Below are 71702 nucleotides of genomic sequence, written 5' to 3' on the forward strand. Positions count from 1 at the left end.
GAAGCTGAACGGCCGATTAGCCACCTTGAGTCACTTTTTGTCCAAGTCAGCAGATCGTTGCCTGCCTTTCTTTAAGGCCATAAAAGGAAAAGGCTTTGAATGGACCAAAGAGTGCTAGCTCGCGTTCGACGAGCTCAAAAGACACCTCGCCAGCATTCCGATCTTAACCCGACCCAAAGTGGGTGATGTTTTAGAGCTATACCTCTCGGCAAGTGATGAGGTGGTCAGCTCGGCACTAATAAGAGAAGTAGACCGGGTCCAACGACCCATCTATTATGTTAATAAAGTGTTGCAGGGAGCAGAGACAAGGTACCCAGAGATAGAAAAGTTAGCCTATGCACTGGTGATAGCAGCCCGAAAGCTTCGCCCATACTTCCAAGCTCACACCATCATTGTCCTTACCAACAAACCTCTGAGGCAAGTTTTGCTCAAGCCCGAGGTCTCGGGAAGGTTGACAAAGTGGGCCGTCGAGCTCAGCGAGTACGAACTCCAGTATAAACCGTGAACTGCTATCAAGGCCCAAGCCTTGGTAGATTTTGTCGCAGAATGCACCTTTAGCTCCAAAGTCCCCAGGCCAGTGGAACACGAGGCCCCCAGTATGGGAGAGCTCGGAGTTCCCAGGCTGGTTGAACTCAAGCGTCATGAAGTAGCAACCAGTGCGGCATCTCTCCTAGTTAGGCCAAGCCCGAACTGGGATGAAGAACCCTGGATCCTTCATGTAGATGGCTCATCAAATCGGCAAGGCAACAAAGCTGAGATCGTTCTGTACAGGCCAAGTGGTGTGAAACTGGAGTACGCACTATGCTTTGAGTTCACGGCATCCAACAATGAAGAAGATTACGAAGTGCTGCTAGCCGGGCTGGATCTAGAAAAGGAAGTGGAAGCCAAGCACATCACCGTCTGCAGTGACTCCCAGCTTGTGGTTAATCAGGTTATGGGTGAGTACAAAGCTTGCAAGCCAACCATGGTAGCATACTTAACCAAAGTAAGAGGGGCTCTGCTCAACTTCTGGTCACCCTTCATCCAGCAAATTCCGCAATCTGAGAATGATGAGGCCAATGCCCTATCACGATTAGTCAGCATGGGAGATAACACCATGAGGACTGTGTATATAGAAAACTTGTCTCGGCCTAGCATTCTCAGGGGGGGGCAGAGGAGGTCGCACCCGTCGTTCAAGCAGAGCCGAGATGGATTGATCCGCTCATGTGCTTTCTACTACACAGAGCCCTCTCTACAGATCGTAATGCTGCCAGGAGGGTAGAGCGCTAGGCAGCCAGATACGTCATGATAGACGAATGGATGTACCGAAGATCCTACACTCTCCCCTGCTTGCGACCTTCTGAAGCCGAGCTCGTCCTTCGCGATACTCATGAGGGCCTGTGCGGTGGACACCTGGGTGTAGAGCCCTCGCTCAGAAGGCACTACAACAAGGGTATTACTGGCCAATGATGAAAGCAGATGCAACCAAACTTGTTAAAAAATGCGACAAGTGTCAGAAGCATGCCAACATCCACCACCGACTTGCCACCGACCTAAAGTACATCACTAGCCCGTGGACATTTGCACAATGGGGGATTGACTTACTCGGACCATTCCCACTGGCTATAGAACAATGGAGGTTCCTAGTGGTAGCGGTTGACTACTTCACAAAGTGGGTCGAAGCTTAACCTCTTGCAACAATCACAGCTTGGAATGTGCAGAACTTCTTTTGGAAGAACATAGTGTGTCATTTTGGATTACCTCGAGTACTGATCTCAGAAAATGGTAAGCAGTTCGAAGACAAAAAATTCCAAAACTGGTGCCGAGACATGGGAATTCAGCAGAATTTCACCTCAATGGTGCACCCTCAGGAAAATGGTCAGACAAGAGTCATGAACAGAGCTATTCTCCATAGACTAAAAGCGCGACTAGACCAAGCTAAGGGGCTATGGGCAGACGAGCTACCCAGTGTATTATGGGCCTATCGTACGACAGAAAAAACCGCCACAGGAAAAAACCCCTTCAACCTCACCTATGGCACCAAAGTAGTCATTCCAGCTAAGATCAAAGTTCCCTCACTAAGAGTAGAAGCACATGATGATAGGGCGAATGAAGACGAGCTACGCACCAACCTCGACTTGCTTGAAGAAGTACGGGACCTTGCATACATCTGGACCGCGGCCTACCAGCAAATGGTAGCTCGGTACTATAACGTCAGGGTCAAAAAGCGGACTCTCCGCGTGGGTGACCTGGTTCTCCATAAGGTTATGGTGCCTGAGCCTGGTGTTGGCAAGCTTGGCCCGAACTAGGAAGGACCCTAACGAGTAAAGCGAGTACTCAGGGAAGGAACGTACGAGCTCGAAACCCTGGAAGGGGAACAAGTACCTCGGGCATGGAATATTGTTAACCTAAGGCAGTATTACCTATAAATAACTGAGTAGACCACGAGCCACTCTCAGGGCTTCAAGCTAACAAAGACCTTGGTGCAATAAAACTTTGAGAGCAAACCACAAGTCTCTCAGGACTCTAGGGTCAAAATTCTGAACTAACAGACTTTGGCATAACAACCTAGCCACCTATATTACCCATAAATCACCAAAATGAGTAGACCACGAGTCGCTCCTAGAGCCTAAGGGCCAATGTGTTGAGCTAACTAAAGACCTCGGTGCTATGCATGACTTAACCATCTCACCGGCATAGGCTTAGTATGCCAAGGACAAAAGGTGCCTCGAGTACGAGCTCTCTGACGTTTAGTCTACCTCGGTATACGTTGCTAAGGGTAAACACCATCCCAAGTAGCCAAGTAGGCAGGTCAGGCACGCGCCCTACTATGTCCATCTCGGTGTACATTGTAAAATCCTATTGTTACCACTACTAAGTACAGGGAAACAGTTCGGGGTGACAACGGTAATGGGACGCCCACCTCAAGAAGTAAAGTCGTTAGCTCGATAGCTCGGGATAAGACAAACACTTCGGCAAAAGAGAATTACACAAACACTTAACAAAATATGTACTTTCATTACATAATATACGCTTTCATTACACCTAACAAACACTTCGCAAGCCCAAAATACAAGGAGCACATAACTACTTTGGAGGCTTGTCAACTTCACCCAGAGCCTCTTTGAGGGTGTCAGCTAGGTCGGTAGCACCTGTCTCCTCGTCCCCACCCTCCTCTTCGGAGTCTGGGTAATCCATGGCCTAGCGGGCCATGTCTTCTATGATCCTCCAGGTGGTGATGGCACTTGTGTCAAGGTCGGGATATGCATGCCTTATCGATCACCTGCTGAGCTTAAAGCCCCTACGATAGGCCTGCGACATCACATCGTCAAACCTAGATGATTTGACATAGTCAATGACAGCCTGGACCTTTGTCTCCTCGAGAGCTTGATCGAAGATCTCGGTCTTCTCCTTAATATCAGCTTTGAGGTACTCCACCTCGTGCTCCAGGGCCCCCTTGGCTTCTTTAAGTTCCCGCACCTCGAGCTGCGAAGCCTCCTGTCCCACCTTGAGTCTCTCCACCTTGAGCTTTAAGGCCTCCTGGCCTACTCTGAGCCTGTTCACCTCAGCCTTCAGCCTGTCCCTCTCATGGGCTAGCTCCTCCTTCTCTGACAGCAGGACTTCAATAAAGCTCTTCTAAGTTGTAGCATCACCTTTCAACTGGTGGATCCTACACTGAGCTGCCCTCAAATCAGTATGATCTGCGCGAGATGACTCCTCGGTAGCCAAAGCCCACTTTAGATGTCTATTAGCAAGTGCAAGGTGGTGTTCACCTGGCAAAAAGAGGTTGGTTAGTACCAAAGGGAAGAACGAAAGAATGGGAAAATAATGATTTTTGGAGTGTGAACTCACCACACATAGCGGGGGTTGCAGCACGGGCCCTGAGCTGACCGGGGGTGAGGTTGGCCCAGTCTGAAACCTCTATGGGGTAAACAACCCCTTTACTTTTTCTGAGGCTACACTAGGGGATCAGGATGCTCTCCTCCTCCTCCTAGCTCCCCGAGCTAGACACCGTCGTCTCTGCAGCATGATGAGCCGATTCTTCGGAAGCCCCGACAGTAGCCTCGGTGAGGTTAGGCATTTCGGTAGCAGCCCCAACTGGCTCAGCGGCTAGCTCTGCGACCGCCTTAGGCTCCTGAGAAGGTATGTCCCCCTCCAAATCTATCATTGGAGGGGCATTAGGGAGCTCAGGCTCCAAGATGGGAGCCTGTGGGAGCACGGGCCCCGAAGAAGGAACCTATGGGAGGTTGGGCTCAGGGGTGAGGGTACTTGGGGGCTCTACACACGCCTTCTTGGCAGCTCGCTTCTTCCTCTTCTTCATTTGGTGAAGGAGCCTCTAACCGGTAATCCTCTCTTCCTCCATGGGACCTGCGATGGAGCTCGGCGTCAGTAAGCTTGAAAACACAACTGATGAAGCGAGACGCTAAGGTAAAAATAGACCTACCTGGGCTCAAACCGGCCTGAACGAGCTTCTCTTCGGCAATATAATCTTTGTCATCGAGCCCGACATGAGCCCATGAGTGGAATCTTTCCCTCGTCTTTTGGTCAAGAATGATGTCGGGGTCTTGAGTAGCCACCCTCCAACTAGTAAGAAAGGGCCACCCCATGCTACTCCAGACTACAAAGTAGTCCCGCTTCTAGGTCGGGACCTTGCTAGGGAATTTGTGCAACAATTTGAAGCACGGACGAGGGGACAGATAGTAGGTCAGCCTGTGCTTGGGGAGAACGCACGAGGCGCTCTTCTTTTTTGACAAGAGAGAACAAAGGACGTCTATATCCAAGGGAAAGTTGTATTCGAAACAGAGGGAGATAGTCCCGACTAAGTTTCGAATAAAGTTTAAGTGGAGCTAGTGCAGCGTGACGTTAAAGCGTCTCAACACCTCTGGGATAAGGGGGTGGAGAGGGAGACGAAGCCCGCCGATGAGTTGCTCCCTAAAGATCACAATTTCATCCAGATCGTGCTCCCAAGGGAAGTTGCCAGTAGGGAGACTGTATGTGTATTCCTGAGGTAGGTTGAATTGTTGGAAAAGGTGCTGAAGTCTCTCTAGCATCATAGTGGATGGACCAAACTGATCTGGCACCCGACCTCGGCGGGAGATGGACGCCAGTCTGCCCGAGGTCACCCATGCCTCGTGGGAAGCCTGGGAAACAGTAGGATCACCCTAACCTGAGGTACCCACCTCGGGCTCGTCTAAGAGACTACCCCCGCTAGACATTGAATAAAACGAGCTGAAAAAAAAAAAAAAAGAAAGGGAGGCTCGGGGACTCACCAAGGAAAAATGCAACCGAGCAAGAACTGGATGAGTTAGAAGACCCGAGCTGAAGACCCCAAACGCGAGCTCAAGCTAGATGAAGGATACACAGTGACGGAAGAAAATAACCAGGGTCCTCCACTATTTATAGCCACTAGGCCCGGGCACCAACGGTCAAGATCGAAGCAATCTAACGGTTCTCAAGAAAACTAGCTGCGAGGCTTTCGAGGTGAAATCAATTTAGCGCATTTTTTGGCATCTGCAAAGTCCAGATCCCATGACGTCCGCACGTGAGTTGTTCATGGCCCGGGTTTTTCCTTTCGAGTGAACCGAGCACCAAACCGGTCTGGCCAATGGGTTGCCCGACAGGGTGGCATAAATGTCGAGCCAAATACACCCAGCACACTATGAACTCCCCGCGCTGGGTTAGCACCCCCAGCATGGGGAGTCGAGGCAATTGATCGAGGGTGATTTGGCCTGACCTCATAGCATAGGGACACGTGTGCGTGACCTGGCTCGACGAACAACTCAACCGTAACTCGGTGGGAAGGACCCGCCGAGTCCAATGTTGGCCACTCGACGAGTTAAGCGACTCGTCGGGGACTAGCGCCTGGCCAACCTTGACTCTCGCCAAGTATGGGAAATCCCAAACTCCTCTCAGGGTCCAAGCTCCTCTTGAGACCCAAGCTCCTCTTAAGAAGGGAGCACCCCGGTTTTTGGCTAAGTGTCCCGAGGAAGAAACACCCCGGGGCAGAACCGTCGAGACTCCTATTCGAACTTGCTTAAGACCCGCCTCCAGTGCGGGCACCTCAGTGTACCTCGACACCTCGGTGCAAGTTAAACATGCCCTCAGTGGTTCGGCATACAATAGCTCGGCAAGCTACAGGGAGATCTACTTGACATCCGTGCCTGCCTGACCTCCGTACCTACCGGATCCGATGGTAGGGCTCGGATCCCTTGCCAGGCAGCATTCTATTTGCTGCCTCTGAAAAGTATGGTGCACATGTCAGGTCCGTACCTTGCAATAGCAGTCTGTGGCAGCAACCTGCACCTACCACACCTGCCCTGGCAATAACGGCTAGGGCAGTGGCGGTTATGCCAGATATGGCTGAGCTTCGATATAAAAGAATCACAACCCTCACGAAGCAAAGGTATCGAAGCTAGCATTTTCAGCACTCTTAACTCTCTGTATCTTCTTTGAGTTTTTCTCAAATTTCTAACTTAGCCATCGGAGTGTTCCCTCCAGGAGAGCTTCCTGGGAACCCTTCACCTTCTCCTTCCTCTCAGGTGCTGTCCATCATAAGTAGGAGCCAACTCTTAGCCAATTAGGAGTGCCAAAATTGTACAGCATCAGGTGGGTTAAATGGGTTGGGGTCAAAATTTCCAACCATAAAGATAACAATATATCAATACCATATCTCATCAAATTCATATTGAGTTTTTGATTGATGTATTTAAATTAAAAAAACATCTAGGTCAACTCATAACTCGATCAATGAATTTGTTGTTGCTCATATTACAAACTCGTAATATGCTATGACAAGTTATGTAATTGAAAAATAGGTATATATAATGGAGAACCAGCAATTTCATGGGTTTGACCCTACACCTCCTATTTGGAGGTAGGGAAGGAAATTTATAATCTACTTAGCAGGTACCCACCCCTACGTGCATTAATGGGGTGGTTTCTTTTCATTTTCTTCTTAAGAAATAGATTTTGGGGCAGGGATGTGCTTTGGGATTTTATAACCCATACAAGTATGAATAGGGTGCAGTATTAGGCTAAATCCAACCTTCCTTGACCCACACATTGTTTGAAATTGATGGAGGGCCAGCTCACCCACCAAACGACAGCTCACGATCAGAGAGGATCATGCATCAGATGGTACCCTCAAAAAAATCATGCAAGGGATAATAGTGACAACCCATGCGTTGGATAAGCATTGGAGGGCAGTGGCTATCGGACAGTGAATATCAAGGAGGGCAATGGCTAGGTGGCTATGGGACGGAGGATATCAAGGCAGACTGAGGAAGACTACGAAGATGTCTAGAAGTCCAGATGTTTTAGTTGTTTTAGCCTTTTACAACTTCTCTTTCCTATTTACTCTATGAGTTCCAAGATGTATTATAAATATCAGTAATTCCAAACGAATAGGCACACAAGAATTCACCAACTTCTCTCTCTCTTCCAAAGGCCTGCGCCTAGTTACAATCGGCTTCACGACGAAGCCTTGTGTTCGCCCGGTGCTTGCATAACCAGCCCGATTTATTGCTTTCACGCTGCGTCAGAAATCATATGAGCTTATGCATTGGCTATTGAATTTAATAATATTTGGAATTTTATGTGAAAGATATTTTATGTCGAGTTTTTGGACCCAACCCGACATGTCCCACCCTCAAATGCAAAGAGCATAGAATTAGGACTCTTTTTTCTTTTTTGCATTTTCATGTATAGGGAGGATTTGGATTCTAAAAAGACCAACCTATTACGGATTGGGGGTAAAGTCACAAGCATCCACAAACTTATTTAAAATGCTAATTATTTGCTAACTTCTAAGAAGACAAAACAAGATGTATAACCATAAAAGTTTGGCAAAAATTTTAGAATTTCATGCAAATAAAATCATTAAATTCTATTTAATGTTATAACTTGACAATCAATATAGACTGAACAAACATAAAAGTGAAAAAGGATTCACGTTTAGTGGGACAAGGTTTAAATGATAACTAGTGGGGAGTGGGGACTCATGCATGTTTTTATTTAATGTTGATTCGTAGAAAATAATTATTATTAATTTAATATGAATAATTTTTTTAATAATTTGTCATAATTTTAATAATTGCTATTATTTTTATTATTTCTAAATGAATTTTTAATTGATTTTAAATAAATAAAAATAATTACAAAGATAATTTTTTCATTAATTTCACTAACAATTAACAATTATATAGAAATGACAATGGCGCGGGTTTGGGGAAGGGCACACCCTCCATGTCCCCCCACCCTGTAGTCAAGATATACTCAACCCCATCCCCACTATGTCCCTAGTGTCAGGCGGGCTTAGGCCAAGGCACCCACTCTCCATCAAGGATGGGGGAATCCTTTAATTTTTCCACACCTCGTCCCCAATGTCAAGCAGGTTCAGGGCAAGGAACCCACTCATCGTCAAAGACTGGGAACCCTTGATTTTCCCTGCCCTATCCCCGATGTTGGGAGGGGTTCAGAGCAAGGCATCCACTCCACATTAGGTACGGAAAATCCTTGAATTTTCTTTGTCCTAGGATAACCACCAAAAAATAATCTAATTTGTGGTTATTTTACAAATAGGATTATGAGAATTTGGGGTATTTCAGGAATTGAATTATAACAATTTAGGGTATTTAATAAGTGAAATTATAGGATCCTAAGATTATAAGAATTTGAGAAAAATTTTAGAGATATATTAAAAGTTGATATTAAATTTAGGGATATTTTATTAATATATCAGCAAGATTGAGGAATTACATGCAAACCATGTCCCCGCCCCATCCTAGGTTTAGGGCAAAAATGTTTTCCCCATCCCTACCTCCTCCTTGCCCCATCCCCGTTTAAGATTAGGGAAAAATTGCCCTATTCAGGGCGGAGTGGGGTAGGGGCCCTATTTTACAGGAAAAATTGCCATCCCTACAATTATAATTAACGAAAAATATAAAGCTAATAGATCAATGGCTAATATACTTGATCACTTAATAACTGGTTAGAGATTACTATATTATCTAAATTAACATAACCAATTAATTTTAAGGTAATTAAATTATTAAATATTATAAGCTAAATTGATATAGGAATTTAATTAACAGGGTCTAAGTACATTTAATCTAACTATAATTTGGTAATAATAAATAAAGTTAAATTAACATATTATTTGTAGTACTAGCGGGGACTCGTGCAATGCAAGGGTTTATTAAGCGAAAGGTAAATAATAGAAAGGGGCATTTACTAAAATGCCCCTTATAGTTTCATGGATTTACTAAAATCTACCCTATAGTTAAAATTTTACTAAAGCACCACTTATAATTTGCAATGTACTTAATCAATCTTCCATTAGATGACTGTAGAAAATGACAATGTTAACCCTAATGTTCATTTAAATAAATTTAATCAAAAGAAAATGAAAATAAAAATACCATTTTTGCCCTTTATAAGACACAAGCAACCACTCTATTGGCTATATTTAGTTTTTTTTTTTTTGTACAAAAAATTGGTAAGGGTATTTTTGGAATAAAAAATCATAGACCTAATGGCAAAACAATCACTCCTTAATAAAAAGTTGGTTAAATAAATAAGTTGTAAAATATATGAGATGTTTTAATAAAATGAAAACTATAAGGTAGATTTAAGTAAATATGCAAAACTATAAGATGTGATATACTAAATGACCCTAATAGAACCACATGAGAGTATACAATTGTTTTATATTTTCAACATTTTAAATAATTAATAAGTATTCATATTTTATATACTACTTTTATTTTTATAATACAAAAATAACAATAATTAATTTTAGTTAGGTTTATTCATCAAATTGATGAAACCGACCAACCCAATCAACTCAACCTGAGTTGGTTAGTTTTCTAGTAGTTTAGGTCGATTTTGATTAAAAAATATCCCAATTCGACCAAGTTGGATCAATTTCACTTTGGCCATATATAAACCAACCAAAATCGAATGACCTAACCATGGATATATATTAATGTTTTATATTTTAAATATAATTTTTAATATAAAAGTGAGAATTTTCCCATATTTCTTAGTCTAAAATGTTTTATATCATAAATCTAATTTTTAAATATATTTTTTAATAATTTCACTATAATTTTTAAAATTAAATTAAATTTTTAAGTTTAAATCTTTTGAATGGACTGACCAAACCAAAAAATCTACCCAAACCGATACAACTTGAGTGGGTCAGTTTTCACAAAAGTTAGCTGGTTTTAGCTAACCAACTCATGTACACGCATAATTTCAACTAAATTAATAGTCTCATCTCTGATAAATAACAATAGTTTAATCTCCAATAATTATTGAAATTTTATAGCAAAAATACATAATTGTTGAAAATATATTGATAATGAAAAAAATATAATAATTACAAAAATACAATAAGTACTAAAAATATATTAACTTAGTCATTAAATAATATAATCTCAAATAATAGTTTAATCTCTAATAAATATTAATCAATAAGTTATAACAAAAATACAATAAGTACAATAAATTAAATTTAAAAATTTCACTAATAGTAGTTTAATCTCCAATAATTATTGAAAGTTTTCTATTAAATAACAAAACAAAATAAATTTATACATAACCATTGAAAATAAATTTATCACAAAAACAATAAATAATTACTAAAATAAAATAAATATTAATTTTAGTATATATAATTATATAATAAATATAGATTAAGAGTTTAAAATTATTATTAATAAATATTCATTTTTTTTTAAAGTTATTTTCTCAAATTATTACTTGATATAAGTGAACTAAGTTATTTACAATATTATGTAGAAATATTAAATTATTATTAATTTCAATATTATGTTATAAATATTTTTCTACTTTTTAGAAATTCTTTAAATTTATTACATAATTTATTTATTTTAACTATTTAAAGTCTAGTTATGTTAAATATTTAGTTATTTATGGAATTTAATTATCCATAATATCATAATTTATACTATTATAACATAATTTCATGATTAATTTTGTAATACATTAAATTATTATTAATTTCAATATTATGTTATAATTATTTTTCTGCTTTAATGATTTTTTTTAATTTATTACATAATTTCGTTAATTTATCTATTTAAAATCTAGTTATGATAAATATCTATTTATTTAAATATTTAAATAATCTATAAAATATTTAAAATTTGTTGTTATTTGAATTTTATTTATTTAAATCTATTACATATTATTAAATGTTTGAAAAACATTTAAATTGATGATTCAGAAAAACTTAACTTAAATTGCTAGTACATAATTTCTTGATATATTTTGTAAAAGTATAAAATTATTTATTAGATAACTTTTGTTATTTTAACTATTTAAAATATAGTTATGATAAATATTTAGTTATTTAAATATTTAAATAATCTATAAAATATTTAAATTTTTTATTTAAAGCTATTATATATTATTAAATATTTGAAAAACATTTAAATTGATAATCCGAAAAAAAAACATAATTTGAATTGTTATCACATGATTTTGTGATATATTTTTGTAAAAAATGTAAAATTAATTTTATGTTTTTAATAAATAATTTAAATTTATTATATAATATAAAAAGTAGGGGAAAGGATAAATTGGAATTAGAAATAATTTAGGAGAGAAGTTCTCTACTAAATTAGAGATAATTGTGGAGATAAATAGAATTAGATATAATTCTCGAGATAGTAAGGAAAGTAGTTTAGGATAAATTTTAGGAGAAGAGATTATTTACGTTATTGGGAATATATATACATATATGTATATATTCTAATTAATTATTTAACCCTTTAGCATTAATTAATTATAATGTGATTTAATTACATTTATGTGGTTAATGTGTAATAATTACATTGACATAACATTAATCAATTATCATAGCTTAACATCAAATATGTCACCATTTAACATTGATAAACATGAATGGAAAAGGTCAAATACCCCTATGCGAAGTTAATGGGGCTGATTGTATTGGAAGGGTCGGTCCTCGACGTCGCCATTGTTGAGAAGTTTGAGACCTTGGTTGAATTGTTCATTCTTCCTTTTCTGATCTTACATGTGGGATCTCCATCGACATGTTCAAGATCCAAAGCATGAGTTCCTTTGTAGAATTCTTGTTCTTCCTCTTCACGGGATTTGTGGGGAAGATGATGGCAACGGTCTCAATTCATTCTAATGCAACGATCTCAATACCCTAAAATCAGTCACCGGCCTCCGTTTTGTTTAGGGTTTATTAACGCCAAACAAACAAGAAAGGGTGTTAAGAAAACCGAAAAAAAAAATCACTAACTTCCGTCAAACTTCCATCGGACCTCCGCCATTCGGTATTTGCAGCGACTACCATTGGTGGCAATGGCAATGGCAATGTCGAGCCATCGATGGATGGCGTTCCTCCCTCCTCTTTCGACAGATGGGGCGAATGTCTAAGAGGAATTGAGTAAAATTAAAATCAGGATAAAAATGTAACTTGGCATAGGGGTAAAATGGGCATTTGACCTTTTTCGTCCATTTTAAGGGTTAAAGGTACATTTAGTCAATTGTTAGAAACAATAAGGGTACACTTAGTCAATTTTCAAATAGTAAGGATAGAGTTAGTCAATGAGGGGGTGTTCTATAGTGTGGATGAGAAATTGATGGGTGTACCCTGTGGCAGGGACCAATCCATACCATACTATAGTCCATAGCTGTTTTGAACAATGGACAAACTGTGTGGACTGGATCAGTCCACACCCATAGTGACATTCTGTATTGTATATCATATACATTTAATAAATGATATACACAATTAATCATAAATATCTAATTTTTGTATTTTGTATGATAAATATTAAAAAAAAATACATCAATGAATTAATATTAATCAACAAATATTAATTTTTGTATAAAACAATAGTAAAATAATTAAAAAAAATTATAAAATATATATTAGATATTTAAAAAAATCTTATTTCATTGATAAAAAATATTAAAAAAATATAAAAATTAAAAAATTAAGATAATTAATGTTTTATTGACAAAATATTAAAAATAATATTTAAACAATTGATATGAAAAATTTTTGCAAGATAAGCCCAACAACTAACGATTTATGCAAACTAATAATCCACTAATTCCTGTACTAGTTGTAAGGCAAGTGTAATATTAAAATATTGTTCAATTGGTTTCCTACAATAGTGCATGGATAAACCACCACACTTACAACTAGTACTTAAATAAAAATAAAAGGACCACCACTATAAGAGAGATAAGAAGAAGAGTGCAAAGTATGTTGCACCCACAACATGCAACTAGCATAATATCCGACTTATGGAATTTGGTATGCCTTCGTACTACATTTTGATGATGGGTCGTATAATCTCAGTATGGGGCTATTTGAGCATCATGTTCAATTAATTCATCTACCCACTGAAATGTCAAATGTACCACAAATAAGTTCAAAATGTTTCAAACATATCCAATATGTTAATCATATTATCTGAAATTCGAATTGAAAATAAAATTGGAACGGTACAATTTTGTGTCACCCATATCATATTTACTATATTGTCCCTAGTATTGTTTATTTGTATATTTGCTTGTCCATTCTCCTTATCAGTATCACTCTCATTGGTGTTATTTGAATCCTCATTAGTAATGTCTTTAACTACCCATTGATCAATGTCTTTGTCGTGAATGACTTCCTGTTTTATAAAATTGTAGGTGATGAAGCATGCCATTACGATGTATCGTTGCATTTGTAAGTCGAAAGATGGCATATTCTATAGGATAGGAAATTTTTCCTTTAGTATCCCAAAGCACATTTCTATAACATTTCTTAGTGATGAGTGCATGTAATTAAATAATTCTTTTTTATCGAAACTTTGTTCTTTGCCCTCTATAGTCATTTAGATGATATCATTCACCGGAATAAGGTGTTAAATATCCAAGCCCACTAGGAAATCCAGAATCAATAAGATAATATTTTCCTACAAAATCCGTATGCAATCGAATGCATTGGACATGGGTAAATAGACATATATTAAATATCAGAATAAATTACCTGTAGGAGAATGTGGAAATTCTAAATGTGGTTGAGAAATAGTTTCTGCAAATACCCTAGAATCATGGACAAATCATTCCCAGTTCACGTAAACACAAGTAAATTTCATGTCAAACGAGCATACAACCAAAACATTTGGAGTGCAACATGACTTCCTCCCCCTATATGGAATTTGTTCGTCCAAAGGAACCCATGCACTTATATGAGTACCATCAATTGTTCCAATACAATCCTAAGTGGTGATATACGTGGCCAATATATAACTAATACATGACATATATAGATATATAAGACAATAATGGAATACTTGAAACCACGGGTAATATTTCTCCAAATGTTTGATATGTGGTTGCACATCTTCAAATGATGGTGGTTGAATCAACTCTCTCCCAAGCCTATAAATTGCTTTGCAAGTCCTCCTAAAGTATTAATAGTACTTTTGGAGTGTTGGAACCTACTTGCAATCAACCGATTTCATTGTGATTAACTGTCATAAAAAAATAGCAAATGATTCATCCACTGTGATATTTCAACTATTGGATAAAAGTTTATAGTCTCTCAAGATATTAGCAAAATTTTTAAATAAATGTCTCTCCATCCTAAATGTGTTATACACTTTGTCAATATGCTCTAAATCGTCCAAACACTCTACGACAAATGCACGTCCACTCATCTTTGATGTGTAATATGGTTGTTTAACAAAGTATGTACTATAGTATCTTATTACTCCATTAATGAAGGTAAGTTCGAAGAATTTCTTATTGTCTTCATCCCATACATTAAAAGGGATGTTGTTTATTTCATTGATATTCATAGAATTCCTATAAACATACACACATTGCTATACTAATTAAGATATGAAGTATGATGAAACATGATAAAACATAATGGACATATAAAAAAATTAATATAAATTGTGCATAACAAAAATTAACATAACTAAATTGCCAAACATAATAAAAAAATCCATACTCATAAGATATCCAATCACTCAAAAGAAGTCAAACGTAAGCAACAAACAAGTAACCCAAAGTTATCCATATCTAAAGATTCTTCAACCACTCAAGTTGACATTCATATGTAAACTTCATAAACATTTTTCTTCAATGTTCCTCCTTAAATATCTCAGCTACTTTCAAAACTTGTTGGACACTAATAGCTTCGATCATCAAAAAGTCGTTCACAACATCCATGCATTTTGCCACAGGTACATCTATTTTTCATTGTTCCTCCTTCTCTTTGTCCTTTTCTATCTCTCTTTATTTGAACTTCTAGTAGTCTCAATCCAACTTTGCTGAACTCTGCCCATGCATTCATTGCAGGCAACAAATCAGTTCCCTATCTGATCATCTTCCCTTTCCTAAGAGAGATGGGGAGTGAACTAGTGCTTCAACATTACTTATAAATGCATTTCCTGTAGCACTAGTTCTAGAGAAGATGATCTCCAACTCCCTCACATAGGGGCAACCCTTTTTCTCTATCTTCTTTACGCACTTATACTTTTAAATGAAGTATAATAGTTTAGTATTAGCATCCTAATAATTAAAACCCCTCAAATAAACATAAATAAAAGAAATGTATAACATCCATCTTGCTAGAAGTTGGTTCTTTTGTTAGTGAATCTATTGTAACTCATATATGTTTGCATATTTGCTGGTAATTGCTGAATTGCTTCTTTAAGTGATGAAATCTGTTTTTGAACTGCTCACAGGTATATGCTTTGTTGTGCATGTTGTTGAATTTTTCAACAAGATATTTTCAACCATCAATGTTAAACGTTGAGGCTAGTCTATTGTGAGCCTTCATTTGATCTACCATCAATTCAATGTGGCCCGTTCTTTGGCCTTACTCCATGTGGCAGATTCATTGGTCCTATCCTCATGCAATAACTCAGACTGAGAGGCCATATATGTCTACAGAATAAGATATAAATGGATTATGTGAAACAATCAAATTCTAACAACATGAAGATGGAGTCCAATTCTAATGGAACACCCATCAAACTTGAGCTTGATGGAGCCATAAAAAGGGGGAGTCCAATCCTGTACAAGATTGTCTTTCAAAGTAAAAGAAAATGCAAGAGCCAACCGGCATCTACAATGAACCACTCTAATGATGATAAGATAGCCCAGAATTACAAAAACCATATACCTTATTGAGTTCTATCTCAATTCTTCTTCATTAGAAATCAAGATTGATTACACTACAAACACAAGGTCGACACTATTGGGTTTCCTTGATTCAGTTTCAGACAAAGTTACCATCCCCAACTCTATATGATCCACGGGATTCGTGGGACTCATAGGCTCACTACTTATAGATCCGACTCTGCCATGGATCCTGGCTCGATTCCTTAACTTGTACGTGGTAAAAAGAAACCCAAACATTGAAACAAAGACCTCCCCTCCTACAAACATTAAAATGGTGAGAAACACAAGTTGGGTGTTGGAAAAGACCTCCATTTCGATAGTAGACATGCTGGAAATAATCGTCGCAGACACTGAAGTGAAGAATATATCCAAGTCCTTGGGTTTAAAAGAATCGGTTATTGGATTCTAAAGTTAAGAATTGTAAAATCTACAAGGGAAACAGAGACGAAGTAACAAACAAGAATATGAAAAGGGTTTGCCCAGAAGAATAGGAATGTAAACAACAAGATCATTAGACCCCAAATGGATCTACTAAAACAAGCTAGCTTCATGCATGAACAACTACAGAGATGGCTTAAAGGTGTACATCTTATACTATTGACAAATTAAAAGATACATCAATTATTAATATAAGCTTAATTAATACTGCCCAAGAAAGAATAAAAATACACCTTTGAGACACTTCTTTAAAGAGGTTCCCACTTTATTTTATTTTGGACCCCCTGGGCCTCTTGTATGCATGTAGCCATATATCTCGGATTGAATTGGGCCTAACAAAGCTCCCTTTGATATTGTACAGGAGTCCATCAATCATAGATCAACTCGACCCAAGTGTACTTGAACAAAACTTGGAAATATTTTTAGAAGACAATAATTCTAGTATATGTTTCAATTTCTAAGTAAGATCTCCACAGACACACACATGGAGTGGGTTCACTATGTTGAATTATTTAGCAAAGAAAGCCGAATGACTAAAGGGGAGAGGGTGTTAGGCAATATGTATGGCTTTGGTTTCGAAAACAAAATTTTTTGATCATAGATCAACGCAATTATCATCAACATTCATAAAAAAAAATATATACTTCTAAAGCCAAAAGAATAGAGATCCTTATAATTTTTCTTTAAGGCAAAAGAACAGAAAGAGAAAATAGTCTTTGACATTACGATGAACATCTAGCTATCTAACAAATCTCTTTTTAAGTTCACATACCAGCGGAGCGATGAAGAGCTTGGACGGCTTCAGTGGAGCATAGCAGAGGAGACCTTCAGTGGAGCGGTGAAAAGGTTGAACGGAGGAGAGCGTGGAGTACAGTAGAGGAGACCTTCGGTGGAGCGATGAAGAGGTTAGACGGAGGAGAGAGTGGAGCACAGCAGAGGAGGAGGAGAGCGTGGAGCACAGTAGAGGAGACCTTCGGTGGAAAGAAGAAGAGCTTGGACGGAGGAGAGCTTCGATGAGCACAGCAAAGGAGACCTTCGTTGGAGCAGTGAAGATCTTGGACAGAGGAGAGCTTTGGTAGAAACATTCGGCGGAGCACAACAGCTTCTAGTGGTGGAATACTTCCGTAGAGAAGACCTTCAACAATAAAGAATGCAGGGTTTGGACAGTACACGTGAAACATAATAACAAAGGTAAAGCGTGGATTAACCCCATCCATGAAAAAATGCCATTGACAAGAAATTGGAGTGTGGACAGGACTGATCCACGAGATAGTGTGAGCCGATCCAGTCCACAACAAACCAACTGATGATTTCATCTTGTTGCATGAACCAAAATGATCCATCTACAAGATAAACACACTACTAGCAGCACCTTAGCATAACCATAACGGTAATTTAAAAAATTTACCCTTTAATAATTTAATAGGTTTAAAAAAATCAATGTGATTTAATGGCTATCACAACATAACCAATGCAGCATGATATTAATGAAACATTTCTTGTAGGTGACATGACCCGACCCGTTAACCCAGATGTGGTCGTCTATCTTCACCCGATGTAAAGAAATGTCTCATTTTCAAATTCCGAGTGGTCCGCACATTACAAAAGAGATGCCACAGTTTTCTGAAAATAGTTATTCTCAATAAATGTAATGTAATTATTTTCAATAAATAAATAGTCTACTATAGTTACGGTTAATGAAAACAAATACTATAAATAGTAAATAACATAAATGGATCGGAAATGAGATGGACATAGCAAAGTTCCGATCCATTTTAATCATCAGTGTTACCCGCATTACATCTACAGTGTTCGCTCAAATGGGCGATCACAGTAGATGAACCTGGTCTAACAGAATGCGATGCATGGACCTGTTGATGATTTCCATTTCCCAGTGATTTCCAGTGATTTCCAATCGGTAGAAGCATTCTAGTTGTGATTTCCAAGTGTAGTACTCTGAAATCGCTCAATGAACAATAGGGTGGAGGTAGGGTGGCAGTTCAAATTAATCGGACCGTTGAACTGCAAGATAAGAAGATAATACGTTAGCAATACAGAGGGGCTCTGCCCCTGTTTTGCTGCTTATAAGGAGAAAGCCGATGCCTCTGTTTTTGCGAAATAAAATTTGCTTACCTGTGGCAATATTTCAGAGCACAATCGGTTGGACTTTGTACAGCCACTAGTCTACCTTCAAATCTGTTTATGGATTGAACTATAATATGAGAATACGATAAGTTAGAAAAACAGGGTGAAGCCCCTGTTTCGTTGCATAGAAGGAGAAAAACAAAGAAAATTCTCGCCTTACCTTTAATATGGGTCCTCTCTACTGAACTGAAGAAAGAGAAGAGGCCGGTGTTTCACTTGGAAGAGAAAGAACATGGGAAGCATCAAGAGTGGATATGGAATTATGGATAGCTTAGGAAAGTAGGAGTGCTTGTAACTTAGTGGGCTTTCTTCCTAAATTAATGGAACAAAACAGGGGAGATTGCCATGTCTTATGGCAACTCCATGCAACTCCATGAGCTTCGAGAGGGAATCTTGCACCCCCTCTAGAATTGTTTGGTTTGGGTAACGGAGCAAGGAGAGGATTATTGACATGGCAAGTTCTACTTTAGTATATACAACCGGGGACCCGTGCGATACAAAGGCTTTTTAAGCAAAAGCTAAACAATAGAAATATATAAGAGTATACAATTGTTTTATATTTTAATTTTTAATAAATAATTTGATCAAACTTGACCCAAGTTAGTCAATTTTCTAGTATTTCTGATCGGTTTTGATTCAACATTTTTTCAACCCGACCAAGTTAGGTCAACTTTGGTTTGGCCATTTGTAAATCAACCAAAACTGAACCGACTCGACCATAGATATATATTAATATTTTATATTTTTAAATATATTTTTTAATGCAAGAAGTGGAAAATTTCTCATATTTTTTAGTCTAAAATATTATATATCATAAATTTATTTTTTAATAATACCATTATAAATTAAATTTAAATTTAAATTTAAATTTTAAGTTTAAATCTTTTGAAAAAACAAACCAAATCGATACAACCCAAGTTAGCGGGTTTTCAGTTTTCACTAATGGTAAGTCAGTTTCGGGTGACAAACTCCTGACCTGACCAGGTCAATTTGGTTGGCGAAACAGTCTACAATCAAACCAAATTGATCATTAAACACTCCTAATTACAACTAAATTAATAGTCTAATATCTAATAAATAACAATAGTTTAATCTCTAATAATTATTGAAAATTTATAGCAAAAATACAATAGATATATATTTAATAAAAATAAAATAATTTCAAAAACACAATAAATACTAAAATATATTAAATGAGTCAATAAATAGTGTAATCTCAAATAATAGTTTAATCTATAATAAATATTAATCAATAAATTATAAAAATACATTATTACTAAAAATAAATTTATAAAAAATACAATAAATTAAATTTTAAAAGTTAAATAATAGTTTTCTAGGATGCATTTGGCATTCCTTATTTTAAGGACCTATCTCCATTTTTCTCTTAAAAAATCGGTGTTCATAAGGGAATTTTTCTTTTAAAAGGAGATAAGTCCTTAAAATAAGGAATGTAAAATGCAGCCTTAATCTCCAATAATAATTGACAATTTAATGTTAAATAATAAAACAATTGTAGATTTATAAATAATTATTGAAAACATATTTATCAAAAAACACAATAAATAATTACTAAAAATAAAATAAATATTAACTTTTAGTATATATATAAATATATAATGAATATACACTATTATTGTAAAATTATTACTAATAAATATTTTTTTTGAAAGTTATTTTCTATAATTATTAATTGATATAAGTGAAATTATTTATTTACAATATTATTTAGTTTTGTAAATAATATTTTTATTTAAAATTTTAAAATATTAATTATTTATTGAATTTAATAATCTATAAAATTATAATTATTACTATTATTACATAATTCGTCATTAATTTTGTTAAATATTAAATTATTATTGATACGAATATTATGAAATCTGTTATAAGTATTTTTCTACTTTTAAGATTTTCTTTTTAGATTTATTACATAATTTTGTTATTTTAATTATTTAAAATGTAGCCACGTTAATTATTTTCTTATTTAACTATTTAAATAATAGGTAAAATATTTAAAATTTTTCATTATTTGAATTTTATTTATTTTAATATTTTTACGTAGTTTTAAATATTTTGTTATATAATTATTTAGCTATTTTTAATATTTTGTTATTTAAGATATTTAGTTATTGAAATATTTAAATAATGTTTGATTTTTTTTAATGTTTTATTTTTATTATCTGAATAACATTTTAATTGATTAATTTGTAAAATTATAATTTATATTGTTACTACATATTTTCATGATGAACTTTGTAAAAATATAGAATTATTAATAATATGAATATTATTAAATCTATTATAATTAACTTTTGTGTTTTAAATAAATTTTTTAAAGTTAGGGCATGTTCGTTTCCTCTTAACTCTTATCTCTTAAGAGGAATCTCTTAACTTTAAAAGAAAATTGGTTGTTCATTCCCTCTTATCTCTTATCTCTTAAAGTGCAATCATACAACTTTTTGTTTTGCAATGATACCCTCAAAAAGCAAACAAAAACTCTCATATATGGGGTCAAAATGGATATTTGATAGTTTTCAAAATTCAGAACAACACTCTTTTGCATTCAGAGTTCACAAGAAAGAAAAGTTCACCAATACCAATATACCTCTTAGTGTAATTATTATACTTTCAGATGTCAAACTTCAGAGAAAACGAACAGGCCCTTAGTATATAATTTCCTTATAATATTTAAATAATTCTGATATTTTTTAACTGACATTTTCTTTAGATAGATGTAGATAAAAAATGGAGGAGAGGATAAATAGGAATTAGAGATAGTTTAAGGGAACCTCTCTACTAAATTAGAGATAATTTAAGAGATAAATAGGAGTTAGAGATAATTTAGGAGATAAATAGGAATTAGAGACAATTTAGGAGAAAGTGGTGCGACTTGGCTAAACATTAGAAAATCAAATCCCTCTTTCTTTATGATTGTTAGAAATAGTTAAGTCATTAAAAATATTAAAAAAAAAGGAAATTAAGAAAGGGGTTTGGAGAAAGGAAAGGCATGGTGACATGTACTGTCTTGCTATATATATATATATATATATATATATATATATATATATATATATATATATATATGTATATATATGATGAATTTAATTTTAATGAGTTGTTTGGTAATTAGGAAGAAAAAAAACGTGTAGATTGTGTGTACTCATCAAGGATGCAACTTGGGCCAGGTGCTCGAACCCAACCCTAGCCCAACCTAAAAAAAATCGAGTTGGGTTGGGTAGGGTTGATGCTCAGGTTAGGGTTAGGGTTGAAATTTATGAACCCGGCTTTACTTCGGGTTGGGTTAGGGTTGACCCCTCGGGCAACCCAACCCAACCCGAACCCAACTCTATAGTACATATGTTATATATATGATATCATACATTGATTTGTTTATATGCATGATAGTTGTATAGCCCCTACTACATATTATCATTTATTTCTTTTAAGATAATCACTTCACTTAAATTCTAATTAGAAATACCAAAACCTTAATAATATTTTTTTTTATGTTTTTTTAATATTTTATTCTTTATTTCCTCTTTGTTGTTTGCCATCCGTAGCTTATGGCCCATAAAAGATCTATTATAAGCTATAACTCATAATAAACTATAATCATTTCAAACACTTGTTTTCTTTTTTAGTTTTGTACTTAAAAAACAAATAAAAATATTAACAAACAAATACTAATAAAACATAGGATTAATATATGTAGTAAAAGTTGAGCTAAGATCTGGAATTAAGAAGTTCTATGAGATTTTAAGGAATGGAAACAAGGTTGGGTTGAGCCCCACCCGAAGTTGACTTCGAGTTGAATTGGATTGAGTTAGGGTTGAAGAAATTTAGTTAAGGTTAGAGTTAGGGTTAAATAGGTTGAACTGGATTAAGATTAGGGGTTTAGAACTTAATATTAAACTAGGATTGGCCTTAATCCAACCTAACCCGACCCGATTTGCAGCCCCAGTACTAGTTAGTACTTCAATGTTTCTAAATTTATTAAGAAGTGAAGATTTGGTATGGGGATTTTACCGACCTCAATCGTTTAGTCCAATAAAATAGAATATTTTCAAGTTGCACTTATGAAGCCTGCTGGACTTTCTTTAACAGCCATTTTGGGTCAAGTATGACGCTTATTAAACTAATAAGCCCGGCTTAGTCATAAATGAATTCCAAGGTCCATTAAGCTAAAGAGGAAGGAAATCACACCTAACCTTTTGATAAGCCAATCCCACCATATCCCAATTCCTTTTTTTTTTTTTGTGTGTGTTTTTCTTCTTTGGTGATTAATACACCATCCCGTTTGGAAACTAGATATCCCTGTAGTACCCCATCTTCCCTTATTTACGCTTGAAAACTAGCTCCCCAACATATGAAAGGGTTTGCTTTCCAAAAACAAAAACAAAAAACAATGATATGCTTAAACTATAAAGTGAATAAAAAATAAAAAAAAATAAAAACTCAGATAATGTAGTGGGCCTGGGCCCATGTTTTTTATAACTTCGTCAGTTCTATTACTATTTAATAACTACCAAGCCCGCTCCATGCCCTTCTCGTCAAATCCATTCGTAAAAAACAGAGAAGACCCTGATGCCAGCATTCCACCCTGCCAGTCCAGTCACAAAAGATCAAATGTCCTTGAACATGAAGAAATATAAAAGGAAAGACGTTCGTCCAAAGAAGGCCACTGACTGAGAGAAGAGGAAAACATGAAAGCTTTAAGATTCAGTGGCAACCTTCATCTCTGCCTCGTTTCCATCGTTATTTCACTGACCTTTTTCACGGAAATTTCAGTTGCAGCTGACACCATAACTCAGGCTCAATCGCTCAGAGACTCCCAAACCCTTGTTTCCTCCGGTGGAAACTTCAAACTAGGGTTCTTCACTCCGGATAATTCGAAATACAGTTACGTGGGGATTTGGTACAACAAAATTTCGATTCGAACAGTGGTTTGGGTTGCAAATAGGAACGACCCAATAACAGATTTAACTGGAGTTCTATCATTTGGCACCGATGGAAATCTTGTTCTTCTCAACCGACAGGCGACCGTCCTCTGGTCGACAAATACATCATCTAAGGTACAAAATCCGATTGCGCAGCTTCTTGATTCCGGGAATCTTGTTATCAGGGAGGCCAGCGATCCCAATCCCCAAAACTATCTATGGCAGAGTTTTGATTATCCCACCGATACGTTGTTACCAGGTATGAAGCTGGGGTGGAACTTGAAGACCGGTTTGAATCGTTTCCTGACATCTTGGAAGAGCCCAGACGACCCTTCAATGGGGGATTTTTCTTTCAGGATAGATCCTCATGGATTACCAGAAATATTTCTGATGAACCGACTGAACACGGTGTACCGAAGCGGGCCTTGGAATGGAATCCAATTTAGTGGAGTTCCAGAAATGAGGCCCAGCGAGATCGTAAGCTTTGATTTCACATTTAATGAGGAGGAGGTTTATTACTCATTTACAATCAATAGTGACTCAGTTTTTTCAAGGTTGATGGTGAACTTGACTGGTTTGCTTCAAAGGTTCACATGGCAGCTAGGCGTGAACAGTGACTGGATCCTTTTCTGGTACGCCCCAAAGGACCAATGCGACGACTACAAGAACTGTGGGCCTTATGGTATTTGTGACAGCAATGCTTCGCCGATCTGTGAGTGTGTGAAGGGATTCAAGCCGAAGAACCAGAAGGCTTGGGATCTCAGAGATGGGTCTGATGGCTGTGTTTTGCAAACCGAGTACGTGTGTCAGAAGGACGATGGGTTCTTAAAATTGACGGGGCTGAAACTGCCGGATAGTTCTCGAGCATTTGTAAACCAAAGCATGAATCTTCAGGAATGCGAAGCCGAATGCCAGAAAAATTGTTCTTGTACAGCTTATGCGAATACTAACATCACCGGAGGCGGAAGCGGCTGTGTGTTTTGGATCGGCGATCTGATCGATCTCCGGGAATACATCACGGACGGCGGCGAAGATCTGTACGTGAGAGTGGCAGCTTCAGAGCTAGGTGTGTACTATAAACTGGTTCTTCTTCTTTATTCTTTTTTAGATTTCTTTCCTATCTTTGTCAGTGAGTTGACTCGTCTGGCTCGATTACCGGGTCATCCGAAACTCGCAAGAGTTCACTTTTGCGTCGAGCGCAAGAATAAAACCTTGAAGGCTTGAATCATGTGGCCTTCTATGCATTGGCAACGTTACTCTCATTTTATTCAAGGTGTAGCCAAATAATACATGGAATGGAAGTCTTAGATTTCGTGGTTTTAGCTATGCGTGAAAGGACTCTTAAGTCTTAACCCAATTGGTGGCTGTGTTAGGACTTAGGAGTTGTTTAACCAATCCAGCTAATTCGGACTCTCTCAGCCGTTTGATCTGAGATCGGGGGCTTGGTGTTAGGTGGCCTCACCGATGATATATGTTGTGAGCCCGGATAGATTATTAAAAATTGCTGATGCAATTACATTACATAGTTTTTCCTCTTCTTTTCTTTTCACCCAATTCTTGCCCATATGATACGTTCAACTGCGCCGAGGGATTTGTGTGACAAACAGAAACAAAAAAGAAACTTTTAACTTTTGGCAAAGCAGAGACGGCCTTATTTAAATATAAATCATTGACAATATAGCCTTAATTATGGGTTTATGTCACACAGTCTAAGATATTCATTTTTATGTATTTAGCAATCTAAGTTTTCATTTGGTTCGTGGGATTTATGTATTTATAATCGTTTCTTTAAAATGAGAGATCTGATGTGGCAAGCAACGGCCATGCATGTATGGTCAAGTCTGGCAGACTGTAGTAAGGCCCCTCTCCATTGGTGCTTATTCCTTGTTTTTGTTTTTTTGTTTTCTATATTCTTTCCTTTCTTTCGTTAGGTAGGAAACCAGGAGTATAGCATTAGAAAAGTTTTCCAACATAATTCCAACCCATCTACGTTCGTTATCTTCTATTGACTCCGAATCCGTCCAGTCTGGTCCAACTGGGCCTATTGATGGTTCCAAATAGAATAGAAACCGCCCCTACATACCACCTATTTTACAGGGTCAATTTGAGCCACCAGTTTGTCAGAATAGAATTATTTATATCAATCAAGACAAGGTAAACATCTAACATAATTGGACACAATGAATGCATTTTCCCATGTTAAATAGAAGAATGTATTGATGATGTCCCTATCTATCCCAAACAAATGTCTTGGTATTAAAACTAGTCTATACTGACTTCTACATATACCCAAGCTTTTCTGAATCATGGAAAGCATTTTTTATCTTAAAATTATGAGTAGATTTGTATTGATAAAAAAATTATGAATAAATTTGTGATAATAATATTTATAATAATAAAAAGGAAAAATTTCTAATCAGTATCATGTACTTTGGTTTGAGTGATAATTTGGTTTTCAAACTTTAAAATGTGATAATTCAGTATTCAAACTTTTAAAATGTGAAAATTCAGTAGCCGAATTTCCAAAGTGTGACAATCCAATACTTGTCGTTAACCAGTCCATTAATCAACCGTTAAGTGACATTTGAAAAATAAAAAATGTCTTAAGAATGCCATCTCATTCTCTTTAGCAACCATCTAAACATTGACAATAAAATGAACAGTTCCAAATTCTAAATTCTTCTAAATAGGCGACAACTTTTTTGAATAGAAGAGGCTAGGATTTGGGACTGCGTTTACTTTTTTTGTCAATGTTTGGATGGTTGATAAAGAGAATTAGATGGCATTCAAAGGGCATTTTTGACTTTTCAAATATCACTTAACAGCTGATTAGTGGACCGATCAACAGAAGGTACTGGATTGTCACATTTTGAAAGTTGAAGTACTGAATTGTCACATTTTAAAGTTTGGGAACCAAATTGTCACTCAAGCCAAAATACAGGGAACTGATTGAAAATTTTAATTAATAAAAATATATAATAATTTTTTACACTGATACTGTGAAATACCAGTCTGGATCTCTTACGATGATTCTGGCCACACCTACCCACATGAGATTGTAGTCACACATGAGGAACATCTGTTCGTGATGCACTTATATGTTTGGAGATGTTCCCAATTCACGGAGGCAGTGCTTTGTGGGCAAGTGTGGGTAGGATTATTGTGATGTAAATATTGCACCATGACACTATGATATCGGTGCCGAAAAACAGAAAGATGCAACATTATTTGTATTTGTTCACGGTGATATCGATGCTGAAAAATGTATTTTTGTATCTTAGAATTTTCAATTATTAATCTCTCATTTTTAAGTGATTAATTAAGAAGTGTGATTGAAGATTAATTATTTACGCCTATCTTCAGGAGGAGAAGCGGAGGGCTCCAAATCCAACAACAATTCGAACAAGAAAAGACTAGTAATTCTGGCTACTAGCATCACCGCCAGCCTTGGTGTTCTTGCATTGGCATTGAGTAGCATTTATCTCACTTGGAAAAGGAGGACAATCCGCTCCTCTGAAAGAGGTTAGATAGCATTGCAAGTCTGTTTTAATTAATTTCTTGAAAACAAATAATTAAGCATGACGAAGAAGATGCATTAATTTCCTCAACTTCGTATTTGCCTTTGACACACAGGTACAAGGGAGAAAAGTCAGGATTTGCAACTATTGGACTTGGACGTCGTAAAACCAAGCAACATGGATTACTCTGATCAAAGCAAAATGGATGAAATTGATCAGTTGCCTCTATTTGATTTTTATACTATAGCAACTGCTACTGACAACTTCTCTGATGCAAGGAAGCTCGGCAAAGGAGGTTTTGGTTCCGTATATAAGGTAAATTCACAAGGTATCAATCAGCTCTATCTTGATATATCATTTACAATATGCGATATTTGACTTTAGGAGGTGAAAATTACAACTGTTAGGGTGAATTGGTGGACGGAAGAGAAATTGCAGTGAAGAGACTTGCAAAGGATTCGGGGCAGGGAACAGAAGAATTCAAGAATGAGGTTGTGTTAATTGCTAGGCTTCAACACCGGAATCTGGTTAGGCTTTTGGGTTGTTGCGTCGATTGCCAGGAAAAGATATTAATTTATGAGTATATGCACAACAGAAGTTTGGATTGCATCATCTTTGGTTCGTATATATATATTTATATTTCCATGCATTAAAGCTTAATTAATAATCAACTAATAAGTCGTACGTAGTAAATTTCTCGATCAAAATTCCAATGCAGACGAGACGAAAAGCACAATACTGGATTGGCCAAAGCGTTTCAGAATTATAGGAGGTATTGCTCGGGGACTTCTTTATCTTCACCAAGATTCTAGATTCAGAATTGTTCATAGGGATCTCAAAGCGAGCAACATTCTACTAGATGGAGAGATGAACCCCAAAATTTCTGACTTCGGAATGGCTAGGATTTTTGGAGGGGATCAAACTGAAGCAAATACAAATAGGGTGGTTGGAACATTGTAAGTATCATAAGTATGTTAAAAACATTCAGATATTTACGTCACAACCTTAACTTACTTTTGTATCTTTCTTCCATGCTGACATGCATGCAGTGGTTATATGTCCCCCGAGTATGCCATGGACGGATTGTTCTCAGTGAAATCTGACGTTTTCAGCTTCGGTGTTTTAGTGTTGGAAATAATAAGTGGTATGAAGAACAGAGGATTTTACCACACCAACAACCAATATAACCTTCTTGGACATGTAAGTAGTTACCATTCTCTATCTCTATCAAATTAAACGTTTCTAGGCCTTCTCATGTAGTTAGTTGCTACTGTTTCAAATAACCACAAAGAAAACGTACGTTTCAGGCATGGGCACTGTGGAGAGAAGGAATGACCTTGAAATTAGTGGATACATCCATGGGTGAGTGTTATCACACCTATGAAGTTTTGAGATGCATACAAGTCGCCCTTCTGTGTGTGCAAGAACGAGCAGAAGATAGACCCACCATGTCAAACGTGGTTTTGATGCTCAGTAGTGAAACTGCAACAGTACTGCCACAACCAAAAGAACCTGGGTTTTGTTTGGGAAGGAGTTTGCTTGAAATAGAATCATCTTCCAATAGGCAAGAGTCATGTACTTTAAACCAAGTATCGGTTACAATGCTAGAAGCCCGGTAGTTGCTGCTGCTCTGGCCTCTCATACAATGTAACCCATATTGCTATATATTCAAATTCCTTTCCAATAAGATAGAGATTAATTGAAACTGATGAAAGCAATATCCTATGCAAGTGTCCTGCAACAGAGGACCGGCGGACTACTGTAGTCTGTAGTGTAATCTCACCAACCAATACCATTAGTAAGCTGCATGTGGGCTGCCTCCTGCCTCTTGGGTGAACCCAAACTGAACTGACTGAAGGAAAATTGGGCCAATCCATCCTAAGGATTAATATAGCCATGCCCAGCCCAGTAATTCAGGAACACAAATACAGTCATACCTTAACTGGGCTAAGACCATCACCGAGCAAGAAATCAAGACTGGGCTGATCTCGGTTAAATGCCAAGCCTGCCTACTTTATTGCAGGTTCTCTTGTACTTCCATTTTCATTGGTAGATACTGACTCTTTGAACATACACGGCGTATATTATACTTTTCTTTTTTTGAAATAAAATCCTTTGGTTTAAACTTAACTACTTTCCTAGCAATACTATGTATGAGCTATGCTGATTGCTGTATCCAGTTTCTTGAAGTGCATTTTTGTTTTGAGAAGCTATAATAAGCCCTTTAGTTTCAAAAGACAGTTCATGTTTCTGAAACTATCCAAACAATGGTTCTCGAAACAGAAATACATTTTAGAGTGTTGATATTATGTGATTTACAAAGCCTGACATTAAATCACTAGATGAATACAAAATATGTTATTTTAAACCAAAAATTCAAGAACATTTTTCTTTTTAGTTTGGGGAAAAAACGAAAACATACGAGCATGTGGTGGATGTATGTTCCATACTAATGCTGCGCAATCTGTGTGTTCCTAGCTGGCGGTGGCTTAGCTTCCTGTAAACGACGGACATGGAGAATCTGCACAGAAAATCAGAGAACCTGGGGGTGCTTACCCGGCGAGGTCGCTCCGATGCTTAAATCAGTATATGTGAGCTGAGAGTAATTAGAGAGCAAGAGAGCTAGTAAGCAGTAATTGCACATACCTTTGGGCCCCGAGAGGGAGGCCTTTATATAATGGAGTCCTCGCGGGCTTTACGGAGTAGTTCTGTGATCTTTGCCATGATAGAGTCTGTTTCCGTGTTATCTGGAAATAACGTTATTAGTTGATAAGGCTAATCACTTCCGCTTGAATCGGACGAGGAGATAATGCTTAGCTGTTGCGAGACGTGATCCCGCAGAATTTGGGAACCGTTGGAGTGACTTTCGGAATTGTGTTGAGGGTAGATTGGTATATCCGAGTTGGTTTCTACCTCGAATTGATGTTCTCGAGCTAATGGTCGTACACCCCGAACTGAATTATGAATTGATGTCGCGTCCTGGTATCGAGGTGCCCTTAACTCGGGATGAGTACCGAGGTGCTCTTAGCTCGGGATGATTTCAACTCGAAGGATCCCTAGCTCGGGGTAGTGGATTCTACTTTGTAGCGAGCTGGCTATGCCGAGTTGTCTCCTATGCCGAGTCACATCCATGTGTCCTTTTATTACAAGGTAGGGCCAAATCACCCTCCATCAATTGCCCCCCACTCCCTGATCCAGGGGTCTTGACCTGGTGTAGGGAGTTCACGACATGACGGGTGGATTTGGTTCGAAGTCTAGGCCGTCCAGTCAGATAGTTCATTGGTCGGACCAGTTCGCCATTTGGCTCAATCAAAGATAACATGGGTCGCGTACGGTTTAGCGCGGATGTCATACGATCTATAAACTCCACGGACGCCAAAAAGCATGCTAAATTGATTTCAACATCGGGAGTCGTGCAATCGGTTTTCTTGAGAGCCGTTGGATCGCCTTGATCTCGACTGTTGATTCTTGGACATATCGGCTATAAATATTGGGGACCCGAGACATTTTTCCTCTCCATAAGTTCACTAGCGATCGCTCAAATGTCACATTTAGACTCCTTAGCTCGGGTTTCCCAGTTCACCGTTTTCTCAATTTGGTCATTTTTCTGGATGAGTCTCCCCTAGCTTTTCTTTTTCAATTTAGTTTAGTTTGTAGTTATGTCGCAGTTTAGTTTTGATAGTCCTTTAGATGAGCCCGAGGAAGGTACCTCGGCTCAGGCCGGTCTTCTCGAAGTGGAGTCATCCTGGGAGGCGCGAGAGGCCATGGATAACCCGGCATCCACTTCTCATCGAGGTCAAGCGCCGGACAGGTTTGGTCCCTCGACGCTGACTATGGATAGACTTAGGGCTTTAATAGGTCAATACCACCTCCCGAATGAGTACACCTATAGTCTCCCCATAACTAACTTCGCTTGGGAACACGATCATAATGAGATCGTAATCTTCGAAGAGAAGCTCGTGGCTAGTTTTTGCTTACCTTTGCACCCCTTGATCATAGAGGTCCTGAAGTTCTTCAACATCACCATAAGGCAATTACACCCGAACTCAATTCAAAATGTAGTAGGGATGATCTCTCTTTTTTACGAGTACTGTCTACCTCTCAACCTCAAAATTTTTTCTTCTATTTTATCAATCAAGAGGAATTCTTCCTGTGTCCTTCCCGAGCATAGGCAGACCTATTATTTGTCTCCTCGCCCAGGCTATAAACTTTTACATGAACTACCCAATAGGATCCCAGCCTGGAAATGGAGTTATTTCGTAGTTCGTAATCCCGCAAGGTGGTCGTTTCCTACCCATTGGAGGGCTACCACTCAGGATTCTGGTGTTAGGCTGGACCTGAAGACAAGGGAGACGCTCCATTCAAGGGTGGAGCTCGGCTTCCACTGTAAGGACTACCTTGCCAAACATAAGCTCGTGCAGGCCGACTTGAGTCCTGGTAGGTCGTCTTTGGTTTAAAGTTATTTTTGATAGCTGGTATTTTATTCTTGTCGACGTTGCTAATGCTAGGTTTTGTTGCAACTTCCATGAATCTCAGTGTGGACAAGCTTCTTGGATGGATGAAAGGGAAGAAGAAGAGCGCTACTAAAAGAGCTTGTATTGAGTCCCTAGAGCCCGCCATCCTTGAGCCCGAACAACCTTCCAGTGCACCTCCGGTGATCGACTTGGAGTCGGAGAAGGTCGCACCTAGTGCGCCTGAGACATCTTCAGGACCCGCCCCTACGGCAACTGCTGCTTCTTCGAGGAGTGAAGAGACAGTTCGGAGTATCTTGACTCTGCAATGCAGCCTCCAAAAGAGCAAAGGAGCTATGTATTCCGAGGAAGTTGCGAGCTCAGCTGAACTAATGCCTACTCAGCTCGGGGCTCGGGCGGCTACCCACTATATGGTGGTAAGTCTCGTTCTACATTGATTTTTGTATTTGTAGCTTTGTTGGTACTAATTTATACTCTTGGCAGGTGAACACCGCCATGCACGCCTTGACTTACCAGTCCGAGCAGCACTTGAAGCGGGCTTTAGCTGCTGAGAGTTCATCCCGCGAGGCTTATACTGAACTGAATTTAGCTCGCGACAAGATCAGTCAACTGGAGAACAGTGTGCGAGCTCAGAAAGAGCTTATTGAGTCAATGATGTCGGAGAAGGCAGATCTGAAGCGCCAGGTGGAGAACCTTGAGGCCGACGTCAAGGAGCGAACTGAAATTCTTCTCCATGCTGTAGAGGAAGACAAGGTCAAGGCCATCAAGGATTATAAGAGCTCGGAAGAGTTCAAGGGAGAGTTGATCGAGGCTGGGTCGGAGGGCTACCATAAAGGGTTCAAGCTCAGTAGGTGGTTGACCAAGCGTGAGTTTCCGTAGCTCAATATGAGTGTCATCACTACTTCGCAGATCACAAAAGAGATGGCCCTTGAAGCCGTTGGAGACCCAGACTCCGAAGCAGAGAGCGATGATGAGCTACTTGACACTGAAGAGGCCGGTGCCAATGATAGAGTTGGTGCCATCGACGAGGCTGGTTCTTCTGCCGAGACTTTGGGCAAGGGTGATGAGTGCCCCGAATAGTCCTTTGTACTTTGAGCCTGTGAGCTCAACATCTATTCCTTTTCTCTCCCCTTTTTTAACGAACTATTCGTAATGAAATATACTTTTTTGCTAAGTGCAATTAAACCTTTCTGACCATAGTGATGCTTTTTTTTTTGAACTGTTGAGCTATCGAGCTAGATAACCGAAGTGGGGGGTTCCCCCACTTGTCGTTACCCCGAACTATCGCCCAATACTTGGAGTAGTTTTATGGTGTACACCGAGGTGAGAGACGTAGTAGGATATACGCCCAACCTGTTTGCACATGGGCTACTTAAAAGTACTTTGCCTATGCCGATGAGGCGACTAGGTCTTATATGGTACTGAGGTCTTTTGTGAGTTCAGCGCTTTTAGCCCTTAGGCTGAGGGAGCGACTCATAGTCCACTCTCTGGATTTCGTCCATGCCGAGGAGGCGACTGGGTCTTATGTTGCCGAGGTCTTTTTGTTAGATCGATGTATTGGCCCTTAGGCCTTGAGGGGGGCAACTCGTAGTCCACTCCCTAGTTCAGAAATTATAGATAGTATTGCCTTAGGTTGACGATGTTCCAGGCCTGAGGTACCTATTTCCCTTCTAAGGTTTCAAGCTCATACGTGCCTTCCCTGAGCTGCCACTTTACCCGTTAGGGTCCTTCCCAATTCGGTCTGAGCTTACCAACACTGGGCTCAGGTACCATAACTTTGCAGAGAATCAGGTCTCCAACGTGGAGATTCCGCTTCTTGACTTTGGCGTTATAGTACCGATCTACTCTCTGCTGGTAGGCCGCGGTCCTAATGTATGCAAGGTCCCATACCTTTTCAAGTAGGTCGAGGTTGGTGCGTAGCTCGCTCTCATTCGCTTCTTCTTCGTGTGCCTCCAAGCGTACCGTAGGCACCTCAATCTCGGCTGGGATCATTGCTTCCGTGCCATAGGTGAGGTTGAAGGGGGTCTCACCCGTGGTGGTCTTCACAATGGTCCGATAAGCCCAAAGTACGCTAGGTAGCTCGTCAACCCACAATCCTTTAGCTCGGGCTAAGCGTGCCTTCAGTCCGTGAAGGATGGCCTTGTTCGTGACTTCCGCTTGGCCATTGGCTTGAGGGTGCGCTACCGAGGTAAAATTTTGTTGTATCCCCATGTCTTTGCACCAGTTTTGGAACTTTATGCCTTCGAACTACTCGCCGTTGTCAGAGATGAGTACTCGAGGTAGTTAGAAATGGCAAACTATATTCCTCCAGAAGAAGTTTTGTATGGTTCGCGTTGTGATCATCGTAAGAGGTTCGGCCTCCACCCACTTGGTGAAGTAGTCCACTGCTACCACTAGGAACCTCCTCTATCCTGTCACTGGCAGGAAAGGTCCAAGTATGTCGATTCCCCATTGTGCGAAGGGCCATGGGCTGGTGAGGTACTTTAGGTCAGCGACGGGCTGGTGGTGGATGTTGGCGTGCTTTTGACATTTGTTGCATCTTTTGACGAACTCAATCACATCTGCCTTCATTGTTGGCCAGTAGTAGCCCTATCATAGAGCTTTTTGGGCGAGAGCCGTACCCCTAGTTGTCCTCTGCACAAACCCTCATGAGTGTCGCGAAGTACAAGCTCAGCCTTGGAAGGTCATAAGCAACGCAGATAAGGGAGCATGTAGGATCTTCGGTACAACCATCTGTCTATCTTGACGTATTTGGCTACCTGACGCTCTACCCTTCTGGTGGCATTACGATCTGCAGGGAGGGCCCCGTGGAGCAGATAGCTTGCGAGTGAATCAATCCAGCTCGACTCTACTTGCGCAACAAGAGCGACCTCTTCTACCCCTCCGAGAATGCTAGGCCGAGGCAAGTTCTCTATGTACACGGTTCTCATGGTGTTGTCGCTTGTGCTGGCTAATCAGGATAGGGCATCGACCTCAGTGTTCTCGGACCTTGGGATCTGCTTGATGAAGTAGGACTGGAAGTTGCGCAGAGCTTCTTTGACTTTGGCTAAGTAAGCAACCATGGTCAGTTCGCGGGCTTCATAGTCACCGGTGACTTGATTAACCATGAGCTGGGAATTGCTACAGATATTGAGGTGTTTAGCTCGTACTTCGCTTGCTAAGGCGAGCCCGACTATTAATGCTTTGTATTCTGCTTCATTGTTGGACACAGCGAACTCGAACCAAAGTGTATACTCAGTTTCGCCTCGCTTGGCCCGTACAGAATGATTCCAGCTTTGCTTCCTTGCTGATTTGACGAGCTATCCACATGAAGGATCCAGGGCTCCTCATTCCAAGTTGGATTTCTTCCAACCAGGAGTGGTGCTGCACTGGTTGAAGCTTCTCTGTGCTCGGGCTTGATCAACTCAGGGATTGCAACACTGAAAGTACATCCTACAACAAAGTCGGCCAAGGCTTGGGCCTTGATGGCAGTTCGGGGCTCGTATTGGATGTCGTACTCGTTGAGCTCAATGGCCCACTTTGTCAATCTTCCGAAAACCTCAGGCTTGATCAAGACTTGCTTCAGAGGTTTGTTGGTGAGGACGACGATGGTATGAGCCTGTGAGTATGGCCAAAGCTTCCGATCTGCGATGACTAGCGCGTACGCTAACTTTTTGATTTCTAGATACCTCGTTTCTGTGTCCTACAAAACTTTATTAACATAGTAGATGGGTCGTTGAACCCGACCTACCTCTTTTATCAGTACCGAGCTGACTACCTCGTCACTTGCGGAGAGATATAGCTTCAAAATATCTCCCTCCTTGGGTCGGGTCAAAATTGGGATGCTGGCGAGATACCTTTTGAGCTCGTCGAAAGCGAGCTAGCACTCTTCAGTCCATTTGAAGTCTTTGCTTCTCTTAATTGCCTTAAAGAAAGGCAGGCAACGATCTGCCAATTTAGACATGAAACGGCGGTCTCATGTCTAGGATTGCCTTAATTTTCTTGGGGTTGACCTCGATTCCGCGTCGGTTAACGATGTAACCTAGGAACTTACTGAAAGTGACATCGAAGACACATTTGTTGGGATTTAATTTCATATTGTACTTATGCAAAATTTGAAAAACACAAAATAAGTCTTTTATTAAATCATTTGAAAATTGAGTTTTGACGACCATGTTGTCTACATAACACTTTACTTTTTTGTCCATCAATGGCTCAAACAATCGGTTTACAAGTCTTTGAAAAGTTGCCCTAGCATTTTCAGTCCGAAGGGCATGACCTTGTAACAGTATAGGCCAAGCTCGGTTATAAAGGCCATTTTTTCCTCATCGGCAGGGTCCATCTTGATCTGGTTGTAGCCCGAATAAGCATCCAGGAAGCTCAGCAACTCGTGCCCTGAGGTCGCATCCACCAAATGGTTGATTTTGGGAAGTGGGAAGTAGTCATTTGGGCAAACTCGATTCAGGTCAGTACAGTCGACGCACATGCACCACTTACCGTTGGCCTTTTTTACCAAAACGGGGTTAGCCACCCAGCTCGGGTAATAGACCCCCCTGATGAAACCGGTTGCAAGGAGTTTCCTGACCTCCTCGTCAACTATTCTCCAACGCTCTGGGGCTAAGTTGTGTTTCTTCTGTCTAACGGTTCTAACTATAGGATCAATGTGCAAATTGTGAGTGATTATTCTAGGGTCTATGCCGGGAATTTCTACCGCGGACCATGCAAAAACATCTAAATTTAGAAGTAAGAAGCTTACCAGCTGAGATCGTAGAGGCTCCTCAATCGAAGCACCGATCTGGAGAGTCTTGGTGGGATCTTCCTCTGAAACAGGTATAGAGTCCGTCTCTTCTATTGGTGAAGCTCGCTCCTCATGGTACTCTATAGGTCGCTCCAATTCAAGGTCGTCTGCTGCCTTGGCTTTCCCTTTGAGGGTGGTGACATAGCATTTGTGAGACTCGAGTCAGTCACCTCGCACCACCCCAACTCCGAAGTCCGTGGGGAACTTCATGGCCAAGTAATAGGTGGACACCACTACGCGTAGAGCATGGATGATAGGCCGACCTATTATGGCATTGTACGGAGAGGGAGTTGCGACCACTAGGAAAGTGTGGTCGAATCTCACTATGCTAGGCCAGGTACCGACCTCCACAGGTACTATGACTCTTCCCAGGGGCCTGACTTCCTCTCCGCTAATGCCTACCAAGGGAGTGTTTGCGGGCTTGACGTCGCTTTCCTGAAGCTGCAACTTGTCGAATGCATCTTTGAAGATAATCTTCACCGAGTTGCCAGAGTCGGCTAGGACATGCTTCACCTCGAAATCATTAATTCTCATTTTTATGATGAGCGCGTCATCATGGGGGTATTGGACTCCGCGCGCGTCGTCTTGGGTGAAGAAAATGGGTTCTTCTAACCTTGGCTGCTTCAGAGGATTTTGTTCTTCTCTTTCAATCTCACAAGCTGATGTCTTCGCCGCGGCTGAGGTGCAGCCCGCAACAATCGATCCGTCGGTGATCATATGTATTACTCCTCGAACTGGCCTCTCTTTGGTTATCTATCTCTGTGGTTGCTCATTCTGCTTGCTGCTGGATTCGGGAGCGTTTCTATTTTGCTCTCCTGCCGACCTGTCTAATTTTTATTATCATTTAGTACAAAATTTTTCAGATATCAGTGACGGATGAGTTCTTCTATCTCATCGCGGAGGTTTTTACAATTCTCGGTGCTATGACCGTGATCTCTATGAACTATTCCTTGTGTTCGGGTCTCCCCTCATCCGAGGTGGCCACTTCACGTAAGAAGCGTCTTTGATCGCCAGGAGGATTTCTGCTCGCTTTGCGTTCAAGGGAGTGCAATTTCTTTCAGCCTGAGGAGATCGGAAAGGCTGATCTGGTTTTCCTCCTCGAGCTGGCTCGTCTTTCTTTCTTTTGTTGTCCCCGTTAGTTGAGGTCTCACATTCTCTTTTCCTCTTCTCTAGTGGATTCTCTCTCTTTTGGTTCATCTCTTCCTTTGTTCCGATGAACTGGTCAGCGAGCTTGAGAAAGTCTGTGACATCTTTTGGTTTGTTAGCGACCACGTGCCACTTGAATTCCTTGTGGGTGATTCCTCTCTTTACAGCTGTAAGTCTCACAGTGGGGTCTAGATCGGGAATCTGCAAGCATGCATCGTTGAATCTCTTGATGTAGTTGCGGATAGATTCTCCTTCTCTTTGGACTATGCCGATGAGGCTTTCCTCGGACCTCGGGCATCTTTTACTAGTAATGAAGTGCGAGGTAAAGATCTACACGAACTACGCCCAACTCTTGGCTGTCCCAGGCACAAGGTTTCTATACCATGTGCGAGCTACCCCCTTAAAAGTTGTGGAGAAAGCAATGCACATGCATGATTCATCTACTCCGGCCAGGTGCATTTGAGACTGAAATGAGTCTACATGGTCGTTTGGATCAAACGACCCATCATACTTGTCTAAGGGAGGTACATTAAAATCCTTTGGCATTGGAGTGGCCAAGGGTTCGAGAGATAGAGGAGATGGCACAGTAAGAAGCGGAGTGGTCTTCACGGTCCCCAAACTTGCCTCTTCTTTTCCCTTAGGCAGTTCAGGGGAGTGTTGGACTGTTGCTTGACGAGCTCTGCATCGTCGCCTTTGTTGCTTCTTTACCGGCTCTGCATTAGTGCTGCTAGCCTTAGTATTGTCAGGTACTATTTTCACTGGCAGCTGCTTGTACTGCTGACGACAGTTGCTGTGGACTGAAGGGTCTTGTCTGGAGTCTGCGGCCAGAATGCCAAACCGGTTTACTGCGAGTGGAACTTCAAATTACGAAGGCCGAGGTGAAGCGGGCCTAGTGGGCTGGGTGCCTCCTGACCTATTTACTTGTTGCGAGGTGGGAGGAGTAATCTGCCTCTCCCGCCTTCCACGAGATGAGACTTGACTCCCCTGAAGGTTCTGGATTTGGGAGGTCTCTCCCCAGCGAGGAGGGTGTTCACTATGGCGGCGAGGCTTGGTTTGCTGCGTAGCCGGATGCCGAGGTGGAACAGGCTATTGGTTCTGTGGCAGTGGGGGGAATTGTAGCTGGTATTGCTACTGATAGACATGATGAAGAACTTGCTGCTGGTACAACTGGAATTGCTAGACCTGCTGCATTTGGGCCTGCATGGCCCGCATGAAGTGCACCAGGTCGTCGAGTTGGTTATGTCCGGCAACCGGGGGAATGACAGAGGGCTCTGCGAAGGTTGTACTTACTACAGAAGGGAGTGGTGCATTCACCGGTACAATGACTTGGGGTACGTTCAACATAGGGACCTGATCTGCAGAGAGGGGTACAGTGAATTGTCCAATGCATACGGTTGGAACCTGGAATTGGCCCCCGGAGACATTCATGTCAATGCTACGTCCGGCGTTGCTGGAAGAAGCCATTGAAATGGGATATGAAATGCTTTGTGAAAAAAGGATTTTTGAAGCAATTTCCAAAGACGACGCCAAATGATGTTGCACAATCTGGCTGCTCCTAGTTGGTGGTGGCTTAGCTTCCTATAGATGATGAACGTGGAGAATCTGCATAGAAAATCAGGGAACCCTAGCTTGGGATAGTGGAGTCTACTTTGTAGTGAGCTGGCTATGCCGAGTCACATCCATGTATCCTCTTATTACGAGGTTGGGCCAAATCACCCTCCATCACATATGATTTTCTAGAAGTAGAGCATGTCGGTGAAAGTCGGGTTGTGTTAGATGGAAGCATATGGGTCATCTTATTAAAATGGGTTGATGGGATGTAGCCCACACCCAGCCCATTCACATCCATTCAGTTTCCACGTCTACCTAAGAGACAAAAGCTATGGTTTAAAGAGGGCTAGCTAGCTGTATGGATGAATTGATAGTTTCGACGGATGGGATGCAACAAGTCAGCCCTAATAAGTTTGGGAAATAGTTATCCAGCAAGTTTTGTCATATATGTGTTGATCTTGTGACGAGAGGCCAAGCCGCGTATTGACATTATGTAGCAGAGTAGTGGAACGAACATGAGTTCTTTGAGATAATTGTGTGAAGTAGGAACTCTAAAAAGTATAAAAACCTTTGCAAGGGATCTCGCTATTTATTTTCAAAAACTTTCTTTTGCCAATTATTGAGCTGCGTTCATCTCAGATTTAAATGAAAGACACCAGTGATGTGGAGCCGACTAGACAGTGAAGCTTTAGCAATGTGCACCATTTTTAGGCTGTTTGGTCATCAAAGAACTTTTCTTTATATGTGGAAGAGAATTTTGTTTTTATTCCCTGACATGGCCTCTATATTGTTTTATCAATGCGCATAGTTTAATCTATGTTTGACACACATATATCAATGACATAACACATGAGGGAGTCAGGGGACGTTTTTTTTTTTTTTTTGGATTTTGAAAGGGGAAAGTTGGTCAATGGAATTTTGGTTTTTATTGATCAATTATATCATTTTTTTTTTCAGATTTATGTAGAGAACAGAAAAAGTTTATTTTCTTAGGTATCGCTTATCCGTCTATCTCTTAGGTGAGTAAATAAATTTTCCACCTAAAAGGAAAGTTGCCAACACTTGAATCGAACAAAAAATGCCCTTTTTAATAATGGATTTTTTTTTGCTAAAATGGTCATTGCCTTATTTACATGAGAAATAAAAGAACATGGGTAAATGCACTTACCCGAGTAAATGTTTCCTAGGAAAAACTTACCCAGGTAATTGCATTTATCAGGATAAATAACTTATCGAAAACCGAATGAGGCCTCAAAGATTTTAAAGCTAGACCAGAAAGAGAACTATTCTGGGTCCAGTTCCTAGATTGAATGATCCAGCCATCCAGTGCGAATAAATGGCCCATTCTGACAAAAGATAAAACTTTTAAAAATTAAAAAAAATAAAAAAAGGGCCAAAAACCGTTTCCATATCGAATGGTTCGATAGTTTGACCATCCGGATTAACAGCTCACTGATTAAACCAACAGTTTTTGGCTAAATAACAGTTTTAAAGAATAAAATGAAACTGGTCAAATGATCGATTCTCAGTTTTTCCGATCCGACAGCTTGATCGGTCCGATTTTGAAAACATTGGAGGATTTGATAACGCGGCCGATGTGTGGCTTAGACTAAATGACATATTGCTGCTATGAAATGGCCCATTGTTAGGAAGAGGAGCAATGACGTAGGATCAAGATTACCATGTCCATGTCATGGCATAATTACAATTAGAGATATGGGGACACTATAATTTGTACTTATATGGTTCTGTGATATATGAAGCTTTGGCCTCCACAATGTTTTATCCTCGATAGGCGCGCGCAAAAGAAACTTTGGTGTTTGGAGAGGCTCTGGCTTAGTTGGATTATGCTGCTTGGGAGAGGAATATCATATTCATATGCAGCCTTGGATTAGTGCGTCACACCGTCGTCCAAAAGAATCTTCCGCCAACAACAACAACATGACGCGTTGCATTGTATTAGATCTACCCATCCGACGTCTCTGATTTCTCTTTAGCAAATTGACTTTGTATGCACAACGCGACTACACAATATGACGCGTTGCATTGTATTAGATCTACCCATCCGACGTCTCTGATTTCTCTTTAGCAAATTGACTTTGTATGCACAACGCGACTACACAATAATCCAACATGGGTCAGCATTTTGACCGTGGGCTTCTCTACATATTGTTTATGTTAGATTGCATGCGTTCATATGTATATACCTCATTCTGGACCTTTACAGACCTAGATAGCTGCTCTTTGATTTTTTTTTTTTTATTTATTAACGACGTATTCCTCAGTCCTCACTCGTCCATGGATGATATATAATAATGCTAACGTTAAATGAGTTTTAAAGTAATGCATGCAAATTCTACTTTCGGTAAGCCTTATTAGATTCAACTAATTGGGCCTTGATATTCTAATAAGACATGCAGATTCCGGATGGACGAGGGAGCACAACTACGTACCCACCATATTCACCCAGAAAAACCTATGTTTATTTCCATCTTTAGACTTACAGCATGCATCAATCATGTTTCAAGCTTTTGACTTTTTTATTAATGGAAAAACCAGAAACAGCCTATTAAGATAATTAAGGAAATTAATTTGAAATGTATGAATTTTTCGTCATTATAAATACATGGACAAACACAAGAAATGAGAAAAATAAAGGGGACAATGGAGGAGACCCTCTGGTTTCCCATCTTGTGCTGTTTTTTGATGATCTCATTCTTCTCACACAACTCCTTCGCCACTGACACCTTGACTCCAGCACAATCTATCAGTGACGGCGAACGCCAAACCTTGGTTTCATCTGATGAAAGCTTCGAATTAGGTTTCTTCAGTCCCGGCAATTCCAAGAATCGCTACTTTGGCATCTGGTACAAGAATATCCCAGAAACAATCGTATGGGTCGCAAACAGAAACAACCCAATTCTGGATGCAACAGGAGTTTTAAAGATCACTGAAGACGGAAATCTCGTTCTACTCAATAAAACTTCAAGCGTTTTCTGGTCTTCTATTTCATCATCATCGACGACAGCAGCAGCAGCAGCCAAGAGCCCAGTTGCACAGATTCTAGATTCCGGAAACTTTGTTCTCAGAGACAAGAGCAATGGTAACTCAGAAATCTATGTGTGGCAGAGCTTCGATTTCCCATCAGACACGCTTTTACCAGGAATGAAACTGGGTTTGAATTTTAAGACAAATTTGAGTCGCTATATGACTTCGTGGAAGAAGGCAGATGACCCGGCACTCGGGGACTTCTCTTACAGCATCGATATTTCCGTGTTACCTCAACTAGTTATCAGGGAGGGATCAATCGAGAAATACCGAAGCGGGCCATGGAATGGAGTTCGATTTAGCGGTGTTCCCGTCAACACCAATGCAGTGTTCAGACCCATTTTCATCTCCGACACCGATGAAGTATATTATATGTATGAACGAAACGACGACTCCACTGTCATGAGGTTTACTCTGAACCCATCAGGCTCTCTCCAACGCCTTGTATGGAATAAACAGAGACTGGCGTGGGATCTTTTGTATGAGGTTCCGCAGGAGCCATGTGATCGATATGACCAGTGTGGTGCTAACGGCCTTTGTAAGCTTAACTATTGGCCCATCTGCGACTGTTTGAAGGGGTTCACCCCCAAATCACCAGGAGACTGGAATCTACTGAATTGGTCCGCTGGGTGTGTAAGGAGAACACCACTGCGTTGCAGAAAGGGAGAGGGGTTTGCGAAGATCAGTGGGGTAAAACTTCCCGACTTGTTGCAATCTTGGGTGAACGAAACCATGAACCTCAAGGAGTGCGAGGTGCATTGTTTGAACAGCTGCTCTTGCGTGGCTTATGCCAGACGATACGTAAACGAAGGTGGGAGTGGCTGCATCCTCTGGTTTGGAGACTTGATCGACATTAGAGAGTTTAACGAAGAAAACGGTGAGCAAGATCTTTACGTGAGGATGGCATCTTCAGAAATGGGTAAGAAATTAAAAATGCTTTATACTTATCTCGCTTTTATTACCTAGTGTCTACTATAGTACTACTGTGTCAGTGTGCCTTCGTCCCCATTCCTTACTCTCTCGCCTTAGATCTCCGGCCCGTTTCTGGCCGCGGCCTAACGTTATCCTGATTCCGTCACCTAAATCTAACTCAAGGTTCAATGTCATGTGAGGTGGTGCTATAGAACTGAAAATCCATCTTTCTTAATTTAACCGTCAAAATTTAATATTGAGATTGAAAGGAGGCAGCAAAGAATACAGAAGTAGTTGGAAGCTGATGAACCGCAGAAGTGCTGATTTACCAACCCAATGGCAACTGGTTAACAACCAATAATCTATGACGCAATCAATGACATTATTTTGGAGAGTCAGTAGTTCCGTCCAGAAAATTATTACCAGTTCCTGATTTTCAACCACGTAAATGGTTAGAACGAGCTAGCTTAGCGTTGACATCACCAACCATGCCGGAGCAACGTATTGGCTCTGGGTCCGGGAGTGTATTATCTCTCTAACTTCGATTTGGATGTGTATTTAACTTGCCGAATTTCTTGACTTGGTGGACGTTCGAATGAGTGGGAGTTTCTATTCTCACTTTTAAAGAGTACTGGAAGCTAGGTCAACAGGATGCAGGCGAGGGATGACCGATGAGGTTGGTAATTTCATATTGGGAGAGGGTTACCACATCCCACCTTCAATTTGCCGAATGCCGATATTGTTATATACATATTTGGTCAAACTTCTCAGATAAGAAGGCGATGAGCTGTAGAATTTTATGGTACTTAAGCTCATTAAGTTGGTTGATTATGAAAACAAAGTTTTAAAAGAGGATGAAATGGTCAATCCAGGATCCAGTCAGTCGACTCAGTCCAGGCCGATTAAACATATATGGCTTATCCAAGTCAACCAAGTATTTGTTGGTTTTCTTCATCATACGCGTTAGAAGTTAATAGACTTCTGTAGTTTCTGGTCATGGGCTTAAAAAGCTGTGGTTATCTATTTGTGTCATGCTAGCATCTTTGAATTACGTAGGCTTGGGGCCAACGGCCAACCTGAGCCTGAGGTAAAAAACTATTGGCCAGCCCAAAATCAAACCGGCCTCCGTAAAATGACTTTGACAGGGCTCTTGGCTTCTCGTCCATATTTAGAAATACAAGTAAAGATGCGTACATACAATAAAATCCTGCGTATTAGGTATATTACATACAACCCAGGGTATATTCTAGTGTTATATCAGAAGGTCAGTTAATTATACTCATTAATATGAATCCAATTCCAGGGTGATCAAAGACTTCACCCAAATTGTGGTCAAGCTTAAGTTTTCAGGCCCAAGCCCATCCTAGGGCCAGAAAACGAAAGCCCATTCATGCAAAATCTCAAGTTGGGTCTGGTCGGGCTTAGATAAACTACTGTTGCCAAAATGAACTTGTCTTTGCACCCAGTATAATCCTAAGTAGAAGAGGCCTTGTTAAATTACCCACCCAACCCAATAGGAATAAATGATAAATCCCTTTTCTTTTTTATCAATTACCATTTTTGCCTATGGTATACAGTGTAAGGATATCCGGGTTGTCACAATGTTGCTTCTGATGTACTGATTGAAATTGTGTGTTTGCACCTCAAAAAAAAAAAAGAAAAAAAGAAAAGAAAATCAAATCTACTAGCAACAATTAAATAATGGATCGTCTAATTATAAACATCAGTTAAATCTCCACCATATATCCTAAATCTTTCTTTCTTTTTTTTCTTTGTCTTCTTATTGGGGGTTGGGATGTCAGAAGCCAAATGGTCCATAACCTCATTATTTTAAATTTTGGTCCATAACCCCAACAAAGGATCAATGTACTTTTTAAATTTTGGTCCAAACGATACTAAATGAAAGTGTAAAAATGGGCTTGAAGACAAATTTTCAATTGGTAAAAGTGAGAGTCATAGTCGAACCATTATTAGAAACATGCTTCATGTCACATGAAATCGTCTCACTTATCATTTTAACTCACGAAGCCCCCACTATTCAAATTAAATTTATGATTTGGTGGATTACCATAACCTCTCTTCATCTGTTGCTAGCCTTCGGTTCGAAAGGAGTACAAATACAAATACAAATTTGTAAAGTGTAAAACCTTGTATTTTGTATTATATTGTATGTATATGTACTCTTCCCAAACTCAGTTTGGAAGGGGAGCAAATGCATTTGCTCTCTACATATTTGATATTTTGAACTGCAGAGAAAGTAAGTAGATTGCTTTAAGTTACAAATATACTTGTTAGCATTACAGTTGAAGGACTCTTGAGTGTCACTAATTATTATTTGATGACCTTCAGGAGGGGAGGGCAAAATGTCTGACAAGAAAAAACGAGTAGTAGTGATAGTTAGCCTTGTAGCTTTCTTAGGTACTTCTGTATTGGCACTGAGTCTCTATCTCCTATGGAAAAGCAAGAAAATTACATCACTATGGAAGAGGAATACAGTGCACCCTGTACTGAGAAGGAAGACCGAAGGCGGAGGTACCAAGAAATTCTATTCTCTTTAGAAACAAATAAGCATGAAGATGAACTTTCTCAACTTCATTGTCATCTAACATTTCTCTTGTTATCCTACCTAACAACAGGCATTAATAGGGAAAAAAGCAAGGATTTGCAAATGCTATTTGATATGGTTACACCAAGTGCAAGAGATCACCTAGATGAAAATATAAACGATGACACAGAGTTGCTTCTATTTGATTTTGATACAATAGCAAATGCTACCAACAATTTCTCGAATACAAAGATGCTTGGAAAAGGTGGTTTTGGTTGCGTTTATAAGGTTAGTTCACAAACATTAGTTTGCTTCTTGTTAATGTTAGTAGAATAAATAGTGTATAAATAACAATACACAGAACTAAAGATAATTAATTAATGGAGATGAAAACCACAACTGTCAGGGTGACTTGGTCGATGGACAAGAAATAGCAGTAAAGAGACTTGGAAAGAATTCAGAGCAAGGAGCAGAGGAATTCAAAAATGAAGTTAGGTTAATTGCAAAGCTTCAACACAGGAATCTTGTCAGGCTTCTGGGTTGTTGCATCAGTAGAGAAGAAAAGATGTTGATCTACGAATATATGCGAAACAAGAGTTTGAACTCCATCATTTTTGGTAAGTGCTGAGCTAGTTCATTTTACTCATACTTTGAATTTTGCTTTACATGACTTTCATATTGAAAATTTCATTGCAGACAAGACAAAAAGCACAATATTGGATTGGCAAAAGCGATTCGACATTATCGGAGGAATTGCTCGGGGACTTCTTTATCTCCACCAAGATTCGAGATTTAGAATTGTTCATAGGGATCTCAAAGCAAGCAACGTTCTACTAGATGGGGAGATGAACCCCAAAATTTCTGACTTCGGAATGGCTAGGATTTTCGGAGAAGATCAAACTGAAGCGAACACAAGAAGAATAGTCGGGACATAGTAAGTAATGAATACAGACATAAATACGTATGGAGCTTGATATGATATCTAGGTCAGCACCTTAGGTTTTTCTTCTTTGATGTTGGCATGCAGCGGTTATATGTCTCCTGAATACGCAATGGACGGACTGTTCTCAGTAAAATCTGATGTATTTAGCTTCGGGGTTCTAGTGTTGGAGATAATAAGTGGCAACAAGAACACAGGATTTTACACTCATAGCCAACACAACCTGCTGGGACATGTAAGTGCCAAGAGAGAGAAGCTAATCGTTCTTCTTCATCTTAAATTTCGCGTCTACTTGTTGGTCATGTTCTTTAGATAAACCGAAAGTCATATTCTTTTTTCAGGCATGGAGACTGTGGAGAGAGGGAAAGGCCTTGGAGTTGGTAGATTCATCAATAGGCGATTCATATAACGCAAATGAAGTTTTCAGATGTATAAAAGTTGGACTTCTGTGTGTGCAAGAGCATGCAGAAGATAGGCCGATAATGTCTTCTGCAGTTTTAATGCTCAGTAGTGAAACTGCAACACTGCCACAGCCAAAAGAACCTGGTTTCTGTTTGGGAAGAAATTTCAATGAAACGGATTCATCTTCAGGTAAACAGGAGCCATATAGTGTGAACCAAGTGACGGTTACACTGTTGGAAGCTCGGTAGTGGAGATGAAAAAACATGGTTTCTGTATGTGTACTTCAAAAACATGTAAATTGATTTTGTCCTTCATGCCATTTTCTAATTTTCTATCATTACTGGAGATGAAAATAGGATGGTATCTCCGGTTGTATATTTTCTTTTGTTAGGCATTTCACTTTCAATGGTGTCTTAATTTTGATCCTCACAGGGGTTCAATAGCATAGCATCGTTATCTTTCTAGGCTTCATGTCAAGGAGATGCTCTTATTCACCCAGTACATGTCAACCCCAGATGCTCTTATTCACATGGTTTTCCAACCATCGTGGACCTGGGTGGTAGGACTATTCGGCCTAGAAACTGTCTAGGCAACCGGTTCCATTTCACCCTTAATCCGTATCTTGGCAAAAAACTGTTGATTTGGTTGATGATCCACTGAATCAGTCAGTTGAATCATTGACCTGTTCAACCCGGACAACTGTTTTGGTCATTTTTTATTGTAATTATTTTTTATTTTTAAATTGGAAGAGGCCATCTGTTCTACCGCTGGCCAAATACCAATAGTGGTTCTGAGTTGGTTTTTAAAACATCAATTAATCAAAATGACTTTCAGTCAATGACCACATTATTGGGTTATAACAATCACGAAGGCTCCGTTTGGGATGGCGTATAAATTTGACTTGAGTTGTATTAATTATGGTTTTCAAACCGTTATTGACCCAAATAGTTGGACCATTTAGCCCGGAATCCATCTAGGCAACCAGTTCCATTTCACCCTTAACTTTGTCTTGGCAAAAAAACATTGACTTGGTCAACAACCCGCTGACCCAAGTGGTTGAATTGTTGACCTGTTTGACCCAAACAACAAATTTGGCCATTTTTTTTATTTTTTAAATTGGAATGGGCCATTTGTTTGAACCGGATGGTCAAACCATTGACCCGGCTAGTGGCCAAAGCAGTTCTGGTTTGGGTCAGTTTTTAAAACATTGGCATTAATTTTGCCATAGTGGCTGAATACCCATGTTCTAGATAAGCTACTTGGAGTAGTTTCACGTATTATAGTTGTATTTTTTGAGTTTAGATTGCCAATATTGACTTTCCGGATTTTTACCAAACATAGCGTTTGTGGGTGCTATGTGAGATCCATCTTTGAACACCAGAAGCCACATCCCAAAATCCCTTCAAAATGGGCACAAAGCATCTCTCCCTCAACATGCTCAAACCAGTAGAATCTGTTAGGTTTTTTATTGGCAGCCAAGAGGTCCCACCTAGGAGTGTCAATGGACCCCCTTTCAACTGATGTTATGCATCTTTATTCTTTTTAATATAAAAGTTTTTTATTAAAAATAAAGAAAAGTTGAGATCCCCTTTCCTCTTCATCCTCCTCCCCTTCCTCCTCCTAACCCCCCTCCTCTTAAAGAGGCTTACATTTGGGAGGCTTAAGCTTCTTGCTTTCTGAACTACGCCTCGTGCCTCTAGGTAGTGCAACACCTCGCATCATGCTTCCATGTTTTAAAACATTGATTTACACTTCTAAAGCATGCTTGGGGTTTTGTTCTCAAATATCTTATGATTGTCACTTCACTAAATAGTCTTAAAACTAGCTTTCTATTTATTGTTCAAGGCATGTAAGTTCTTTCAGTTTCCAGTCAAGTAACAAAATCCTCTTGGTTGGATGATGTTGGGATCAGATATTCTCACCTCAATTCTCCCTTGTTGGGTAATTTGTCCATCATTTGCTCCCTCCATATGATGTAGGTTAAGAGGGTGGATGCTGCAAAGAAGGATGATAATCCAACTTTGTTAGAGTCAGACCAGAGACAAAACCAAGTTCACTTGGTCATGCTTATTAACCCATGAGACCCTGAAAACTTACTGATCACCAGTTCAACCATCTGATCAATCTAGTCTAGCTCTAACAACACTGTTATAATCCTGGCAATATTTTGGCCAGCTTAATTTCAATCATCCCTTTCCATGTGGAGTACGACTCCAAAATGGAGGCAATGAAAGCCAAGCCTTAGTTTGTGGGGCTGAGAGGAAGGGGGTAGACCAAACCTAGCTAACCGGCCTTCTATGAATGGTATCATTTTTCTTAGTGAAGATGCTATTTTGTCAACCTCCCCACATCATATCATAAGGATGGGTTGAGTTTGAAATGGTCCAATTTGAATACAAATCTTGATCAAAGGTTGATGACAGCATATGACATCAAAACCATTGAACTAAAATTCAATCAAAGAACTGATGTCATTATATAAAAACTTTTATAATTAAATGTATGAATGCTATGGTCGTTCCACCAATGAGGAGAATTGGCAAGTTTATAATACTTGGTGCCCATTTGAGAGGGTTTTCATATAGAGACGTCTAGACTTGCATGAGCCAAGAAACCTAGAAAGCCAATAAATTTCAATTGATGAAAATTCGGAAAGTTGAAGAATGGCTTGAAAGAGCCATAAAATTGACTTTCTGAAGAAGTTAATTACAATAAGTAGCTTCTTGGAAGCAACTCTACCAACACAGCTCAATGCACAAGCCCTCCCAAATAGACTATTGACTTCAAAAGTCCCTCAAGTCATGAGCATGATGAGAAAGATTGAGATGCAGCATGGGCATGAGGCTTTGGTCTTATACAGGTTCACCAAAAACGAAACCTCCCGTTCTGTTGCCAGGAATGGCTGCTTGAACAATTGGTTGTGGCGCATCTTATTATTGCTTGAGTCATTTCTCTCATGATGTAGCCCTTTCTAATAACCTTTAAAAAAAAAGAAAAGAAAAGCAGCTTCAACACATTCATTAATAGCTAAACGTTACATGAGAGTTATTGCTAGTTAGAGTTGTAATTAGATATTACTCTAGCTTTACAGGCGGTATAAGCTAAGACATAAGTTGTCTGGTTGTGGTGTCTATTTACAAAATCAAAAAGTATTTGATTGAAATTCCTTAACAATGCATTGATCCTCAAATGGTGCAAACACTCTATCCACTTATTTGTAGCAATAACTTGATTATGCATGAACAATGACAGTTGCTTACACTTACTATGTAAAATTAGCCTATCCATTTTTTTTATCAATAACAAGATGCTTTATTAAATAATAGAATTTGTGAAACTTTAAGTAAAGAAAGGGGAGGTAAACTATCTTAACTCCCCCGCAACAAGGAACAAAGAAGAAAGTTAAATTGCCTAAAATATAGATTCCTTAAGCATCCCTTGCTTGGCTAACCCATCATCCATTGACTTAGTGCATCTCTTCACCCAACTGTACTTCACCTCAATATCCCTACTCAACAATTTAATTTTTTTTTCATTTCTGTAGCTCCACAATCCATTGTTGTCTTCCTTCAGCCACCTAATCACCACCTCTGCGTCCCCTTCAATGACCAAGCATCGAATTTTTAATTCTCTTGCTCATTGGATTCCTTCTAGAACTGCTAGAACCTCAACCCTAAGAGAGTCACCCTCTCCAATTGGGCTTGAGAAAATAACATTAATAATCCCACCCTCATTCCTGAACACTCCCCCAATCTCAGAAGGCATAGGATTCCTTAAACTACTACCATCAAAATTCAATTTTATGAATCCTAAAGGGGAGGGGGGACTAAGAAGGTCTAGAGGTTCTCTTACATTGGGCCGAGGTAGCTATTTCTTTCCACTTTCTCAATATGTCAGCCATGGAAAAATATAAGAATAGCTCTATAGATTTCAGCCAGTGAGCTACCCTTAAGTGCATCAATTCAATTAAGTTCTCCATGGTTCTTTCCTTGAATGAAAAAAGTCTTGAGTTTCTCTCTTCCCATATGGACCAACACATTGCCGCCTAATGCTTCTCCACATGACCTACCCTCTTTTCTTAGGCCATCTTGAGAACGAAGGAGAAAACAAACTTTGCACACTTATAGGGGGATTCCAAGTACATCCAAAAAGGGAAAAAACCCTCTCCCAAATAGTTTTAGTAACTAGACAAGTAACCATAAGGTGGTAACCTGTTTCCCCATCAGCTTTGCAAAGAACACACCTATTATGAAGTAAACAAGAATTGGGTCTCTTTCTCTGAAGCAAGTCATTTGTGTTTATTATTTCTAGAAAGTTTCCCAGCAAAAACTACCAACCTGAGGAGGAATGGGTTTGTTCCAAATCTCTTTAATAGGGAAGGACAACCCAAAGGGAGTAGGAGGTTGGAGTAAAGTCTAAAAAAATGACGCAAAAGAAAAGGAACCAGATGAGGAGGGGGTCCAAATTCTGGAGTCATCCTTACTCAAGTCTAAGAAAACATTTTCAAAGATGGTTAGCAAAGATGAAATACAACCCATGTCTATATCCCTGATTGTTCTTCTCAACCCTAGATTCCACCCAAAGTTGGAAGTAGAATCAGAAGGAACTAAGAATGAAGAAATGGGTTCATTTTTCAAATCTAACAAAGCATACAAAGAGGGAAATTGGTCCATCATAGATGAATCCCCAACCCAAGGCTGCTCCCAAAATTTTGTAAGATTATTAGAGTTTAAATCATACCTTATCCAAGGGGAGAAAACCGGAAGCAAATCATGAATGGCTTTCTAAGGGGAACCATCTATCCCTTGCTAAGATTCTTGGATCCCAGTCATTGTCTTCCAGATATTCCCAACAATGCCATATTTCTTTTCCTGATATTCCCAATCCCAAGCCCTCATAGCTTCTTACTTCTAATTACCACCTCCCAACTCACCCTGCGATCTTTCTTCTGCTTTCTTGATTCCCAAAAGAAATCCTTCATTAACTTTTCCACCCTATTTGAGACCTTTGTGGGAATCTTAAGCACTGATAGAAAGTAAACAGAAAGATTAGCTAGGGTAGACCTAATCAAAGTGATTCTTCTCCCTAGTGAGAGATAACTTTTCCTCCAAGAAGCAAGCTTTTTCTCAAATCTTTCCAATACCGGGTTCCAAAAGTTGTCCTTCATGGAATTATTTCCTAAGGATGCCCAAGTAAGTTAAAGGCCAATTTAAAATTGCACACCCTAACAAACCTACATATTCACTTACTTCCCTTTCCTCCAAATTCACTCCCACCATACAACTTTTATCAAAGTTCACTTTGAGATTAGACATCTTCTCAAATAGTTGTATCACCAATTTCAAATTCCCTATCCAATTTATGTTCCCACCTTCACAGAATAGAATTGTGTCATCTGCAAACTATAAGCTATAAGTGTGTAAGTGATACCTACTCCCTTCCTACTCTCTATCCTTTTACTAAGTTCCTCAAGCCAGCTCTATGAATTAATCTCTCTAAAACATTTGCAATCAAAGTGAATAGGAAGGGAGAAAGTGGATCTCCTTGTCTTATTCCTCCCAAGCCAAGAAAGAAATCTCTTACAATTTCATTCATCAAGATAGAATAGTGGCATCTCCTAACACAACCCCAAATCTATTTACACCATCTGTTTTCAAAACCAAAACTTCTCATCACCTTCACTAAGAAGGACCAATCTACTAGGTCATAAGTCTTCTCTAAGTCTAATTTGCAAATCACACCCTTCTTCTTAGATTTCCTAAAGCTTTCCAAACTCTCATTTGCAATCAAAATTTGATCAATGATCTGCCTCTCTTTCACAAAAGCTCATTGGTTGGGTGCAATAATGGTGGGAAGAATTTTCTTTATCTTTAGAGATAACACTTTTGCAATTATCTTATACAAATTATTCACCAAACTGATAGGTCAAATCCTTTGGTTGTGAAGCCTCTTTCTTCTTTGTGATCAAAGCAATAAAAGTGGAGCTTAGACCCTGATTAATTATTCTCCTTTTGTGGAACTCCTCAAAGACCCGCACAATATCCTGCTTCACAATATCCCAACAGTCTTGATAAAATGCCATTATGAACCCATCTGAGCCTAGAGCTTTTGTCCTATTCATCGAAAACACTACTTCCTTTATCTCCTCTAGATCAAAAATCTTCTCTAACCCCTCCCTATCCGCTCCACTTAGAGTAGGGCAATCCAACCCCTCTAGCCAAACCCTTTCATTTATTGGCCTTCTAAAAATAGCTTTAAAATGATTTACAAAGGCTTCTACTATTACTGACTGGTGGGAAATGACTGCACCTTCAACTTCCAATTTTGAAATGCAATTCTTCCTTCTCCTACCATTTGCTATAGAATGGAAAAACCTCATGTTTCTATCTCCCTCCTTTAGCCATTTACATCTAGATTTCTGTCTCCAACTTATTTCCTCATTAAACAAGAGGTCTTCCAGTTGCCTTCTCACACTCCATCTCAGTTCCTTGTCTTCCTTCCAAAAGATCCCCTTTCTTCCTTCAAATCCAATTCATTTATCTATTCCATCAAATTCTACTTTCTCTCCTTCAATCTTACAAACTCTAGATGGTTCCACTCCTTTATCTGGGATTTTAAGAATTGAAGCTTCTTGTGGAATTTCATACCTTCCCACTTTACTAATAGATTACATTGCTCCCACCATTCTCTAATTTTCTCAATGAAGCCCGGATATGCCAACCACATATTCTCAAACCTAAAGGGGGTAGGTCATTCTCCTCTTATTTCCTCCTTACACATTATTATGGGCCAGTGGTCTGAAGTAAGTCTAGGGAGTACCCTAGAAGTCAAATTCCCCCAATGCTCTTCCCAATCTATTGAGAACAAGGATCTAGCTAGCTTAGAGCATATCAACCTTGATTGTAGGTTGGACCAAGTGAAATTATGACTTAGGAGTGGAATTTCTTTAAGCTCAAAAGTGTCCACAACTGGTTGAAATTCCTCATACTCGTGGTCACTTTGTCTTAGGTTGTTGGTCTCTTCTTTGAACCTCACTACATTAAAATCCCCTCCCACACACTAAGGTCCTTCCCAAAGGCCTCTAATACCATTAAATTCTTCCCACAATTTCTTCCTCTACCTATAGTCATTGGGGCTATACATTTGTTAAAACCCATTCAAAACCATCTTCCACCTGCCTGAACTTCACAGAGACTGAATGGTCTCCTATTAATTCCTCCAACCCTATCATCACATCTTCTTTCTACAAAGTTACAATTCCACCTAAAGCTCCCCATGATGGAGTAGTCACTCATCTTACCCCCCTTAACCTCTAAACACCTCTTGCCCATCTGTTATCGAAATTAGATCTCTTGGATTCCTGAATTAATACCACATTCAGGTTGAACTTCTTGTTCACCTCTTTGATAGTTGCTTTTTTCTTAACACTACCCAACCCCCGCACATTTCAACTTAGGATTCTCATTTCAACTTTAGGAGACAACCCTAACACCACCAAAGAATTATTTAATCCCTTTCCTTCTCTTCCCTCTCACCCCAAAAACTTCTTATCCCCTTCAATATCTCTTTTTAACCTCTCAACTTCACTCGATTTTCTTTTTTTTTTAATCTTACTCTCATCTTTTTTTGTAGAAAAGCTTTTAGATCATTTGGGTTCTTTAGTTTACACCCTAACTTTCCAACAAATTTTGCTATTGAATCCTCCTTACTAGTCTCCCCTCTTCTAATATCTTTGTGCTCTCCACTCCTAGCCATCTCCTCAACTCTGCCCTCAAACTCCCCGTTGCAAACCATTTCTATCCCATTTGTAACATTCCTCTTTAAATCATTTATTTCAATTTCACCCATTATAGTTTCAATGATTCCCCAAACTCTTTTATCCCTGCAAGTTTCCTCCACCCTCTCCTTCCCTTCCATCTCCCTCTGATGTCTTCTTGTGCGCTTCTCACTCTGAACTGGGAAGAGAATCTAGAACAATGGACACAGAAATCTCATTAGTAGCAAAAACTGAATGTACAGAGTTAACGGAGTTACCTGAGCTCCACTAAGAATTTAAAGCGAGGTGCATACGAGGACAAATGGTTGTCAAACCCAATAAGGAATAGTTAGAATTTCCTGTCTCCTTGCTTTGGAGGGAAATATTCCTCGTCATTTGGTTTACACAAAAACCGCTTCTCTTACCCGAATATTTACCTCTCCGTTGTATATCCCTATTCAGTTTTGGGTTAACTTGAGCTAACGCCTTCTCGGTTTCTTACCTAGCACTAAGGCTTGGTGAAGGTTTATTCACTTGTGGGCCTTCAATTTGCCCCCCATCTTTTTGGGTTTGAGCTGCTCTGTTGGTGATTTCTGTCTTGTTCTTCCGTACCTCCGCGATATCCTTTTGTGTACCCTCCCAATCTCCAAGAAAGAGACACTCCAAATTTAATGTCTCCTTTTTTTCTTCTTCTTGGAGTTTTTCCTCCTCCAAACTCCCTAGGCTTGAGGTCTCTCCTGAACTCTCCTCCTCAACTTCGTTCTCTGAATTGCAGCTTAACCAACCTTTATCTTCCTCTTCCCTTTCTTCTGTTCTGTCCCTCAAGTAGCGTGGATTAGGGCGATCTACTGCACGAGAAGCCTGTTTGTCAACGTCTAGCTGAGAGACCCAGCTCAGAGATCTTGTTTCTCTTTCTGTTCGCCGCCTCTGTACCAGGTTCGTTTTAGCCGCGCCTACCTAAGAAGATGATAGATGGGAATTCTCATCTACCATCTCCCTCTCCCTTACCCGACCCACGTGACAACTTAAAAAGTCACGTGGTCCGCTATGAGCCTCCTGTGGTCTAATAGTTGGCTCACCCCTTCTTCCGATCGGCTCGGTTGAGACCAACCGAACCAATTCCCCTTTTGGCCATGTCAGCATTGGAAGGGCCACCATTATTAATTGTCTTTAATTCAAAATATTTTGAATTAATTGCCTTAAATGGGATGCTTCGAGACCCGTTAACCCCCTGTGATTGCTCCCCTTCTTTTTTCACTCTACCATTCTTCTCCTCCTCCATTCCTTTCAGGCCACGTGTCCTCTAACCCGCCACCTCACCATCGTCCCCTACCTCTGTTCGTCTTCCCCAGAGTGACGCCTCAACTTCTGAAGCTAGCCAAACCTTGTACCAGGCGCCTCCAGAGAAGATTTCAATTGAACGAGGCACATTCTCCGACTTTATGCCTACAACCTTCTCTCCACAGCTCGCAAGTTCCTCTGGTTTAGCTCCAACAATACTCCACCTAAGGCTTTTGTGATTTTTCACAGAATCAGTTCATTCCAAAGGTTAAAGGGAAGCCCTAATAGTTTAATCGAAAAGCTGCCTTCTTCTGGTTCTACTTCATTGCAGATTGGAATTCAGTTTGAATCTGTATCAATCCACCATCAATTCGAACCATGTTGAAGCTCAACTTCTCATTACCTACATCAAAGATTGCTTTCTTCTCAGAAAATGGCAGTAGAACAACGTCACCAGCTACTCCCAATCTCTCCACCACTGCATCAAGAACTTTTGTCCAATCCCTTACCACCCTATCTGCGTTTAATACCATTATGTGCTCCCAGTTGCTTCTCTCTTCTTCGAGTGTTATCTTCCGATGTACAGTTGCACAATTTATCGTGACTTCTTGATAGAGCGGGATCTGCTCCTTGCTCGACACTGGGAAGCAGTGGGTGGTGGAGTTACTTACCAATGGGCTTCTAATAGGCTCTTCGACCTTCCTCTCAATCTTCACGAGGAAAGCCTGAAGGTTGCTAGCAAAGGAACTCCAACCTTGCTCCCTCTGCTCTTCCAGCACACAAATCATTTGCTTCTTGTTAGGGCCAAAGTGCTCTGTTACTGTGAAGAACAAGCCCCTCATTCTTTCTAAGTACTGCCTCAAATCTTCTTCCACCACACTTCAATGAATTTTTCCATCCTTCTTCCCTGATAGTGTTGACTATTCCATCGAAAAAGCCTTTCAACCAAAGGCAAGCTTCCTATGGTAGAAAGATCATTGCCCTACTACCTTCCCTGATTTTCAAATGAGATTTACCCTTTGTCCGCCCTTGCTCGAATAGAAATTTCTTTGTTTCAACAACCAGCTCCACTCGCCAGTTCCCCGCCTGCATGAAACTTCTCTCCATTTTTCGGCTTGCAAGGAACTCCCCTCAGTGCTTCAACATCTACCACAGAAGAAAAATAAGCCTATCTATCCATATTTTGTGTTGAAGCTTCATCCAGCTTGTTATTAAAGCCCTCAATTCAGCATCATATGGGTTAATAGCCCTGCTGGGATTTCCTTCACAAATAATTTTTCGGCCTCGTGCTTGTTGGAGGATGAAAACTTATCCTGAAACCTGAATTGCCTGTAGACGGGTCATAAGATCATCCATCAATTTGTAATGAATTAAAACCATTTGGTATACCTTCTTCCCTTTCCAATACCATAGCTAGAAATGGTTCTTGGCTGAGATACACTACTAGATGAATAGGATTTCCATTTAGCTAGTGATGATGTCCATGGATGTAATTTGCATTTGTTCATGATAAGCTTCTTGTTCCTTGCTTCCCAGATGAGGTAGAACAACATAAATCCTCTTCTAAAAGTGCAGAGTGCTTCCTGTTATTTGGGGAGTTGTAGTGATAGTTGAAGAAACCATTAATGGAGGAGAATTTTCTGGTGGAAGGATTGTGCGATAATTTTTTTTTTTAGTTGATCCCTACTTGTGCCTCGAGCCAGACTGCTTTCGAGAAAGAACATTGAAGGTGCATGGATTCTACCTCATTGCTGCAGAAAATGCAACCCAGTTCGATCTATCTGTGGCAGCCATTTCTTACATTTGTCTTTTGTAAGTATTCCATCCCTTAATATTTTCCAAATAAATAATAGGAATCTGTATGGCCCCCTTCTAATAACCTTATATCCCGAGATTGATAATCGATTGACGAAATGAAATTGTCCCCATGGGCCTCATTCAAAAATTGATGAAAGAAAACACGGTACACATTAGTTTACTTTGACATCTGTCGTGTATTAGGTTGGTCTGCATTAATTATTATTATTATTATTTTTTTTTGTATACGAATCTACGAGATGATCCGCTGATGGTGGACCGGTTGAAAGGATTTCTGACTCGTTGTAGCGCAGTTCCAAGTCCATCCATGCAAATACATTATTAAAATCTTAAGGTCAAGAAGAAGAAGAGGTCCGAGGATAGAGTAGAAGGGTCTCCAGCCTCCTTTGCAGAAAAAAAAAGGGTTAAATAATCCTTTTAAATATGAAAAATGGGTAGGTACCCACTATAATTGAAATCATATTGTTTCCCACAAAATATTTACAAAGTCAGCCCATTACCATATCTTTTATTATTCACAAAACAAGTTTAATTTAATTAGTTTAAAGTCCATCACAAAGGCTGTCAAAAAACTTTCAATCTCTTTAAATTGCAGGTACACTCAAACATAAATTGTGGATCGAAACAAGATATGCAAATCATAAAATTGATTGTCCTATGGGATTATTATGTAGATATAGATAGTATTACTGGCTTCTCGATCTAGAATTTCTACATGGGAGCGTGCAATAGGAGTTTATTCATTTTTGCTTTCTCATGTGAATTCTCACTTCTTTTGTTTATTAAACGATGTGATGGCGTTGTCACTTGTCAACCAGCAACGGTCATCGAAGGGAAGAAGATTAAAGTCATGGATCTTTTAGTTTTGTGGATGGACCGTCATCTTCTCCTATTATTTTCTTTTCTCTTGTCAACATCGTTAGTTGAGAGTTTTTACTTATTTTTAAGTAAAAGGAAGTTTATTTTTCATGGTATAAATGAAAAAAAAAAGAAGAGAAATATAAAAGAAAACATCCGGTTATGATGCAAACCCCTGAAAACTAAATAATTGGTTCTGGAATGGCACGGTTCATAATAATAAGTCAAGAGTACTCTTTCATGTTCATTTTAATGATTTTTGAACTATATGGTTATTTAATTTAAATTTTTAGTTTCAACCTTCATATGAACAAACTTGTTCGCTGTTTGAGAACGAGGATCAATGGAGTTGAAGGGCCTTCCCTTGTTAATATTTTGCTACAGTGTTCTTTGTTTCCTGTCAAACATCTCGATAGCAGTCGACACCATGGCTCTAAACCAAACTATTACAGGTGATCAAACCCTTGTTTCCGCAGGCCAAACCTTTGAACTTGGATTCTTCACTCCCGGCAATTCCAGGAACTGTTACTTGGGGATATGGTACAAGAACATCCCTCTTCCTACAATAGTTTGGGTCGCAAACAGAGACAACCCACTTACAGATTCCTCCGGAGCTCTAAAGATCGGAGATGATGGAAATCTTGTACTCCTCAACAAGACAGGGAGCATTTTATGGTCCTCGATTTCGTCCAGAGAAGCCAAGATCCCAATTGCACGGCTCTTAGACTCTGGAAATCTTGTTCTAAGAGATGAGAGTGGTGATGATTCAGAAAGCTTTCTATGGCAGAGCTTTGATTATCCGTCCGATACATTGATGCCAGGAATGAAGTTTGGATTGAACTTTAAAACCGGCCATAGCTGGTACTTGACATCCTGGAAGGCTGTAGAGGACCCTTCCACGGGAGATTTCACTTACAAACTAGATATTCGTGGTCTTCCTCAGCTACTCCTACGCAAGGGTGGAGAGTCAGAAGATGTTCAATATCGAAGTGGGCCATGGGATGGGGTTCGATTTGGTGGTGGCTTTATGAGGAAAAACTCGGTTTTCAATCCCATCTTCGTCTTTGATGCGGAGGAAGTGTATTATGCGTTCGAGAACAATGACAAATCAGCTATAACGAGGTTTGTGGTGAATCAGTCTGGGTCGCTTCAGTATCTTACATGGAACGATAGGCGGCAAGAATGGGTTGATATAATAATGTTGCAGAAGGACAACTGTGACAATTATGGGCTGTGTGGTGGTTTTGGTATCTGCAACATCAATGATTCACCAGTCTGCGAGTGCCTGAAGGGGTTCACACCCAAAGTACCACAAGATTATAATGCTCTGGATTGGTCCGATGGGTGTGTTCCAAAATCACCATCATCAGATTGCAAAATGGGAGAGGGATTCTACAAGTTTCAAGGATTGAAATTGCCAGATGCATCGCAAATTTTGGGGAACATGAGTATGAGCTCTGAGGACTGCGAGATGGTATGCTTAAATAACTGCTCTTGCAAGGCTTATTCTATTACAGAAAACAGTGGCTGTGTGGTCTGGTCTGATGTTCTGATTGATATTAGACAGTATGTTGAAGGTGGACATGACCTCTATGTTCGGCTTGCGGCTTCGGAACTAGGTAATTATTCTTGTGCTTTTATTCCCTTTAAGTGGTTGAGCTGCAGTCATTTTTTTGCCTGTTAGTTCGCCAGGTCAAGGCCTTGTCAGGGTTAGCCGTGGAATGAATGATGTCCTTGAGCGGTTGTCTAAGCATCCCATCTCAAGATGGAATTAATCTGTTTCGGCCAGGCCTAGCTCAGTACTATATAAAGAGTATATTTCATGCTGCATGGGACTGATTTTTATGACTAACTGATATATTGAACTCCTATCCCGTTTATGAAACAAAATTCTTTACACTTTCTGTACCTGGTGATGTGGCCATGCATGTCTGGAAATTTCCATGGTCAGGCATGGATGGAATTATTTCCTTGATGGGTTGGTTAAATATCACTGTGCTAACCTGTCACGGTGTGAGATTATTCTGTTCTTTTCAGGCCTAGTTTGGTATATGCAGGACAGGATTGAAGCTAGGACTGAATCACAACCAAATGATAATTAAACTCATTTACTGCTTCTGAAACAAAATGATCTTACACTTTTTAATTTGGTGATGTTGACTGTAGATTCCAATAACAAGAAGCAAGTGGTGATCATAATTAGCCTTTCAGCAATTTCCACTGTGCTTGTCATTGGTTCCATTGGTTGGTGCATCATATGGAACAGAAAGAGAGCATTCAGAAGAGGTCAGTATCATATGACTCACTACTTCAACCCAGACAATTTCTTTTTCCTTCTTGAAGAAGGCAAAGTGCATTAGTTTGCTTCTATTGTATATTGCTACAAATTGAAACACTGAGCATTGTTAACATTTCTTAGGCCATGATAATTGAATGTTGACTGCAGCTGAATGCTAATGTACTTGAAAGTGACTTAGAGATGTTTGGTTACATTGATTTATCCCTCTGATTCATCTATCCAATTATATTTTTCTAATTAACAGATAGAGACTTGCACATTCAAGAGAATCCAGAGGAAGACCTAGAGTTACCATTGTTTGATTTGGATACAATTAGAGATGCCACTAAGAATTTCTCTTTCACAACAATTATTGGAAAGGGTGGTTTTGGTCCTGTTTACAAGGTAAAGTCCCCATGATTGTATTTAACCATTTTTTTCCAGCTCCTAAGAGTTTAAGAACTTTTTCATTTTCTCTTTTTCTTCCTAAACTATTAGATCGAGCTCCCACCAAACAGTCATACACTGTTAGGGGGGAAATTATTTTGACTTTCTCTACATGATCATTTGCAGGGTGAGCTACCAACAGGACAAGAGATAGCAGTGAAGAGGCTTTCACGGGATTCTGGACAAGGACTAAAGGAGTTTAAGAATGAAGTCATTTTAATTGCCAAGCTTCAGCACCGAAATCTCGTTAGGCTTTTAGGTTGTTGCATTGAAGGGCAAGAAAGGATGCTAATCTATGAGTACATGCCAAACAAAAGTTTAGACACTTTTATTTTTGGTCTGGCCCTCCCATCCTTTCCTATATCATACTCTATCTTGATGAAATAATGGCCCCAATTTAACTTGACTCATAATTGACCCAGGTCAAAGAAAAAGTACATCACTTGATTGGGCAAAGCGCTTTGACATTATTGTAGGCATCGCCCGAGGACTTCTTTATCTTCATAGAGATTCACGATTGAGAATCATCCACAGGGATCTTAAAGCCAGCAACATATTATTGGACATTGAAATGAATCCAAAAATATCAGATTTTGGCTTAGCAAGAATATTTGGAGGAGATCAAATTCAAGAAAATACAAAGAGAGTGATGGGAACCTAGTAAGTTCTGCAAGACTGAGTTTGCTCATTTGGTATCATTGTCCAAAATTTATAGCTTTAACTTTTTCCCTATGATCTGTAGTGGTTATATGCCTCCAGAGTATGCAATAGATGGGCTCTTTTCAGTGAAATCAGATGTGTTTAGCTTTGGTGTTATTGTGTTAGAGATAATAAGTGGCAAGAAGAACAGAGGATTTTATCATCCAGACCATGACCTGAACTTGTTGGGACATGTGAGTGTAGATTGTTGATTTTATTTCTAATCAGTTTCCACTTTTCGTCCAATTACCAATGATGTCCATGATGTTAAATGGTTTGCAATCTTTTCAGACGTGGATTCTGTGGAATGAAGACAGGGCGTTGGAGCTAGTGGATCCTTTGATGGAGAGACCATTTTCATTACCTGAAATGTTAAGATGTATTCAAGTGGGTCTCTTGTGTGTGCAGCAACGACCAGAGGATAGGCCGACCATGTCCTCTGTAGTATTAATGTTGGATAGTGAAACTACAATTTTGGCCCAACCTAGACGGCCCGGATTTTATACAGAAAGATTTCCAACTGAAAATGATTTATCTTCAACTGGGAAGAAAAATTTTACTTCGAATGAAGTGACTATAACATTGACCGATGGTCGATAAAAAGTTTCTATGTAGGTAATCTTTCCTCTATCAAATGCATAAAGTTATTTCAAGTTGCTCTTTCACACTGTTTATGCATTAAATAGAGAATGGGGTTCGGTATAGTGGTGGATCAATTGGGAACAAATTTACAAAAGTATGATCCTTGAAGAACGCAAGGCAAGTTGCTCCAAAGACTATCGTTGCATGGCTTACACTAATCCAACGATTGGAGGCGGTAGCCATTAAATAAATAAATAAATAAAGGGCAAAAATGTTTGGGCCTTGGGACATGGAGTGCATATATACCGTGGTACAAATCTAGTGGTTCAAACGATACCTCAAAGATAGGATTGGCTGAACACAATATATGGTTGTTTAGCATGCTCTGAAACCAATTATTACACTCTGGGCCCATAATCATTTGATCTCTTACTTCAATTTATGGCTAGTGCCATATTACAAAGAAAAAACAAGGGTAAAATATAAAAACCTCACTTTAACAAAAATCTATCCTATAGTAAAAGAAAAAAAAAAACTGCAATTAACTCACTAATGTCTTTGATTCATTACATAATTTAAAATATTAGATTTGCCCTCCAAACTTCATTCTACACGATGAGTTTACAAAGTAAAATTATTTGTCTTTTCAATTTGACCTATGGAAACTTTTTATTTAAAAGTTTTTTTTGGGTATTTTAATAAAATTTCATATTAGTTAATAGGTATAAGGGTAAAATGGGTATTTTCAAAAAACTATGCATTAGGCCAACGTTTTCCATATGTGATAATGATAAAAGAGAGGTAAGCATCTGGGTTATGGTTGAGCTGGCTCTTGACACCATGTGGATGCCCTATTCTCTCGGCTACGTTAACGTTGCATCATCTCTATAGCCCAGCTTGATTCTACGACTATGTCAGCATCGCATCATCTTTGTGGTTCCACCTTATCCCTTCAGCCAAGTCGGCACCACGTCATGAGGATAAGCACGACTAAGACAAGAGAGTGGATGGGGACAACTCCAATGAGGATTACGCCTTATCCGAAAGACCTCGGCAGCTAACCTCATCCCAACAACCCCGGAAGCCTTATCCAATCAGGACACGGACTTTCGGCTATAAAAGGTATCTCTCACTCAAGGTAAAGGAGGGAACTCTTAACTCCCAGACCATTACTCTACTCAGACCAGCACTGCTCTCTAGCTGCTTGGCTTGACCACCTACCTTCTTCAATTGACTTGAGCATCGAAGTATCTACCCGAGGATAATTCCTCGGTCCTCTGACTTCTTTCTTTGTTTCAATCTCATTGTGTGGCTTCATCCTTCTACCTTGGTTCCACCCAACTATCAAGGATTCTCTAACTATAACCTCAGTTCTTGCACCACCTAGGGTCGAGCAGCATCAGATTGGCACCGTCTTCGGAAAACGCACAAAAAGTCTTTCATGAAACCCTTTCTTTACCGTGCAATCAAGAACCGATTAAGATGAGAAACAACTCTAAAAGATCGACGAGCCAATCCCCCTCTCGAGGATCCCGTTCTCATCGTAGCCCTCCACCCCATAAAACCCAACAACCTCAGCAAGCCAAGGTCGACCCCGTCCAGTTCCAAGCAATCGCTGAGGTCTATGGCACCGCCCACTCAGACCGTCCCCCCTCCTGCTCCGACGAGTACTAAGGCTGATCCTCGCCATGAGGACTCCAAAATGCACCAGTCAAACAAGGATGTGGCGTGGCTTGAGCAAGAAAAACGAGATGTTTCAAGAAGATCGAGCTCATCCACCTAGTCCCACAAGTGTGACTGATATGTGTGCAAATTACACATAAAATTCTGGTGTTTATGCATGGTTTTTGTGCTGATTTGTGTAAAGTTTTACTCTAATTCAACTTAATTTCAGGAATTTGTCCAAGGAGACCAGCTTAGAGAAAAGAAAGCACAAAACCAAGAAAAATGAACCAAATTGGAGGTAATTCAGCCCAGCTGGAACAAAAGCCTAGCTGAGAGATCAAATGAAGGCCACTCGGCCCATGAAGCCCATGCTGCACTCTTTGGGAGAACCCAAAGAAATAGCCCAGCCCCAGCCCTCCAAGGGAGCCTATTCAGCCTAGCAAGGAGGAGTTCCATTTGTAACTCAAGAGCAGCCCAAAGAAGATTCAAGAGAGGCTAAGGGCGGCAACTTCTAGAAGATTCAAGAGAGGCTAAGGGTGGCAACTTCTAGAAGAGAGAGGAAGCTGAAGGAAAAACTATATAAAGAGAAATCTTGGAGGGAAAATGGGGTTCAATAGCTTGTGATTCAAAAACCTTGGGATTCGAAGACCTGAATTCAAACTCTCCTTGGTTGGTTCAAACACTTGGGGGAGAAAACTCCTCTGTTCAAATTCTTGGAGGGAGAAGACAGAGAGAGGTGCAAGAGAGGAGAAAGGATATTCAAGCAACTTCAAGAGAAGAAGAAGCTGAATTCAAATTTGGGAGAAGAATCCATTGGAGGAGATCAATCTAGGTTGTCTTTTTCCTTGAATTCTGCGCCATTGGTAATTGAAATCAGCTAAATTCTCCATTAATTTTTCTTTCTTGTTGTAATTGAAGCATGATTTCTATAATTTCAAATCTGTAATTAGCTTTCTAAGTTTATTTCAATAGATTAGATGCAATCTTGAGGTTTCTTGATTAGGAATTTGACTGTAGAACTACTAGCCGAACTGTTGTTTTGTAATTTCATATTTGTAATTTCAGATCTTGATTTTGTAATGTCTGAATTGCTTGAGAAAGAATTTAGACAATCTTAATTCTGGCCAAACTGTTCTTGATTCTTGGAAGTTCTAGAGTGCTTAATCCTTGATAGAGATATAAGAATCATCACTCATGCATAGAGTGAACATGTGCTTGAGAGAGGTTGCTCATTGCCTTGGGGTTTCACCAAACCAAGGCTAAATCCTAATCTACTCGAGTGGCATAGAGAACTAATTGCTGAATCAATTATGTGCATATTTAGCTTGTCTTCTCAACTTGCGTACAAGGTGTTTGATCTAATTTCTTAGAGATAGTTTGTTAGCTAGGAATTCAGTTTTAGGTTTAGATATACAATTCAGCTTATCAGATAATAGAAGGTTGATATATTACTAGTAGTTGATGCATAAGTCCTCATGGGAAACGATACTCTATTCATCACTCTATTACTTGTGCGGCTAGTGCACTTGCTAGTGTAGCAAATACGCATCAGTGACAACCGTAACAAAACCCACTAGTCTACTCGGATTCTAGCCAAAGAGGCTCATAAAATGGAAGCCACACCTGCCGATCTCCATTGCTGAGTCCAGTTCGATCAAGAACCACCCAGCATGGCCCAAGAAGGAGAGAGCCACACAAGCTACAACTCCAGACAACATAGATGCAGAGATCCGAGAACTCCAACAACCCCTGACCATGTTGGAGCATAGTCAAGCCGAGAGAAGTGTGGCATCTCCCATAGTCTAGCCCGTGCAGCCAAGCAGTCAGCCTGCCAAGGAACTGCCCTTCATCCAAGAGGTCATGGCAACCCTTAAAGGTTTGGCCCTGACATGGTACTCATCCTTTCCCCTACACTCCATAGCATCATGGGAGTAGCTGGAGAGCTAGTTTTTGGCACAATTCACAGTAGGTCAAAAACATTGGAAGATTTCGACAAGCCTCATGCAAGTGCGACAAGGGAAAGGGGAGTCCCTCTAAAACTACCTAGCAAGGTTCAACACCAAGGCGCTACAAGTCCGGTACAAGGTTCAACACCGAGGCACTACAAGTTTGGCACTTGAACTAGTCGGTAGCCGTCACAACCATCTAGCAGGGTCTACGACCTTCTCCATTCAATTTCTCCATCTCGAAGAACCCTCCTCAGACCATAGCCGCACTGATGAGCACAAACACAAACACAACTAAAAGACGAAGAAGAGCGACCTGACAAAAAAAGAAGGGATACCAAGGATCACAAGACAGAGAGGGCGAACCAGGACCACAAGAGGTAGGATTGCCGATCCGATCGTAGACCGAGGACACCTCCACCGACCTACAACAACTTCACGCCACTGAATATGCCGCGGTTTGAGGTTCTGATGTAGATCCGTGATTGTAAATATGTTCCATGGCCCGAGAAGATGAAGACCCAAGGCAACAAGAGGAACCACGACAAGTATTGCAAGTTCCATAAAGACTACAACCACAACATGAACAATAGCTATGATTTACGTAACCACATCGAGAAGCTAATCAAGTGTAGGTACCTCAGTGGATTCATCGACAAAGATGAGAAGCCAGTACAGGAAAAACTGCACCTAGGAAACAAACCACCACCTCGGGCTCCCACAACCAGTGTCATTGTCGTGATATCAAGAGGGATCACCACCAAAGAAGAAAGAAGCTCAGACCGCAAAAAGTATGTGCGTCTACTCGAGATCGATGACAGAGGATAAAAGAAAAGATGCAAGACTCGATCACCTTCACAGAGAACAACCTCTAAGGGTCCAAACCACACATGATGATGCCTTGGTGATCACATCCGAGGTGGCCAACTTCGAACTACAACGCATCCTAGTCGACACAGGCAGCTCAGTAGATGTCCTCTTTGAAGATGCACTCGACAAGCTCAGCATAGACAGAAACTGCCTCGTCCTTGTCAACACTCCCCTGATGGGCTTCTCTGAGGAGTCCCTTATGCCAACCGGGAGGATCACTCTCCCTCTTCTGATCGAGGATGGTGACATCACCGCAACGTCTATTGTTGATTTCATTGTCGTCCGTTGCCCATCATCGTACAACGCCATCTTCAGTCGGCCGACTTTGAATGCTCTATAGGTCTCGGTCTCCACGTTCCACCTTGCGATGAAATTTCCAACCCAGTACGTTGTGGGAGTAGCGCGTGGAGACCAGAAGGCTGCATGGCAATGCTACTTGACCTCCTATTGAGGACCATGCCCTACTATAGAAACAATAATAATCAAAAGCATAGATTTGTGGGATGACGTAAGAACACAATGCGACCAACTCGTCGAGAACCTCGTCAAGGTGCCACTCTCCAAAGAAGACCCCAAAAAGATAGTCTAGGCCGGCTCTCTTGGGAGATCATCTTCGGGATGAGTTAGTACAACTAATGGGGGGCCACGCCGACATGTTCGCTTGGTCGGCGACAGATCTACTGGGGATCGACCCCAAGGTCATCACCCACTGCTTGAATGTCGACCCATGCTACTGACCAATCAACCAAAAGAAGAGATTCACCACAAAACAGTGGGAGATGATCGCCGACGAAGTCCAAAAGTAGCTCGACGCTGGCTTCATCCGAGAAGTAAAGTATCTGGGTTGGCTAGCCAACATGGTAATGGTGAAGAAGGAAAATGGAAAGTGGAGGATTTGCATTGACTTCACCAACCTAAATAAAGCATGTCCCAATGATAGCTTTTCCCTGCCGAGGATTGATAACTTTACATTTTGATGCCTTATGAGCATCAATTTAGGGGCATTTTCGACCTTAGAATAGTCAGCATGTGCCCCTTTTCCCAGTTAAATGCAATGTTGTGGACTCTAAGGGTCTCTGTGCAAATTCTAGGGAAAACTAGGAAGTTTTCATGGTTGAAATGTAGATTTTGGGAAGTTTGTGTGATGTCCAGCTGAGAGAGGGGGTGTTATTGTGAAAAACTAAATAAAGCATGTCCCAAGGACATCTTTTCCTTGCCGATGATTGATAACTCTACATTTTGATGCCTCAAGGGTAACAATTTAGGGGCATTTTCGACCTTAGAATAGTCAACATGTGCCCTTTTCCCAATTAAATGCAATGTTGTGGCCTCTAAGGGTCTCTGTGCAAATTCTAAGGAAAACTGGAAAATTTTCATGGTTGAAATGCAGAATTTGGGAAGCTGGTGTGATGTTCAGCTGAGAGAGAGGGTGTTATTGTGAAAAACTAAATAAAGCATGTCCCAATGACAGCTTTTCCCTATCGAGGATTGATAACTCTGCATTTTGATGCCTTAAGGGCATCAATTTAGGGGCATTTTTGACCTTAGAATAGTCAACATGTGCCATTTTCCCAATTAAATGCAATGTTGTGGCCTCTAAGAGTCTCTGTGCAAATTCTAGGAAAAATTGGAAAGTTTTCATGGTTGAAATGCAGATTTTGGGAAGCTGGTGTGATGTCCAGCTGAGAGAGGGGGTGTTATTGTGAAAAGCTGAAAGTAGGAGGGCGCCTCCTAGCTGCTAAACCCAGTTTGGCGCCCCTCCTACTGTATTAGCATGCTCCCCATGCCTTAGCAAAATCTAGGTCGCCTTTTAACCCATTCTTTTCACTCTTAACAAACCCTAGCTGCCCCTAACTGCTAAATCATCACCTTCCATCCCTTTTAATCTCCACCATCCATTCTAGGGCACTCTCATTTTAGCATTCTAACCCTAGGAGCCACCTAACTTCTAATCTTCTCCATTCAACCTTTAGCCATAAAATCTCAATCTTACATAATATTAGGTGCTTTCTTCTTTTCTTTTCAGCCTTAGGATCACCCTAGAACCATCCTAACCCTTCATTCTAAACCCTAGGGCACCCATATTTTTATTAAAACCCAGTTGTCGCCCCCTCTTTCTCTCTATTCCCAGTTGTGTCCACCCTTTTTTATAAAAAGGACCCTAGGGGCCCTATAGAAGGGGTTGGTCAATTCACCCAGGTAAGAAGGAAGGCTGATCTTGAGAAGTTCAAAGGTAGAGGAAGAGGAGGATGCCCAGGCAAGAGGAGGGGTTCCTACTTGTAGTTCACCAACACCACTACTACTACTTCTTGATTTGAATACCAACCATTTTTTTCTTCAGTTTTAGAATTATTTTCTGTTCTTTAATTTTCAGTTCATTTTTCCTTCCTGCAAATTTTACTTTCATTAGATTTAATTTATACTTTACTTCTTTTTTGTAGATCTGAAATTCGATCAGGTAAGATGGAAGGCCTAGCTCGAGAAGTTCGAGGGTCGAAGGAGAGATCCGGAGACTACTACCTCTGATCGGATTCTCAGACATTTTTATTTCATTCCTTTTATTTATTTGTTTCTATTATTTATTTATTTTTATGCCCTTGTTACTCTCAGTATTGTTCGAATTTGGTTTTAATGAATTCCATTTTTTAATTAATTAATTTTATATTTCTGCAACTCCCCTTTATGTTCTCTCTCCCGGATCTAAGTGCTTAGTTATTTTTCCTCTGCTTCCCTGTGGATATGACCCATTCTCATCACTTTATTGCATTAGTAGTTGTTTGAGAATCAAAATAAAATTATAAATGTTTAAACCGGTGTTCTGAAGTGTTTAATGACACGCTTCCGGACACACCAAATTTTTGGCGTCGTTGCCGGGAAGCATCAAGAAAATTTTTTATTTACTTTTTTTGGATCATTATTTTTCTTTTTCATTTTATTACTTAATCCAATATCTCAGTTTAATTCTTATTTCTCTTTGATTCTGCAGGACGGAATAGCGAAAGGTGGGGTACTGGAGCATTACGGGACTATAGAACGGAAGAGAAGAGAAGAGAAATTGGATTGTGTATCAGGTGTAGTCATTCCATTTTATTTTTTATTTATTTTTTATTTTTATTTTCTGAAACTCTTTTTTTTTGGTAGGACAATGATTTTCTAATTTTTAATTAATTTTTACTAGATCTGATTTATATTTTTTTAGTATTATTTTTCTTCCATTTTGTTTCTAGATCTATTTGTCTTTCTTTATTTTAATTTCTTGTTCAAATTTATGTGTTATTAGGTTTGCGTTTTTCTTTTATTTCAGATAAAAGACAAAAAAAAATTTCATTTCCTTTATTTTATTTTATTTTATTTATTGCCGCATAATTTTCTTTTGCTCATTTTATTTTCGGTTTAATTTTTAGAATAGCAATTTTCTTGTTATATTTTATTTTGGTATTTGTTAATCTTTTTAGCATAATTAATTATTATATTTTTGTTTTTTATAATTATTTGTTGCCTTATTTAATTCCCTTTTTTAGTAATTTAATAGAATAATTAATTGTTAACTAGGAAATTGTCCAAATTTTCGAATTTGAATTTAAATTTTAATTTTAATTCAAATCTGAACTTTAATCTTAATTTTAATTTTAATTTGGTTTTGAATTTGAATTTTCAAATTTCGAAATTTAAATTTAAAATTTTGAATTTCAAAAAAAAATAAAATAAGTAATAAAAATTTAAAAAATCAAAATGTTTTTTTAATATTTTAAAATTCTTGCATTTGAATTCCAACATTTAGGGTTTCATATTCTAGAAAATGCATCATATGGGTTTATTTAATTGTTGAAATTATTTTGTTAGTTGTGAATGCGCTAAGTTTTCTTTGTATTTTAATTGTTTCTTGTGCTTAGTTTATTTTATTCTTTTATGTTATCTTGCTGAATTGCATTTTAGAAATAATTGTTCATGCATTGTAGTTAGTTGCATTTATTTATTTTTGATTGTTTTGTTTTGTTAATCCATTTAAGGGCACCCAACTTAAATAAGATAAGGTGAGGATTTCATCACCCTTCCTTGGCCCAAAAATCACTACCCTTCACGTGCAGTTCACCTTAACCCTAATTTAAAATTTGGATAGCAAGATCCTTTAGGGAAGCCTCACATTTGGTTCAAAGGTGTGTTGAATTTTAGGAAAACTTGTGATTACATTCCATAACCGGTGATTGGTGTCTAAGGAAAGAGATTAAACAGCTACGCTTAAGCGGGTTTTGTGGTTACTTAATTAGGTCCTTGCGAGAGCAAGGGGAGCCTCCCACATCCCCACCTCTTACCTGGCTAACCAAAGGAAGTGGTGTAATTCCATGTGAGCCTAAAAGGATTCACATTGGTTGAATCAATAGTTTAGTAAACCCTAGGTCAGCCCATAGGTCGTGTATGAGAATTGCTTGCATTTTTTTTTTATTTTAAAAATTCAAATTTGAAATTAAATTTTAGGAATTGAAATTTCAAA

At 39.5% G+C, this 71702-nt stretch overlaps 4 protein-coding genes and 1 long non-coding RNA gene across 7 annotated transcripts; 4 read left to right on the top strand and 1 right to left on the bottom strand.

The window, feature by feature from the left end:
* Window positions 1–14109: 14109 nt before the first annotated feature.
* On the bottom strand, window positions 14110–17807 carry LOC148875623 (uncharacterized). The gene is made up of 2 exons (XR_016105620.1): window positions 17387–17807; window positions 14110–14513 (listed from the first exon to the last, which is right to left on the bottom strand). It is a non-coding gene; the product is annotated as an uncharacterized LOC148875623 (long non-coding RNA).
* Window positions 17808–23289: 5482 nt separating this feature from the next.
* Window positions 23290–28926, top strand: LOC148875624 (receptor-like serine/threonine-protein kinase SD1-8). Of its 3 annotated transcripts, none has more exons than XM_088966313.1 (8): window positions 23315–24765; window positions 27063–27221; window positions 27333–27532; window positions 27625–27835; window positions 27936–27989; window positions 28077–28173; window positions 28267–28417; window positions 28525–28926. In XM_088966313.1, exons 1-8 carry the CDS (start codon window positions 23466–23468, stop codon window positions 28834–28836), a joined length of 2484 nt encoding a protein of 827 aa, XP_088822439.1. In that variant the 5' UTR covers window positions 23315–23465; the 3' UTR covers window positions 28837–28926. The 3 variants fall into 3 exon arrangements, with proteins under 3 accessions (XP_088822438.1, XP_088822439.1, XP_088822440.1); XM_088966314.1 differs by having other exon boundaries at window positions 23698–23834; window positions 23959–24765; window positions 27936–28173; XM_088966312.1 differs by having other exon boundaries at window positions 23290–24765; window positions 27936–28173.
* A 12874-nt stretch (window positions 28927–41800) lies between these two features.
* On the top strand, window positions 41801–47514 carry LOC148875625 (G-type lectin S-receptor-like serine/threonine-protein kinase At4g27290). Its single transcript, XM_088964696.1, has 7 exons — window positions 41801–43130; window positions 45473–45655; window positions 45760–45956; window positions 46075–46285; window positions 46365–46602; window positions 46696–46843; window positions 46950–47514. Exons 1-7 carry the CDS (start codon window positions 41807–41809, stop codon window positions 47256–47258), a joined length of 2610 nt encoding a protein of 869 aa, XP_088820822.1. The 5' UTR covers window positions 41801–41806; the 3' UTR covers window positions 47259–47514.
* Window positions 47515–58996: 11482 nt separating this feature from the next.
* LOC148875626 (G-type lectin S-receptor-like serine/threonine-protein kinase At4g27290) lies at window positions 58997–62809 on the top strand. Its single transcript, XM_088964475.1, has 7 exons — window positions 58997–60342; window positions 60890–61009; window positions 61267–61406; window positions 61575–61785; window positions 61871–62108; window positions 62191–62341; window positions 62439–62809. Exons 1-7 carry the CDS (start codon window positions 59067–59069, stop codon window positions 62745–62747), a joined length of 2445 nt encoding a protein of 814 aa, XP_088820601.1. The 5' UTR covers window positions 58997–59066; the 3' UTR covers window positions 62748–62809.
* A 4345-nt stretch (window positions 62810–67154) lies between these two features.
* LOC148875627 (uncharacterized) lies at window positions 67155–67550 on the top strand. The gene has a single exon (XM_088965098.1). It carries the CDS (start codon window positions 67155–67157, stop codon window positions 67548–67550), a length of 396 nt encoding a protein of 131 aa, XP_088821224.1.
* The last annotated feature ends 4152 nt before the right edge of the window (window positions 67551–71702 follow it).

The sequence above is a fragment of the Nelumbo lutea genome, chromosome 1 (genome assembly GCF_056320005.1).
Source record: "Nelumbo lutea isolate HS-2025 chromosome 1, American lotus-T2T, whole genome shotgun sequence".
Taxonomy (NCBI): Eukaryota; Viridiplantae; Streptophyta; class Magnoliopsida; order Proteales; family Nelumbonaceae; genus Nelumbo; species Nelumbo lutea.

What these genes read in the sequence shown, in the direction of transcription:
- LOC148875624 (XM_088966312.1), top strand. Translation starts at nt 23,466, where the DNA reads ATGAAAGCTTTAAGATTCAGTGGCAACCTTCATCTCTGCCTCGTTTCC. An exon ending in AATAGGGTGGTTGGAACATT is followed by an intron (nt 28,174 to 28,266) that starts GTAAGTATCATA and finishes ACATGCATGCAG; the next exon opens with TGGTTATATGTCCCCCGAGT. An exon ending in AATATAACCTTCTTGGACAT is followed by an intron (nt 28,418 to 28,524) that starts GTAAGTAGTTAC and finishes CGTACGTTTCAG; the next exon opens with GCATGGGCACTGTGGAGAGA.
- LOC148875625 (XM_088964696.1), top strand. Translation starts at nt 41,807, where the DNA reads ATGAGAAAAATAAAGGGGACAATGGAGGAGACCCTCTGGTTTCCCATC. An exon ending in AAGGAAGACCGAAGGCGGAG is followed by an intron (nt 45,656 to 45,759) that starts GTACCAAGAAAT and finishes ACCTAACAACAG; the next exon opens with GCATTAATAGGGAAAAAAGC. An exon ending in TTTGAACTCCATCATTTTTG is followed by an intron (nt 46,286 to 46,364) that starts GTAAGTGCTGAG and finishes ATTTCATTGCAG; the next exon opens with ACAAGACAAAAAGCACAATA.
- LOC148875626 (XM_088964475.1), top strand. Translation starts at nt 59,067, where the DNA reads ATGGAGTTGAAGGGCCTTCCCTTGTTAATATTTTGCTACAGTGTTCTT. An exon ending in GCTTGCGGCTTCGGAACTAG is followed by an intron (nt 60,343 to 60,889) that starts GTAATTATTCTT and finishes TGTTGACTGTAG; the next exon opens with ATTCCAATAACAAGAAGCAA. An exon ending in ACCTGAACTTGTTGGGACAT is followed by an intron (nt 62,342 to 62,438) that starts GTGAGTGTAGAT and finishes CAATCTTTTCAG; the next exon opens with ACGTGGATTCTGTGGAATGA.
- LOC148875627 (XM_088965098.1), top strand. Translation starts at nt 67,155, where the DNA reads ATGACAGAGGATAAAAGAAAAGATGCAAGACTCGATCACCTTCACAGA.